We start from the raw sequence: 71,492 nt of genomic DNA, 5'->3' as shown, positions 1-71,492 counted from the left end.
CCATGAGGTGGCTGCAGCTGTGTCAGAAACGCAGCTGTCGGGGATCCCTGGGTGGCTCAGCGGCTCAATGCCTGCCTTTGGCCCAGGGCGTGATCCTGGAGCCCCAGGATCGAGTCCCGTGTCAGGCTCCCAGCATGGAGCCTGCTTCTCCCTCTGCCTGTGTCTCTGCCTCTCTCTCTCTCTCTCTCATGAATAAATAAAATCTTAAAAAAAAAAGAAACCCAGTTGTCATTAACGATTATGTATATTTCCTTCATGTTTTGTCTGTGCATGTATGTTTCACATAGTGGGTTTCCATATTCAAATTAGTTAAAGTCCACAAATGTTTAACTGAGCACCTGCTATGGGCCAGCCACTATTCTAAGTACAGGGGATATGGTGGGGAAAGAAAGAAAATTTCTCTTCTTGTGTGGCTCACATTCAAGATAGAGAAGATAATCAAAAAAGTGAGTGAATGATATTGTATATTAGGAAGCAGTAAATACAATGGAGAAAAATAAAGCCCAGAAGGGGGATGGAGAGGCGGGGGATGATGTTTCAAGATCTGAAAGCAATGAAGGAATGATCCATGAGGATATTTGGGCAAGAGCATTCCAGCAAAAGAAATCACAAGTACAGAGTCCCTGAACTGGAAACAGGTTTGGTTGTTCCAAGGCCAGCAAGGAAATGACTGAGGCTGAAAGTAGAGTGACCAAGGAAGGAATTGGGAAATGAGGTGCTCAAGTCCTAAAGGTGAGGGTTGGGTAGGGCGGTGTGAATCCTGTGGGGCTTTGAAAGCTGCTGTAAGGACTTTGGACTTTTGCTCTGAGTGAGATGAAGCGCATCTTTGAATACTTAGTTTCAAACTGGTTTCCAGTTTTTGCTACCATCTATCATGCTTTGTGATTTTTTTTTTCCGTACAAATCTCTGTTTACAGAGATATACATATAGAGAGTGCTCCGGTGAGCACTTCCCCAGGAAAAAGTTCTAGAAGTTAAATTCCTTGGTCACAGGTTAGGAATAATTTGAGGCACTTGCTGCATATTGCCAAAAGGGCTTTCTAGAAAGGCTAACCTCATTTAAAATGTAATTTAGGGGATGCCTGGGTGGCTCAGCCGTTGAGTGTCTGCCTTCGGCTCATGAGATCCAGGATTGAGTCCCGCAATGGGCTCCCTGTGAGGGGCCTGCTTCTCCCTTTGCCTATGTCTCTGCCTCTCTCTCTATGTCTCTCACAAATAAATAAATAAATCTTTTTTAAAAAGAAAATAGAATTTAGTTGACATTGAGTGCCTACTACTTTATTGAGGCAGACATGGTCTAGGTGCTTTAAATACATCGGTGAACAAATGAATCTTTCATTCTAGCAATTTCATTCTTGCCAGCATTGTGTCAGAGTGCTTGCCTTGCTGTATGCTTGCCAACATGAAGTATTACCATTCTTAAAAAGCTTCAAGAAACAAAAGGCAAAAAAGAATGCTCCAGTAATTTGAATGATGAAAAGTGGTACGTTGTTACTATGTTCTTTTGGATTTGATTACTAGTGAAGTCGAATTACTTCCCACACATTTTCTAGCTAATCAGCCAAATTGTCCTATTTTTCTTTAAAAGCTTTTAGAGACCTTTGAAAATAATTTAAAGGAGGCAGGAGGTTTGGAAACATTAACAGACTTAATATATATCTTGGGAAATAAGTAGTCCACAGGTCAAGTACATAAGCTTTAGAAATTGATTTGAAGCCAAAGAGCACATATAATGCAACTCTTATGTTCTGGAGAGGGCTTTTAAGTCAGGAGCTCCCTTCCTATTTCCACAGAATTCGAGAACTCTGGACAAAACCTTTCCACCGACTACAAGCCAGAATGGGGTGGGGGGCTGCTTTTCCTCAACAATCTCAACATCCCAGGGTTACTTAAGAGCCCACCTAAATATCAAATAAGTGCCAAGAGCATTTATATTCTCAAGCTGTATCGCTGCTTGAAGTTTTAAGTTGAATACATTTTCTACCCACTGTGTGAGGCAGGATTTCCTTCAATCAATTATCCAGGGGAATACAGAGGTGTAGCAGGAAGGACATTGTACTGTGATGAATGAAAATTATAAACCCTCCAGCCTTCCATAAAGGCATTTACCCCACTTTTTATAAAGACAAAATATAGGTGTCTGCATGGCTCAGTGGGTTAAGTGTCTGACTCTTGATTTTAGCTCAGACCATGATCTCAGGATTGTGGGATCCAGCCCCGCATCAGTCTCTATGCTCAGCGGGGACTCTGCTTGAGATTCTCTCTCTCCCTCTTCCTCTGCTCTCCACTCCCCACTCTTTCAAATAAATTTAAAAAGATAAAATATAGCTGAAGTGAGATAACATACAGCATTGTGTAAGTTTAAGGTATACAACACACTGATACGTTTATATTGTAATAGGATTGTTGTTGTAGCATTAGCTAACACCTGTCTCATCCCATAGTGATCATTTCTTCTAGTGGTGGGAAAAAATAAGATCTAGTCTCTTAGGAAGTTTAATGTTTAAGATACAGGTTTGTGGCCTATAATCACTGTACTGTACTAATAGTGTACATTAGCTCTTCAGGACTTATTTATCTACTAGTTGCGAGTATGCACCCTAATACATCTCTCCCCTTCTCCCACCCCCAGCCCTTGGTCACCACCATTCCACTGTGTGTTTGTGAGTTCAGTGTCTGCTTTTAGATTCCACGTATAAGAAATATCATACTGTATTGTCTTTCTGCCTCTGACATTTCCCCTACTTTCAGTAGTGTTTATTTTTGAGGAGAGAGAATCAGGGATGAAGAGAAGGATTTTATTTTTTTAAGATTTTATTTATTCATTCATGAGAGACACACAGAGAGAGGCAGAGACTGAGGCAGAGGAATAAGCAGGCTCCATGCAGGGAGCCCGATGCAGGGAGGGGTGGGGGGACACGACTCCATCTGATCCCGGATTCCAGGATCACGACCTGAGCCAAAGGCACAGGCTCAACCACTGAGCCACCCAGGTGTCCCAACAAATATGACTCTTAAAAAATTTCAACAGGGGGGCAGCCAGGGTGGCTCAGCGGTTTAGCGCTGCCTTTAGCCCAGGGTGTGATCCTGGAGACACGAGATCAAGTCCCACATCAGGCTTCCTGCATGGAGCCTGCTTCTCCCTCTGCCTGTGTCTCTGCCTCTCTCTGTGTGTGTCTCATGAATAAATAAAATAAAATCTTTATTAAAAACAAAAACAAAACAAAACAAAACTTGGGCAGCCCCAGTGGCTCAGCGGTTTAGTGCCCCTTTCAACCCCGGGTGTGATCCTGGAGACCTGGGATCAAGTCCCACGTTGGGCTCCCTGCATGGAGCCTGCTTCTCCCTCTGCCTGTGTCTCTGCCTCTCTCTCTCTCACTCTCTCTCTCTGTCTCTCATGAATAAAGAAATAAAAATTTTTTAAAAATTTCAACAGGGGTTATCTGGGTGGGAGCTAATGACTTATTTTTTACTTTGTATCTCTATTAGAAAAAAAAAAAACTCTGGTGAACCATTTATTATTCTTAAATTTCCCCAGTTTTGTAAAACAAAATTTCTGTGTGTGTGTGTGTGTTTCACATGTCTGCAAGAATATAAAACGAACTGCTAATGTGTGGGCCCCATTTAAAGATTGCCTGGGGAGCTGGGAGACAAAGAATGAATTTCATTTTTTCTTTTGTTTTCTTTTATTGTTTTTATTGTTTATTTATTAAACAACTTACATATTGTTTGTTTGTTATAATGAGCATGTTTTACCGTTCTACATTTTTTTCACAAAACTAATAATAAACCTTTTTTTTCTTCTGAAGCTAAAAGTGACATGTGCTGACTGTAAAAAATGTAGGAAAGCACAAAGAAACAAACAATCATGACAGTTAACATTTTTACCAGGTTTCCTTTTAGGCTTCCTTTTAATGCATTTTTTAAACACAGTTGAGTTTTCATACTGTGTAGTTTCGTATTGTTTTTCTTTCTTAATATTAAGACATAAGCATTTTCCCATGTCATGCATGCCATAATAATGTTTTATGGTTTTGTCACATTGCAAGTGGATTAATCAGCTATTTCTACTGGCTGGCTCAGTCAGTAGAGCATGCAACTCTTGCTCTTGCGTAATAAGTTAGAGCCCCACATTGGACATAGAGCTTAGTTTTAAAAAAACTTTTCTGATAAGCATCTTGGTAATGAAATCTTCATTTGCATTTCTAAGTGTTTCCTTGGCATGGATTCCTAGAGGTCAAAGCACTGGACCAAAGAGTACATTTCTAGAAGTGGGATTAATGGATAGAAACTATTTTTATGAATGACAAAAGGCTATGTCAATTTCTACTCCCAACAGAATACAAGAGTCTCATCACCCTCCTGCCAGCCTTGTAGATCATCCTTTTTCTCCTTGAATCTTTCCGACAGGGAGGTCAGGTGGTAGGTGACAGTGGTATCTCCATTTTTCATTGCCAGCGAGACTGAACATTTTTCATATGCTTATTCACCATTGGTGCGCACTCTTCTTTGGGCTACCTATTTCCATTTTTGCCCATTTATTGACTAACATCTTATGGATTTTCTTATCAATCAAAGTGAGCCCTTACAAGATATTAACCCTTTTCTCTGTCATTAGATGTAAATGAAAATATTTTTCACAAGTTTGTTGGTTTTCACAAATACCTTGGCCATAGACTTTTAAAACCAAAGACAGGGCAGCCCTGGTGGCGCAGCGGTTTAGCGCCTTCTGCAGCCCAGGGTGTGATCCTGGAGACCCTGGATCGAGTCCCACGTCGGGCTTCCTGCGTGGAGCCTGCTTCTCCCTCTGCCTGTGTCTCTGCCTCTCTCTCGCTCTTTCTGAATGAATAAATAAATAAATCTTTAAAAAAATAAATAAATAAAACCAAAGACAGAGTCTAAATATAGCCTTGTGCCCTCAGTTTAAGCCTGCTTTCACTTGATTACATCGAAGAAGTTTGACAAGACCTATAAGGGCCATTTCAGCTAACCCTAAATTCAGATTTGTGGGGAAAAAAATGTGTGGGCCCAATTTAAGGATTATTCCACTCATATGTACTTTTAAATGATTTAAGAAGATGGGGTGGGGGCAGGGATGGAAGCAGTTTGTGCCAGAAATTTTTTGTGCTCAGAAATTCTGAGGTAAGAAGCCAATTCTCTCGAATCTCTTGCGTGTTGAGAGGGGGAGTAAATTATGTGTAAGCGAACAGAACTCTTGGTGGAAAAGTACTGCTCTGGGCCGCAGATGTGAGCAGGGTTTGGTTTTAATTATATTTCCCCCTTCTGTCTATTCTTTCTTCCGCTCCCCTCCCCCCTGTGACAGTGAAGAGGGCGGCCAGATTAGGTTTTTATAGGGTATAGACAGCCCTCCTCCCTAAGGCCTGCTCCTGTGCAGACGGTTAGCACATCAATAGCCGGGGGAAATACCCGGGAAAGGAAGGGACCAAACAGGATCTCCCGGTAACTCCCGCTTTCGTCTGGGATACAGCACAGGGTTATTGAGACTGCCAAGGGTAGCTCGACAGGTTTCAAATAAAAGAACGCTGTCGGTGGATCGCGGTTTGGCGCCTGCCTTTGGCCCGGGGCGCGATCCTGGAGACTCGAGATCGAATCCCACGTCGGGCTCCCGGTGCATGGAGCCTGCCCCTCTCTCTGTGACTATCATAAAAAAATAAAGGAGCGCTGCCAACAAAGAAACTTTGCTATTTTGAGCCAAAAAAAAAAAAAAAAAAGCGCAACAACTGAAGGTTGCTTGCTGATGCGTTGGGACTGAGCAAGTCTGTGATTGCGAAAGGGTTTACATTTCCGAGAATGAACCCAACTTAAACCCGGTGAGCCGATCCGACACCCCCAGATATTGGGAGGACTGTCAGGGGCCTGTGCACTGACGAGAGCTCCCCGGGGTGTCCTCGCCACAGCCTCCGGCGGCGAGGATTGCAGAAGGGTCGTTAAGGGGAGTGGAACGGGGTTCCCGAGGTGGAAATGCGTGGTCTGGGCCTCCAAGGTGGAAAGAGCAGCTCGAGGAGTCTCTTTCCGGGGCCCCAAGAGAGCCTCGCGGTCCCGGGGGACGGGCGGGGAAAGGGGAGGCTTCAGAATGGGAGGCGAGGGGGAAGCCGCAGCGAGAGAAATGGAGTCGCGAGCGGCGCGCAACAGGTGGCCGAGCAAAGGCCAGGCTCCGCGAGCTGGTCGCGGCGCGCAGCCGGCGAGGGTGCGGAGGAGGGCTGCGCGCTGCGTCGCGCTCAGCGAGAGGCCGGCGCCGGGACGGCGTGAGGCCGGGCCCCGGGCCTCTCGGGTTGGGCGGAGGCCGGCAGCGGCTCCCCCCGCCGCAGGGCAGGCGGGCCCCGGCCCCGGGAGAGGAGCGACCGTCGGGAGACCAGGTGGGGGGCGGCGGCCGGACGCAGCGCTGTGCCTCGGCGGGCGCGGGGGGCGGGGCCGGGAGGCTCCGCCCTCCCGCCCGCCCCGCCTCCTCCGCCGGGTAGTCCTTGTCCGCTGAGCCCCGCGCGCACTAGCTCGCTGAGAGGGAGGAGAAAGCAGCCAGTTCCGGAGCCTTCCCTAGCCCGGCCCAACCTTTGCTCCAGCGATCATGGCTGCCGAGGATGTGGCGGCGACCGGCGCCGACCCGAGCGAGCTGGAGGGTGGCGGGCTGCTGCACGAGATTTTCACGTCGCCGCTCAACCTGCTGCTGCTCGGCCTCTGCGTCTTCCTGCTGTACAAGATCGTGCGCGGGGACCAGCCGGCGGCCGGCGGCGACAGCGACGACGACGAGCCGCCCCCGCTGCCCCGCCTTAAGCGGCGCGACTTCACCCCCGCCGAGCTGCGGCGCTTCGACGGCGTCCAGGACCCGCGCATACTCATGGCCATCAACGGCAAGGTGTTCGACGTGACCAAAGGCCGCAAGTTCTACGGGCCCGGTAACGGCGGCCGCCTAGGGGACGCGGAGACAAAAGCAGGGGCCCCGGCCCGGGGCTGGGGCTGGGGCTGGGGCTGGGGCCGGGGGAGGCGCGGGGGAGAGGGGCGCCCCGAGGGAGGCATGGCGGCGAGCGGGCGGCCGTGGCAGGGCGGCTCCCCGGCGGCGGCGGGCGAGGGCCACTCTAGAAGGGCTGCGGCGGGCGGGGGACGCCGCCAGCGCGGGGATGGGGGGAGGCTGGAGCGCCCGGGCCGGGGGCGCGGGGCGGGGGGGCGAGCTCGCCAGCCTGGAAGGCCGAACGCGCCGTTCAGGGAGCTTCGGGGGCATGGGGTTTGAGGGTTCCTTGAAGGAGGGGCGGTGTCGGGCTGGAGAAGGGAAACTTGGGTGTCTCGAGGGCAGCGGGGTGGCGGTAGGTGAGGGCAGGGGTGGGAGGAGGTCCAGGCTCGGCGAAGAGGCCAGGCCCTCTGCCGCCGGGACTGGCGGTGCTGCCTGTGGCGATGTGGGAGCGGGGCGGAGGTGGGATCGGTGGCAGGTAGCAGCCGTGTGCGTGCGTAGTCTGTGTCGGTGGCTGGCCAGGCGCGAGTGTGCGCGCGCGCGCGTGCTTGGAATGTGGCATGTGTCAGGTATGTGTGTGGCGTGTGTTTGGTATGTGTGTGCGCGTGCTGTGTGTGGCCGACCGGAAAGCTGGAAGGTGAACGGAGAGGCTCCCTGGGTGGGGGGCGGAGGGGAAGGGAGCCCATCTAGGGCAGAAGGAGGCTGAACGTAGCGGACAATGGGATCGTGGCGAGATGAAAAGGTAATACAGCATTTTAGTCCGTCTACAAGCGGGAGAGAAAGGACTAGAAGCCAAAAAAAAAAAATTAAAAATGGAGGGAGGGAGAAGTGGGAGGATCCTGGGAAACAAAAGGGGTAGGGCTGTGAAAGCTGCTGGGTGTGGGGATTTCAGGAAAAGCCAACCAGAGGGGAAATGAGGGTGGATGACTGCTGAGCCTTAGAGGGGGGTAGGCTCGAAGGGCCTTAGAGATGAGGCTTTCTAAGCCTGGTTGCGGATCAGAATCACCTGATGCGCCTGAGGAAAAACACAGATTCAAGGCTTAATCACAGCAACAGTGGAGGAGGCTCTGTGGGGGAGGTCCAGCAAATCTGCGTTTTAAGCGGCTCCCCCAGGCACATTTGAGAAGGGGCCAGGTTTGGAAAGTCCTGCAGTGTAGTAGAATATTCCGGAGATGAAGAGGAAGAGATTTTAGCTCCTGTAATAATGAACTCCTAGAAACAGGGAGCTCAGGGAGTGTGTCCACATTGAGGGTGCCCCTCCCCACTGGTCTGGAGAGAGGAAAGAGGATAGAAGGCAGTGATCTACGTCATCTCCAGTCCTGCTTTGTTTCACTCCGCCAGTTCAACTAACCAAAATCAGATGGGTTGGGGTTCTTCAGGAACTGGTCCCCTTAGCGGTTTTTGTGGTTAATTTAGAAGACCTACTTTCTGTAGGCCATGGAACTGTCCAAATAATTTGAAAACCACCCCTTTATTGTTGTCATTTCCACTTTACGTAATCATGTAAATAGCTGTTCCTACTGAGCTACAACCATCAAGTACTCCACGCGGGTACATAGAGCAACATCATAGGATTGTAATTTGCAAAGTCATTGAGAGGAATGCAGGCCTGCAGCACAGAAACACAAAAACTGGGGAGTCAGGCGACCTGAGTTCTAATCCCAGTTGGATTAGTGACTGGCTGTGCGACCTTGTGTGAAGCATTGTTCTCTCTGGGCCTTAGTTGTCTCTCTGAAAAATGCTAAGGATAGGCCCATTGTGAGATCTCCTCAGTCTACCCTGTGGTATCATCCTGTGAGCCCATGAATATGTGATACCATGTGCAAATGATAATTCATGTAAAAAAGGATTCCTAAAAATTACTCGTTCTGGTGCCCATCATTCCACACATGGTGCTTTTGTGGGTACTAGAAGTACAGCCATGAGTGAAACAGACACAAATCTCTGCTCACGGAGCTTATATTCTACTGAAGACACGTTCTGGTCAATAGTCTATATTCTCCAAAGACACTTAATGTTCTCCTTGAGCCATTTTTAAGTATTCTGTGACCATAATCTCTGAAGTATTGAGGTCAAAACCAGAACAGTTGGTCTGTTTTCAAGTATTAGGTGCTACGATGTCCATTACCATGTATATATACACATATATATACACATACACACACTTGTGAAAACCATAATGGAGGTTTTTTTTTACCTTCATTAGTAGACATGGTAGCATGTAATGAAAATTGCAAACAACCACTCTTCTTTAGAACCTTATTTGCATTTAAAAGTTGATCATAAATTTTGTCTATTTTTTAAATTTTTATTTATTTATGATAGTCACACACACACAGAGAGAAAGAGATGCAGAGACATAGGCAGAGGGAGAAGCAGGCTCCATGCACCGGGAGCCCAATGTGGGATTCGATCCCGAGTCTCCAGGATCACGCCCTGGGCCAAAGGCAGGCGCTAAACTGCTGCGCCACCCAGGGATCCCAATTTTGTCTAATTTGTAAAAATAAAAAAAAAAATTCTAGGGGATTGAGGTTTCAGTGACCAGGCCATACTGAAACTTGATCTCCTTATACTTGGCATAGTAATTATTTACAGACTTTTTAATGTCTGAGTTGCTACCCAATCTACCTTGGGGAAACAACACATGGGTTAAAGTACACTGGGTTCTTTTCATTTACTTGTGCAATATATAAATAAGTTGAAACACCTACTTTAAGTACCTATTGAATAATTCACCACTCTCTTGGACAAAAGTTCAGTGTAATATTATATATAATAGCATTGTAATGTTTTACATAATATTGGGATATTGATTCAGTCTTTTTTTTCCCATGGAAGTCTAAGTATTTTGAGTCTTGTCTTCAAGCTCACCAGAGTGACAAACCTGATCCCCTCTGCTACCTCTTCTTTACTGATAGTGTAGATTATGTAACATGTAGATAGATTTCTGAACTACTGATACTCTTATAAAACGATTTCTGCTGCAGATGCCACATGTTAATGTTTAATACAGTCTCACAACCAAAGATTGCTATAAAATACTTTTGACTCATTAAAACATATCAGAATACGTTCCATAAGGAAATGTTTTCATTTATGCCTTCTTACTTCCTTCCTTAAGAAGCCACTACTTTCTTTCTTTCTTTTTTTTTTTTTTTTTTTTAGAAGCCACTACTTTCACTGGTGTAGCCCAAGCGCCTACAACAGAGACAGACTCTGGGTTCAACGTCCTAAAGTTGAATTCTGACCCTTGAATTCAGTGTTATCTTGGATGATTTCCTACTACCACCACCCCATCCTGCCCCAGGAGATAATCATTCATGGCTGTTTTATTAGTTATTTGAGAATCAAAGGAAATGGATGATAATGTATAGCATATTGATTCGTAAAAGTCTAATGACAACAGGTCCTTCAGGTTCTACTACATAATGATGAAAATACCAACATTTACTTCTGGTTTGCAGATGGAATTTGATGCTGCAAAAGAGAGCTGTCTTTGTTGATGGGTAAGGAAGCCATTTTCTGTGTATGAACCACAGAGAAATTACTGTCTAATAAAAAATTGGTCTTTGGTTTTGTCTGTTTTTTAAGAGGGGCCATACGGGGTCTTTGCTGGAAGAGATGCATCCCGGGGCCTTGCCACATTTTGCCTGGATAAGGAAGCACTGAAGGAAGAGTACGATGACCTTTCTGACCTCACTCCTGCCCAGCAGGAGACCCTGAGTGACTGGGACTCTCAGTTCACTTGTAAGCATTTTTAAAAAATTGTGCCTGGATCAAATTTCTACCAGTAATGGGATTCACAGCAGTACAATAGTTACTACTAAGCAGCCTGAAACTGGGGAGCATTTTGATAGGCTCCTGAATCTTGGATGGATCAAGTTCATGGCTTGAAGTAATTGCAGCAGTGCTGAGTCACTTGCTGTGATTGCATCCAATTTTTAGCTAGTTCTCTATGGAAACTTTGGTTTCTGTTATATAAATCTTTGACAGGTTCATATGGATTCCACACTAGGATTTGGTGCTTGTGGTGTAGGGGAAAGTATCGTGGCCATGTAGGCTACAGAGAGAGGGATTTTCAGAAGTCCTCACCAGTAAGACTTGCTGTTTAAAAGCAGCCCACATTTCTGTTGAAGAATGGGAGACTTGTGTTCTACAAAACAGCTTCTCTCTTAATCTAATTGAGCCTAACTATAGGCCTCATCCACAAATGATGCTTATAATCTGCCCAACAACAATGGTGTCTGCATTTTTAAAAAGAAAAAGAGGAGCTGCTTGTTTTCCTGGTTTATGCTATAGGCTGAGATCTTTGGGAGGAGGGGGGAGTCAGGACGGGGGTTAAGTTCAAATTTCAAGAACTGAGGACTTGGCTTTGGTTGAGCCTAAGTGTTTAACAATCACTTTAGCAACATTGCACTGCTAAGAATTTGACTAATCTTTCCCACCTTTGAAGCAGTATATAAAGACTGTGACCATCACTTCAAGATGTTTTATTTTCAAATTTATCTTTTCTGTTTGCTGTTCTCTATAGCCAGTTAAATATTACTGACTCTTTTGGCTGAATCCAACCATTTTCTTTGAAAATAATGCTGACTTCAGAGTCTGGGTTAATTATTAGCTAGCTGTGACTCACTCCACCTTCAAGTTTTGGGTCCCAACTGGACAGAAGTGTAGCTTTCAGGTCTAGAGGCAGGTTTTTACTTTGAAAACACAATTCAACTAACATCGTCCCTGATTTTTTTTTTTATTTGTATCCAAAGGATGCCTTTGTAAACAGAGGTTCTTTTATGTGGAGCTGCCGAGTTGTAATTTCTGACTTAACAAAGCTCAATCTTCTAGGGCTTGCCTTCACCAGGGAGGTAAAAACCATAAAAACTTTCTCCCCCTTAAACTAATAAGACCAGGCCCATATTCTGTGTTGACACTTGAGCTCCACTCGAGACTGGTGTGGACTCTCCTTCAAGCAGGTTTCTTGGGCGCCACCCAGCTTTTGTCTTGCACAGTCCTGAGCACCCTAGGGACCTTCATAACATGTTCAAATAGGGAAGTTCCTATTGTTTCCAGTGATTATTTCACACAAAAGCAGGCCTGGCTACCTGGTTAGACAGGTTGGTTACTCCTCTAATTTCTACCCATATGCAGAAAGAGGAGACTCTCAGCCCTCTAGGCCTCTGACATTGATAAGATTAACCCTGTGTTAGCTGGGCCACAAGAGAACAGCCAGTGTGGTGGTTGGTGGTCTGTTGACTCTATCCCCTCTCTCCTTTTTAAAAAAATTTTTATTGAAATTCAGTTTAAGTAATCTATACTGTATTCTTAGTTTCAGAGGTAGAGTTTAGTGATTTCTTGAGTTGCATACAATGCCCAGTGCTCATTCCATCACGTGCCCACCTTAATGCCCATCACCCAGTTTAACCCTAACCCCATCCCCCCATCCCCTCCAGCGACCCTCAGTTCTCTATAGTTAAGAGTCTCTTATGGTTTTCCTCCCTCTCTGTTTTCATCTTTATTTTTCCCTCCCTTCCCCTATGGTTCATCTGCTTTGTTCCTTAAACTCCACGAGTGACATCATATGGTATTTGTCTTTCTCTGACTGAGTTAATCTTGCTTAGCATCATACACTCTAGCTCCATCCACATCACTGCAAATGGCAAGATTTCATTCTTTTTGGTGGCTGAGTTTCTGGTTTGCAGTCTTAAGTCTGTTTTCTCCAACATCTCCAGTGCTCTCCTGCCTCCTTAATCACTTTCTTTAACTGCCCTGCACAGCTTTTTTCCTGGGGTGGAGAAAACATTCAGTCTCCTGCTTTCGTTCATCCACTAGACTCCTCATCCCTTCACCACCAACCATCTGAGAAGTGCTTGTCCCCAACCACTACTTCATTTCCTCCCCATACTTCCTTACTCTCTGAGACAGTTTGCTGCCCCACAATTCCACTGAACTTTTCTTTCTCAGAGGTTTCCAGGAACCTGCTTCTTGCCAATATTAACTTCACTTTTCCAGCCCTTGTGGACTTCCTGTTGCGTGCCCCCCACCCACCCACAGAGGGGCTCCCTCTCCAGAGCTCTCAGTTTGGTTCATGGAAGCTCCAGGCTTAACTTCATCAACTCACGTTTCCATTTTCCTTTAAAGTAGCTCATATCCTAGCCTTTCTGTTCCCATGGACACCCTACTCCTGGCTCTTGTTCCTTCACACACAGATCTACCCACTGCCCCCCCACCCCGCCCCGGGCAGCCTGCGCCTGGTCTCCTGGCTCTAATCCGCCTGATATGCCACCACCATCCCATGTTGGCCAAAGCACTGGTTTCCTGTGTCGTTCTTTTGTCACACACTTTTGCCACCTATAGGATTAGGTCCAAATGCTTCAGGTTGGCTTTCCACAACCTTCGTAATATTTACCCACACTGCTTAGCCATCTGCACTCCCACTGTTGCTGTCAGCTTGGTCTCTCTATGGCTCTCCAGATCTGTTACATCTCCCCTGCATGCCTTTTTGTACACTGCAATTCCATTTTCTGGAAACCCCTCTCGTCTCAGATCCTTCCGTGCATTTCCCAAAGCATTGCCTTCTTTGGGAGGGTGTTCTAGAATCCTCACTCACAGCTCATGAGCCCTTGCTCTTCTCACCCCCTCCTGTCCACAAATACGACTCCCTGGGACCTTCCCAGTGCCCGACATCACTACCTGTTCTGTATTTCTCCTGAATGAAACTCTTAATTCCCCATTGGCAAGGACTGTGCTGTATGTCCTCTGTGATTGACAACTTCGAGAAGCCCAGCACATTGCAGCACAGGCGGTAGGCCTCTACCGAATGCTTTCCAATGAAATGTAGCGGTTCTCTGTAAAGCGTGAGAGTGCTCATTTGTGTTTTCTTCTCTCCCTCCAGTCAAGTATCATCATGTGGGCAAACTGCTGAAGGAGGGGGAGGAGCCCACTGTGTACTCTGATGAGGAAGAAGCAAAAGATGAGAATGCTCGGAAAAATGATTAAAGCACCCAGTGGAAGCATATCTATTTTTGTATTTTGCAGAATCATTTGTAACATTCCAGTCTGTCTTTAAAACATGGTGATTTCGATATTTAGAGAAGTTTCGAACTTGCTGTAAGTTTTTGTAATTAACATCACTAGTGACACTGATATAATTAACCTCTGTCTCCAAGTGCATGACGTGTTTGTGTGTCACAGACCCAGACCGTGAACTGCAGTGCCGTAATCCAAATGTTGGCACTCTCCTTCTGTCTGTAGTTAGTGCAGGCTGCCTTTAGTTTTTCCTGAGAGAGACAGGTAAGACTTGGGTATTTCCCCCAAACAGGTAAAAATGTTAAATGGGAAAAGTCCTTCTAGTCCCGAAAAAAAGGATCCCCTTCTGGTCCTGATGTCCTCAAGAGTGCAAAGCCCTTCCTCCTCAATTGACTTAACTGCATGATTTCTGTTTTATCTACCTCTAAAGCAAATCTGCAGTGTTCCAAAGCCTGCCTTGGTATTGACTAAAGAGAGCTGCCCAGGAAAAAAGAAAGAAATCTTAAAGCTGGGCTTGGTTGAGAAAAATACATTCACTGTGTTTCTAGACTGCATCATTCTTTTTGTCCTCCTCTGGACACTTAGAAGCCCCCACTAACACAGCAATGTATAATAAGGCTCTAAAAACACCATCTGAATGTTCAAAAGAAAGCTTCGGAAGAAATCTACTGGCTTCCCGAAAAACCTAAATATACAAAGAAAATGTAGAACTATTTCCCCAATCCCCATGTTCACAGTGGGACAGTGTTGATTTCACACAGTTTTTGCCGTGAGAGGGATTATGGTGAACAGAAGCAGGCGTTTGCCCTCTGGAGAGCCTACACATACACCGCACAACACACGCCCCTGAGGAATGAAGAAAGTACACATTACTAGCCAAATGGTTTTTAACGTATATTTCTTAAGGTAACAGTTATTCTTCCCTTGTTACAAAACCATAGCCACTGCAAGAGTAGTAGGGCAAGAGTCAAGGTCTTTGATATTGGTCTTTTGGTTAACAATAAACTTAGCTTAAGTAGACTGTACAGTTGTATGAATTTGTAAAAGTATTATATGAACAACTAGTGAGGTTTCAAACTCTTGTAACTGTAGTTGAATAGTTCTTGTATTTTCTTGTGAACCGTGTTTAATGGTTTTACCTCAAATCAGAAAACAAAATGAAGTGCTTTGGTCAGTTAATAAAATGGTTTTACCCAGTATAGTGTGGTGGGTTTTTAAACCTTTTAAGGTTTCTTAAACCTTAACCTAAGAAACCAGATTCAATCATTTTACTTTAGCTTAATGCTCAGCTCCCCTTTTGGGGGGGTGTGTGTGCGCATGCATGAGTGTGTGTGTGTGTGTGTGTGTGTGTGTGTGTGTATTCCAGTAAAGGAGCAAAACTGCAGAGGCCTCACACCGAAAACCAAATACCAGCTTGTCCTGTTAAATAGTGAATTGAGGGGTGCCTGCGTGGCTCAGTAGGTTTAGCATCTCCCTTTGGCTCAAGTCATGATCTCGGAGTTCTGTGTCTAGGCTCCCTGCTCAGGGAGGGTCTGCTTCTCCCTCTGCCCCTCTCTCCCCACTCATGTACTCTTTCAAATATATAAAATCTTTTTTAAAAAACCAGTGAAATGAGATTAGCTAGCCTGCCCTAATGAAAATGCAAAAACCAACATTGTTTTTTAAATTAGTAAATTTATTTTTTGTGACTTGTCAAATTCTGCCTCTAAACTCAGAGGCACCTCTGCCTTGAGGTCCAGAGCAAGGTTATTACGGGGTAGCTTTACTAAGGGCATAAAAAGTGCCAAGGCAGCGTTGGTTCTGTTTTCAGATATCATCTGATCAGGAAAGTATTCAGGAATTCTTCTATCCTAGCAAAATCAATTCACCTCTTGTCAAAAGATCAAATTTGCATATGCAGTTCATTGTGTAAACACGTCTTTCTCTGAATATTGATGTTTTGTCATTTTAACATTCAAGTTGGCAGAGTCTTATTACAAGGGAAGTATTCTGACCTGAAAGCTTGCAGCTTTCCAGTTTTTCTGTTTCCAAACCATTGCCTGTTTCTGTTGTTTTTAAATGAGCCTATCCCCCCAACTTGCTTTCATTCAACTGATATCTGAGTTGCCCATTTTGTGCCAAACACCCTGTTATACCGTGTGCTTTGGGGAAGGGGGTGGGAGGGAGAAAAGTTGGGCCACCTTGCACCCTGAAATCCCATTTAGACCGAAGTGAAGATCAGGCTACTCCTTCCGAGTTAAATGGGTTTGTCTGATGCCAAGAGGAAATCGTCCAGAGCCTGGCTAAAGCTTCGATCTCTAACCCAATTCCCCGCCATTCCGAATGAAATCAACATTATATTGATTACATGTAAAAGGCTATTACTATAAGGCAGGACTCTGGTCTAAAAACTTCTCAAATCCAGCTAGCATATTCCAAAACCACATTATATAAAAGGTGCCATTCAAGATGGGCGTGGTGGTTACAGGCTCCTGGCCAGCAGGGGAGGTGTCAGGTGAACCCCACAGGTTTGTGCCCCTGCTTTTACCCAGCCCCCAGCTGAGGTGCTGTGTGTGTCCTCAGGACTCGGAACTCTAGCTCCTAAGCTGTTTTCTGTACCTCCAGATCTGTGGCTTCTCTGCATAAGGATACATCCACCTTAACCTCAGGGGGCCAAAGAGGCTAATCCAAAATCTAGAACAAGCTTCCAGACAGCCCATGCTGTTTCAGAGAGTGCTCTTTGACACCCTCCCCCGCCCCAGCAACAAGGACCCTTTCAGATTGTACTAATAAGGTATAGCCTCCGATAAAGAACACTTAGAGGCTTAGAGGCGGTTTGCTGTGCGCCTCACATGAAAACACAGGTGACTCCCCACTGGTCAAAGCTCCTAGCTTCTCTGACCAGACCTCCCCCATCCCACACCCACACTAACATCAGGATATTGTAGAAACTTGAACACTGCCAAGTGCCAAATGGGTGAGGTGAACCGTGTGGGGCCCACGTCGCTGCCTTCTAAGATTACTTAACTGGTAAAACCTTTGCTGAAGGGAGGACAGTTTTAAGTTCAAATACTATTATCTCAATTTATCCAAAATGAAGATTAAAAACTGTGATCTTCAGTTGCATGAGCTCTGACATGTCAGTTCCCAAACATTAGCATCATGTAGGGAAAAGTTGCATAGCAGCAGTATTAAAGCCAGATGTGTATGTTTTCATAGAAAATGTAGATGTGTGATAGCTGAGCCAATGCACGTGGTAAATGAACAGACTCTAGCCACTACAACCATTTTATTTTTAATATATCTGAAAATTAAATATGTACTATTTCTCTAACAATGCAAATGAGATAGGATTGGCAACAGTAGTGCAAAGCAGCATACTATAAGTAGAAACTCACCCCCACCCCTGTGGAATTATTAGCATTTATTTAAAACATTTTAAACAGTCTCGCAACAAACAAAAATACATTTATTTGGTTCTTACTTTGAAAATTACCAGGTTATATGGCTTTCTACCTGAGAAATTCAAACAAATGGAACAAAAAGACATGGACAGATTTTTAGTTTTTTTAAAGCGCTATCATCAGCAGCACATACAAGGGAAAAAAAAAACATGAAAACACCTATTTAAAAAGACAGTTTGAAGTTCAGGCCCTTACTTAATAGGTCATAGAAAAAAGATATGAGAAAATATTTTTGCACCACTTAACAGCACAACAAAGAGCAATGTTGATTAATAGAAAGTGATTACAATATTTTCTGTTCTATTCATTCCTTACTAAGCCATTCATTCCATTGAAAAGGACAGGATAAATTCTTCTCTTCCTCATTTAAGGCCTACATACACACACAAAAAAGGTTTATTCAAATCTAAAATGCATTACCACAAGACATATAAAAATCCAAGGTTGTACAGAAAGTAAACATGAAACGAGTATTTTTACTTACATCTAGGTCCCAGGATGGTATTTAGCAAACAAAACCAGACAAAGTATTATATAGAAGTGACTTAGCACCAGTTCTATTATTACCCCCCCCCCAAAATTGCACATGCTGTCTTCTGCAATTTATTTTTCATGTCTGGTTACTGAGCAGCAAATTGTTTTCATGCCTAAAAATCTCTGCAAAGAAAATTATCTAATGAAGAAGAAATGAAGACTTGTTTTCAAAACAAGCAGAAGTGCTTTCCATTACAAACCCAGAATGTTCTTTGTTTCAGTGGCATGAAACATGAAAAAATAAGGAGGCAGGGTCTCAGTGGAGGGAAAAATACCTAGGTACCAAAAGTTGTCTGACAAAATACGAGCTCTTAGCCCTTGAAAAGGCTACTCTGGATGACAGTACTTTAAACATGAGTAGTCCTTGCTAGTCCTCAGGAGAAAAGGCACTCACCCCATGAGCGATTTTTCAGAGCTGACCAGCCAAACCGAGTTTTGATGGCAGAGTCACTAGTTTGAAAGAGGAACTGAATACACGGGAGCCAACAAATCATTCATTGGTTATCATCTCATTAATAATAAGCACGACCTGCTATGTTACATTCATTTTTGAGCTTTTGCACAAACTAGCATATCTCTACTAATTGTGATTAGAAGAGATCAATGAAATGATGTGTGGTTCTTACTTCAGGTAAATGAGAAGACCTTGTAGCCCCTTCAGGGATCAGGTTGCTCAAGGGGCCAGTTATGAGCACAGAGCGTGCGTGCCTCCTCATTCAGGGCAACCGCACTGACTGGCGTCCTACCTTGGCCCTACCAGTTGGTACTTTCCTATGGAATATCCAGTTAAGACTGAAATGAATCACATCCTCTGAAAATGTTGCCTTCCACTGCTGCTGTGAGTGAAAATCTCCTTTTCCTGCTGCAGCCAGTCAGATCTCATTGATGTCTTCCACTGCCGAGTCAGGTATAGCTTTGTTGGGGGAAAAAAAGACGGTCATCTACTGCCCCTGAGGCCCTAAATCCTATGTAAGGCAGAATGAATCAGCCGAGCTTTCAATAGAACATGCACTGCGTTAAGATGTAAGTCTTTACGAATCTATAAAATATCTCAATTTAAAAACATATTCAAGAAGTCCAAAACCAGTAGGTAAAAAGATAAATTGCTTCTGTTAAGAGTTTACAAATCCTGCACACATAGCATTTTCCCCAGCTAGAAAACTAGGGCTTTGCCCTTGACTCCTCCTAACTCCATGGCATTATTGAGGATTGAGGAGGCACTTGTTAGTGTTTTATAAAAGTCAGTTTGGGGATAGTCAGTGGCTTTTTACGGACTGATGTCACCCAACCCTGAGTGAAAGGATTACATAACCTGAAATGGAATATTGCCATGTCCTATCTTCCCAAGTGCCGTTATTGGTACCTTGGGATCTTTCCATATTTCCTTTTGCAAATCCCACTGGTTATTTTACTTCGATTCTCTTGCTTTTCTAGGATGGAATGATATGGGGTTCTTCAAAAAAAAAAAAAACAAAAACAAAAACAGCTCTGCGAATGGTCCGCCATCCGTTTAAGCCTCAAAGGACAATCCGAGCCCCTTTTTGTGGATTCTTCCAAGTTTCATTTCTCAAAGGTCAACTCTTTGAGTACTGTGAACATAGGGATAAGGTGAATTGTCTTCTGGTGCATGGTCACAGAACCTTCCAGTGTCATGAAGAAGTCTGTGATATGTTCTAGCTGTCCTCTCTTCTTTTACCTGCAGTTATTTCTAGATCAAAGTCGGGATGTTTGGTGGCTGCACATGGTGTTTCTGACCAAATCCAAGAACATGTCAAAGGATGCTATTTCATTCACCACTGTCCCCTTTGAAGGTAAATGATGCTAAATGGTGATGTTCTAACAGCTAGGGAGCCACCAAGGACTATCAACCCCTCTCAGTGCTCATATGCTTCCTCACTGGCACTGAGTTCAGATTGCAGCTGAACTGTAGAAATGTCTGTCCTTGAATCAAGAAGTTTTGCAGGCACCTTGTTTTACCATCCTTTGGAACCTGGATGTTTCTCATTCCCAAAGTTTGCCAACACATCTGCAGTCATTTATGCTTTATACTTTGGCGAGAGGAACAGGGTTTTGCATTTGACTTTGCTCAAGCTTTTAAGTGCCACGCTTCTGCTCTGTAGTTGCTAACTACATAGCTATATTTGGTTTTAAATTTTCTTCTTGCACGTTGTTTACAGAGAATGAGGGTGCTTCTGATCTAAGAGACCTTCAAAACATTTGAAAATATAGAGAACTGGTGTAGCTGCTTCCTAAATAGCTTCTGTAGTCGATGTGCTCCTGACTGTTACGTCTAATATAATAATTATCAGAATTCGGCATGAAATCTTTCGAGTGCTCGTGTCTTTTAAACCTTCTTGTCTCCTGGTTATATTCTGACTTCCATGGAGTCTCTCTTCTTTGGGGCAAATCCCCCAAATAGAAAACATGAGCACTTTTCGATGATGCTATTGGCACATGAGTGGGCCGGTAGTTGACTTGCTGGCCAAATGTGCTATCTCCAAACCTCCTCCTCTTCCTTGTGATGTGGTCTAACAGACTGTTAGAACCGGATTCGTGGTAGTGGCCTTCGTCAAACAAGTATTTGGGGTCTTGTGTTTCCCTCCTTTTGCTGTTGCTCTTCTCACTTCTAATGGAATTGTTTTCACCCTCAAGCCATGAACATCTCAGTTCATACTTAGACCTCTTGCCTGGTTTCCTTAGCTTGGATTTAGAGAAGCTGTCCTCCCCATCACGGTTCCACTTTGAATACAAGGTCTGCGGGCTTGACCTAATTTCTCGATCACTAGTGGTGGTCTCATCATCATCAAGAGATTGTTTTTCTGGGGAGCTCTCATATGTGGCCACAGACCTCTCTTTTTCTTCTTTGTTTATGCTAAGATTTTCACTGAAGCATTCAGAATCACTACTGATTTCCTCTAAGAAATCTGTCAACTCCAAATCTAAGTCTGCTGACCTACTGGGTGAGGAAACTTGGCTTTGACTTGCGGATTTGGAATCTTTGACCTGGTAAGCATGCATCTTTTCCAACAGATGGCTCTTTCCACCAGCTGGGGACAGGTGATCACCAGCTTCACTGGCTGTGTCCTGGCAATGATTTAACTCCTCAGTACATTCTTTGGCATAATCCACTTTTCCTTTCTTTTGTGGTTTATGCTCAGGATCCTGAGTATAGATCTCTGACTGGTAGTCATCTTCTTGAACCCGTTCTCTTGTTGCCAGGTTTTGCATTTGGCTCAGACTGGTGGAGTGATGCTTACGTTTCCTCAAATTAATTTGAAATCCATTTCCCTTAGCATGGACAGCCCTCTGCCACTGACACGGGCTTGCTACGTGACTCGGTTCTAGGCAGATACGGGCATACTTGGGAGTTTGATAATAGTTTAATAGGTAATCAATAAATTCATCTGTTTCATAGATCTTCTGTTTCCTGCCATGGTCTGCCTCAGATAATATGGAAGAATCAGATTTATTAGAATTGTGGTGGTCTTCTTTCTCAGAAGACTGACCTTGAATCATCTCATTCTGCAAAGAATTCTGGTCAGAGACGACACTGTGATTGTATCCATCAGTTAATAATTTTCCAGTTCTCTCTTTTCTAGTTGAATACCTTATTTTTTTTCTCCCGAGGTGGTGGGAAGATTTACGTAAGTGAGCCCTGGTTCTCTTCTTCATTTTTTGTTTTCGTTTATTGTCTGACTTGGCAACCTGATATTTTGGCATTTCCTCCTGATTTTGAAGATACTGAGTATTTAACTCTTCTTTCTTCAGAGTTTCCAATGTGTTCTCTGGAGCATGATTCACTTTGGGGCTTGCATCATCTACCCTCTGTGGGTTAAACTGTGTGGATCCCTTTAAAGAAAAAGGTTAAAAATCTCATATGAAAAACTTCACAGTCTAAAAATGTCCAAGAAAACTGAGCTTGCTGACACAGTTCTGAAGAGGTTTCTAACATGTAAGATTGATCCAAGTTAGGAACAATATTGCACTGACGACTGAAGAGGTATGGAATTCAGCCTCTTGGGCTAATATGAGCTGCTTTTACAAAGGTCTGTGCATCACCGTTTATATGCCTTCAAAGCACATGATCCTTTTTTTAAAATTTGTTCACAAACTGAACACTTATGGTTCACTGAGTACTTATGGTTCCAGGTTGTAGGCTAGAGGCTGGGGATATTAAGAGGAATAAGAAATGCTCTAAAGCCTTCCCAAAAAACCCTAGAACAGGAAAAGACTGATGGGTGAAATGTGTGTCTAAAGGGGAACCAACTGGCTTAAAAGATAACCTGCCTCTGTGCTTTTCATCTCAGCCACTTCCCACAGGTCGCAGGTTAGGATGTCCCTGAGCCGTTCCCCCTTAGCTGCTTCAGGCAGAAGCAAGGTAGCAGGTAGAAAGTGTGGCTGTGGTAATGGCTCTGCTGTGCTGGCCACTCTGCAACCGCAGGGCAGGAGACAGGTGCTTCCCATGACCCTCCCTGCTGAGAGAGATTGCACCGTGCTCTCGCTGACCCGGGGTGCTCATCATGATAGTGCCTACCCAGGACCTGGGAGTCTAACTTGGGGACCGTGTAATTGGTAGGAGGCCCTGTCAATGGGGCCAAGGATTAGACACCACATACATTTAAATTTGACAAATTCTTAGAAAGGAGTCACCCCTGGAGGTCATTTCAGTAAGATAAAAGATTCAGCTAGCCTTATTATAAATGTAAATGGGAAATTTGGGATCCCTGGGTGGCGCAGCGGTTTGGCGCCTGCCTTTGGCCCAGGGCGCGATCCTGGAGACCCGGGATTGAATCCCACATCGGGCTCCCGGTGCATGGAGCCTGCTTCTCCCTCTGCCTGTGTCTCTGCCTCTCTCTCTCTCTCTGTAACTATCATAAATAAATAAAAATTTAAAAAAAAATAATAAATAAATGGGAAATTTTTCTGATCCTGATTTTACTAAGGTTGCTTGTCCATGCTAATGAGAGACAGGCTGGGAATGCAAATATCTGGCAAAGTAACTCTCTTTGATCCTGATGTCATTCATCTGCATATTTAAAAACACTGAAGATGCATTTTTAAATGAACAATCTGGGAACCTTTCTGGCCTTTACTCCAGGCTACCTGCCAAGTCTGGTTACCTTTAGGAGGTTAATAAAGCAGGGCCAAAATAAAACCCTGAAACTCCAAAACGGAAACTCTTCAAATGAAACAAATTGCTCTGTGAGGTCAGGAATTCCTTCACAAATAGTTTAGGATGAGACTATCAGGAGCTTGCTACACAAAGGTCTCTGTCCAAGGCTCTTCCTTCCCATCCAAACCTGCTGCAGATGAATGGACAAGTCGGGTTAATGGAAGACTACCAACCTAACCCTGTGCCGTCCATCCTGCCCCTCCTGGCATTTTGTCACATCCATTAGGAACCTAGAGAAGTAGCTTCACTAGCTCTACTGCTCTGGGCTGTACTGTCCCAGAGTTCAGGAACACCAAGCATGGGGAGGCCAGGCCGCAGGGGTGAGACACAACTGCGTTGGAGCCTCTGGGCACCCTTTTGTCATCCACAGTTGGGGTTACTGGAGATCAGCCTATTGAAAACAAACCCCAAGGAATGCAAAAAAAAGTCTTCCCTGGAGCCAACTTCAAACAGGCCACTGCTTCAGTGTAAAAGCATGCCTCAGAAAGGTCAGTACCTACCAAAAGCGAAGACGGATTGAGAAAGAGCCTTACTGCAATTTTCCTCAAGAGTACCCGTAGCAACCGGAGAGCCTCCACCCTCCTCTGAGCCAGCAGGTACTTCCTCTCCTCCCACTCCTCTGAAGAGTAGGGCTCCCGGACACCGTGGGCTGTGGCTCTGGCCTTCTGTTTCCTGTGGCGGTGCCTGTCTCTTTCCTTCGGGCCCCGTCTCCTGACCCTGGCCTTCTTCCTCTTCTCCCGGGCTTTCCTCTCCTCCTCCTTTCTTTTTCTGGACAAGAATTAAGAGTCAGTCATTCAGAAGGCATCGACTAGGCACCGGCTCTCCTTCAAGCTCCTTCCCCACTGCCAGAGGAGGACTCATCGTTTAGGTTTCCAGGAATCACTTGGTGCTAATCCTAGGGGCCTACAGAGACAATTTAGGAAGTGACACACCGTGGCTCTCAGTCAAAGGGAAGGACACAGAACTGAGCTGGTCACTCAGAGGCATGCACAAGAGAGAGTATGTGAAAAGAAGGCTACAGAATTCAAGGAAGGGGCTTCTATAAGTCCCCACTTTCTCAAACCACAAGCAGTCTAGCTTGTGAGCCCAGCCATCACGGTGTGGTGGTGATTCCATTTCTCGAGACCAAAACCTTCCATGGAATTGGCTTCATGTATGCTTATAAATAAATGGGGAGTCCTGGCACTCCGAAAATCTTATGGGTGAGAACTGGTCCTTGGTACATATTACTTAACACCAGACACTATTCTAACAACTTGTTGGCTTAGAAGAACATGGGCTTTGTTCACCACTGTTTTCTGAAAAATCCAACTGTTTTGCTTGGGCCCTTATGGAACCGTGGGGAAGGGGAAAGAAGGGACAGTGACCTGAGTGAGGATTTAGCCAAAGGCTGGAGGATTATCTCAACTGCATGTTTAGTCTGGAAATTTGGGGGAATAGTTGCCTTGACTGGGCTTAAACTCTGGCCAAGAGTGTCACAGTCATGATCTCAAGCAGCTCCTGTCACCCTACCAGTCAAAAAAGTGAAAGACACACAGAAGGGGATTTTTATCGCCTATTTTGAATGAGCATAATTTCCATGAGAGACCAAAAGAATAAACATGCGAAGGGAGGGGCCAGGGGGTCAAACTGGTTTTGAGACCCCTGTAGTTCCAGCCCACGTGTACCTTCTTGGCAAACCTTTGGCAATACACTAGCCCTTTTTGGCTCCAGTCCCTAAATTGGAAAACAAGGATAAGCTCAAAGAAATGAACATGGAGGTTCCTCAAGTTCACCATAAGAACTCAGGTCAACAGAAAATATAAGGTCAAGAAATCCATGCCTTCTTGCCATTGACCATTTTTGTGGAAGAAAATCTCTCCCAGATCTAAAAAGAATTTGTTTTTGTTTTTTGCTTTTAATTTTAAATTAGTGGGCAAGGTAAACTTTGGTAAATTGGGGGTTAACTGGTCAACATTTTAATTTGGTGGGCTAGGATTTCATCGTAAAAGCCCTGATCTCTTTTTTTTTAAATCACTTTTTAAAAAATCATTTCTTCCCAGATATCTTAACCTAGCTCATTACCTTACTTTTTTAAGTTTCTCGTTTTCAGTCGTTGGGCCATTTTGGTTTTGTTAACAGCACAGCTAAAAGACTGTAGGCTTCCACAGAGTTTTCCAATCTGTACCAATTCCTGCCACCCCCACCTCAGTGTTACCTATCAAGCATAGCCATTCACCTGAAGGGATAAACCCACACATCAAAAGCGAAAATCCCTCTTGGTCTCCTCACCTTGCAGCCTCTTCCTCGTCTCTCTTTATTTTTTTCCTTTCTTCCTCCAGCTCTTGTAACTTTAGCCTTTCTTGATTTCTCCTCCTTATTGCCCCTTCACTGAAATGTTTTGTTGTATCAAACATAACCTGCCCACAAACAATTCAGAGTTTCATTAGAAAAGACTGCCACTGGACTGGGTGTGTTCCAGGCCAAAGAGATGAAACCAGTATGTATAGAACAATTCAAAACTTGAACTCAAAATGACCTGTCTGCATCCCCATCTCCATACTGTTCCACTGTTCCTTGGGCACCTGCCAGACAGCCCTGTGGGTTCTCAAACTATCTTTGGCAGAACCGTTGAGGAGCTCTCATATGGCCATAGAGGGTATCACAGGGTCATTATGGGCCCAGGCTCTGAGGGATGTGAGTATATTACCTCTGGTTTGTTATAAAGATCAACTGAGTTCAGGTACTTTAGTCACCAGAACCAAAAACGGTCAAAAAAAAAAAGTGTAGGGGGTGGAGAAAGGATTGGGGAAGCAAAGATGCAAGAGAACTGACCTATGGGCTATAAGATTGGAGTGTAGTAATTATTAAGCTACTTTGTAAATCCCCCAAATAGAGTAAAAGTCCTATCAAGACGCTACAAACAAATTTGCTTGAAAAATAAAAGGAGGCAAAAATATCCCTTTAAATGTACACAATAATGCCAAACACCAAACTCATGATTGTGGCCACCTTTGAGGGGAAGGAGGGGGATGATGTCTCATCTCATGGGATGTTTTCTTTTTTATGCCAGGCAGTGGGTACATGGGTGGTCACTATAGTATGTGTTTTATCTTTTGTCTGGCTAAATAGCTCAGAATTTTAAAATATATATTCTAACATAAGTAGTTTCATACATCAAGTGCACATACATACATACACACACACACACACACACACACACACACACACACTCATACTCATACGTAGGAAGCTACTTAAGCCCCAAGTCCTAATTCATGCTCAAGGCTGACTGAGAGAATGAGTGTTTAGCTGCATCTTTTCCTCTGCTGGATTAAGAGGTCAAAAAGGAGATGGCCAAGTGTTCAGACATCAATGAGGTGGCATGACCAGATAGATAGGATGATCTTGAAAGGGAAGGATCCAACTTTGTTGAGATTACATTCCACCAATTTACCTGACAGACATCCTGAAAATGTAGGTGGTTGCCCCAAGAGTAAAGGGGAGTAAACTGCCCTCCTGTGGTTTCAAACTGCAATGGATCCTGCATATGAGATAGTTCCATAAGGGCCAAAAGAATTCTTCAGCACCCTCAAGAAGCTGGGGCAGAGCCCCGGATTATAACAACCATCCCTTCCAAACTACAACTGGCAGCACACCTGCTAGCAGAAGAATGTCCACATCAGGATTATTTCTCTTCCTAAACATCCATTTATTAGTGACAACACAAATCTCTACATCATCTATTGATCAGAGCCTAATGGGGTTTAAGGAAATATATTCTAGATGCTTCCTTCCAGCTTTTGAACCACCAGAAATGTGGGAAATGAAAGGAATTCTGGCTCCTTCTTACCTTGATGTTACAGGCCAGAGCTTTCCCATCATCTCCTTTAAGCATCAACTTCATCCCTCGAAGGGACTCCATGGCTTTTATGAAGTCTGTCGACTCCTGGTACTGTATAAAGGCCTCGAATGTCTGCAAGCCAAAGCTGAAACCCCCAAAGTTCCCACCAGTCATCACTTCTCTGTAGGGGTCAAGCATAGGGATATCCACATTTTTGATCTTCCCAAAGCTTTCAAAGACCACCCGAAGGATATCTTCACATGGTTTCTCCCCGCTGGAACCTTTAGGTGCAAACCATTTGCAGGGCAAGCCTTCGAAATAGATAGAATCTGGGCTCTTATCCTGGTCCTGCTCTTCAGCCCCCTCACTTGCTGAGGCCTCCTTTTCCCTGGGGAAGCGCTCCCACTCCCCCTGGGCATCAGTAGCCACCACTTTTAAGTCTGTTTTCAAACCATTCAGCTTGATGATCTTCCCATGTAACTTGGCCTTCAAGATCTGAACCAAACTGCGCGTTTCAGCCTCACCCTCAAATCGGATGAAGTCCTTCGTACTCTTGGAGAGCCGAACTGTGGTGAACTGGTCAGGGCAAATCAGGCTCTTCAGCTGGTCAAGAACTTCCCAGTTGGAAAAGGGCCTCATAGGTTCTGAGCTCTCTGGGAGCAAGACCTTGATCATCAATTTTGCTATGGGCTTGAGGTAGAGGTGCTGAGCTGCACAGAGCTCTGTTGCCTCAGAGTTATCGTGCACCACAGTGACCGTCATGATAGCCCTGGAAACCTTAGAGGGCGAAAGAGAACATTTTCATACAGAGGGAGCAAAATACGGATTTGGATTTTGCATGGTGCTAGCATTCCCGGCCTTCAGTTCAATTGATAGGGTTAAGTGTGCTTTGGGGAGAGACCTGACACAACAGCTTGCGTTTGTTTACTGTGTTTACAAGTTTCAAAGAGTTTCTGTACACAGTTGACTCTTCAACAGTACAGGAGTGAGGGGCACTAACCCCCTCCCACCACTGTATGGTTGAAAATCCACATATAACTTGTGATTCCCCCGAAATTTAACTACTAATAGCCTACTGTGGACCAGAAGCCTTACCAATTACAGAAACAATTGAGTAATACACATTGTGAATGGCATATGTGCAAGATACTGTATTCTTACAATGAAGTAAGCTAGGGAAAAGAAAATACTATTAAGAAAATCCTAAGGAAGGAAAAAAAAACGGGAGTGCCTGGCTGGCTCTGTTGGTGGAATGTGTAACTCTTGATCTCAGGGTTATGAATTTGAACCTCACACTGGGAGTAGAGATTACTTTTTTAAAAAAGAAAGAAAATAAAATCATAAGGGAAATACATTTATAGCACTGTATCAAAAAAAATCCACGCTTAAGTGGACCTGTGCAGTTCAAACCTGTGGTGCTCAAGGGTTAACTGTACTGTATGCTTCAGTTTCTTTCACTGAAAAATAGAAATTCTAGGATTTCTGAGAGGATTCAATGACCGAGAAGATTCAATGAGTGAATACATGTGAAATCCTTAGAACAGTGCCTGGTACATAGGAAATTCTCAATAAACATAAGCTATGATGATTATTTATTAGTGGCAGCAGTCTTACTTTATCTCATTGACTCATGAAGCAATCTGTGAGTAGGTGTTTTCGTGCCTGTTTTACAGATGGGGAAATTCAGACAGATTCAAGAAAATCAAATGACTTGCCCACACACTGAAACCCTAAGATTCCAAATCTCCAATCTATTGTGTGATTGATCTCAAATGTAGAATCCCATAAAAACTGGCTGGAGGTGCTACAGAAACAAGGCAAGGATAAAATACCTGCAGCGCATTCACAAACACACACCTGACTTAGCATCCGAGGTGGTACATGGACATAGCCGCTCGTATGCCTCTAGTCTATTGACATGAACTAAATTGAACTCTAAGTTCAAGAACAGAGGCAACAACCTCCTCTAATGAGTGACCAAATAAGTTTGTCCTCCACTATGGGACTGGAAACCCCCCGTCCCCCAAACTTGAGGGCTTGCTGGCATTTCATATTAACAAACTCTTTTAAGCTGCCCCAAGGTAAGATCGCTAATACTGGGAATTAAGGATTTCTGCTCCTATTTGCTGACTTCAAATAGCACTTCCCAATAAAGAAGTTCTTTCTAAAGCGTATATATTCAATGTTCATTTAACCTGAATTTCTCACTAATGTTAACTTCAGGGAGGTTTAGACACAAACATATGGTTAGATGATAGAAATTCTAACAAAATTTACTATTAGACCTTGATTAACTTTATAGGTACATAATTTTTTTTAATTTTTAATTTAAATTTGATTTAGTTAACATATAGTGCATTATCAGTTTCAGGGGTAGAATTTAGTGATTCATCAGTTGCATATCACACTCATTTACAAAATAACTGTCCACAAAGGACAATCCAAATCAATTTCCTTGGGTTTCCATAAACTGTTTTTTTTCCAAAAAGGCCTCCGAAGGCTATATCTCAGATATTAAGGTTCTAGAAATTGTTATAATAGCAACACTGAACTGAGAATGTTATGAAAACAAGCATGTTCTCTTTCCCCAAAAGCATTATCTAAATAGCAAAATGAAGAAAAAAAATCCAGTTAGTTTGCTGCAGTTTGGAACCTAAATAAGAGTCAACACTAAGCTCCTTTAGGAGAAAAATTTGATATTCAACTAAGATATACTGAACTCCAAAATTTATCTATAGTCAACAGGTATTTGTTTATACAACCTAATTTAAAGCAACAGCTTTTAAAAAATATTCCAGGGGGAAAATACAAGCAGTTAATCACTTCAAATTAATCAGGTTTGTCATGTTCTTCCCATTTATTCCAGTGATACTGCCTTTGTGTTAAACATTTTAGAATGCTTCCTTTTGGATTGATTTCAAAGTCTGGGTTACATTCTTTTAAGTAGCCTTGCTGGAGGTCAATTTTGAAATTCTTTTCCCATGGATTTGATATTTAGAAATTATCAAAAATTACTTAGAATCAAGAATGTTGCATAAAAGGGTGACTATAAAAAACAAATTGATTTTCTTAATCGGCTTATAACCACCACCACCACCACCCCCTTAAAAGGAGATTCCAATAAAGGCTCCAATTCTTTTTTCTTTTTTAATTAGTTCATACATCATTGGAATGAGTTTTTAGAGCTTTGAAAGGTGACAACTTTGAAGGACAACATTCATTTGAATGTGGTGGTATAACAGTTGCAAAAATAATCCCAAGTTTTTACCCAGCACCATATCTATACCCTGCAATGTGAGTTATTGTTATGAGGAGATAGGGTCTATTTTTCCCCAGTTTTTGAATGTGAGCTGGCTTTTTTTACCCTCCAGCCAGTAGAATGTGGCAAAAGTGACAGAGTGCCAGTTCTAGGCCTAGGTCTCAAGTGGCCCTGACTCTCCTGGAATGCTGCCATGCCATGAGAACCCATCTGAGCTAGCCTGCTGGAGAATGACAGACCACATGAAAAAGAGCCCCCTTGTGGCAGATTAGCTATCCAAAACCAGCCAGCCCCTAACCAACCCACCAACTGACCACTGCCCTGTGAGCAAGCACAACCGTCTTGCCAACCTGTAGACTTGTGAGAAATAATTAATCGCCATTATTTAAGACACTAAGTTGGGGGATGGTTTGTTACATAACAATAGCTAACTGATACAGACATCTAGCTCTTAATTAGTTTCAAGATACACAATTACATTTAACAGGTTTTACACAAATGAATAAAAATTATAAAAACCAATTCCTGGGAGCATTTTGGGAAGAAAAAAAAACAGGAGCCTTCATATCTTGCTAGAGATAATGTAAATCATTTTTTCTAGAATAATTTAGCAAAAACAAACCAAGAATCATAAAAAGGCTAATCTCCTTTGATCAAGTAACTTGCTCTAGAAATGTATCCTAGAGAAATTATTAAAAATAAGAAAAAAAATGGGGCACCTGGCTGGCTTAGTACGTAGAGTGTGAGACTCTTGATCTCAGGGTTGTGTGTTCAAGCCCCGCATTGGGCATGGAGCCTACTTTTAAAAAAATGCTCAAAGCTGATTATAGTGTCATTTGGATACAATTTTGTCCAAACTATGTATGCACGGGAATAAAGTCCAGAAATTGAATTATTTTTTGTAAAGTAGTTTTAATAAAACATTCTACCAATTTAATCATACTTTCAATAGATGCATTTTTAGTCACTTGTTTAAAACTATAACCAATATAAATGGATCTTATTTAAAAATTTCTTCTTAAAATTAAATTCACAAATACTAAAAATCACCAACTTTTTGAGATTGAATATATGCCTCAGATCCCTCAGAAAGGTGATTTCTGCATAATAAAACAAATTTCTATATTTTAGCCAGATCTCTTCACTTTCCTCAAGTGTAAAAAAAGGCTCTTATCAAATTTGGAGGGAAATGGTCAAAAACTACTTTATAGTGTTTGATGTACTGTATTTTTGACAGTTTTAAAAAAACTGGCTATCACTTCCATCTCACAGTGAACCAAAAAATAAGCAGTACATTCTATAGCAGAGGACATAACTCAGATGACTACAGCAAATAGCAAGATAGTCTCAGTGAGCAAAGAATACTGAGCAGAGCCTGAGGAACGGGATGGTGTAAAGGAGCAGCCACTCCTCAGCTCCAGCTGTAATGAGGAGAGAACAGCCTGGGATGGCCAGATACTCCTATTATTCTATTCCAAAGAGACCAGAAATGTAGCTCCTCATGTGAAATCTGATTTTCAGATGTTGGCAATCAACGTAAAGAATTTAAAAGCACTGCAGAGTGCAAATAAACACATCCACAGGACCCACTGGCTTGCTAGTTCTGACCTCTCTGCTCTAAAGTATCTTTTCTCAGCTGTTTCTTCAGGGATAGGACTCTGCACCTGGATTAGGAAGCATCTGAGTTACTTTCTGACTTTTCCAAGAGGACCTGATCTTAAAAATCAAAATCCCAGCCTCCATCAAAATCACCAACACAGAGGCACCTAGCTTGCTCAAGTCGGAGGGGCAAGTGACTTTCAATCTCGGGGTAGTAGGTTCAAGCCCCAGGTTGGTTGTAGAGATTACTTAAATAAATAAAATTTTAAAAAATAAAGTAAAATCTCCAATGCAAATTCCTGTTTCCCAAAAATAGTAACAAATTACACATTTGTTCTCATTTCTTCCCCTGTTGTTCACAGGCTTTAAAATTAAATGTTTATGAATATCTTAAAATACTCTTCCAGAATAGGGAGCTAATTTCCAATCTTATTTTTTAAAAATATTGAGGCACATGTCAGTTCATAATGAACTTATAGTCCACTAAGGCACTAGATTTTTTTGTACTTTTGCCAAATTCACGTCTCTTCTTGAAATTGCTAAGGGGGGATCCCTGGGTGGCGCAGCGGTTTGGCGCCTGCCTTTGGCCCAGGGCGCGATCCTGGAGACCCGGGATCGAATCCCACGTCGGGCTCCCGGTGCATGGAGCCTGCTTCTCCCTCTGCCTGTCTCTCTCTCTCTCTCTCTCTCTCTCTCTCTCTCTCTCTGTGTGTGACTATCATAAATTAAAAAAAAAAAGAAATTGCTAAGGGACTGAAGCTGCTACCTTTTTCATCTGTCTCAGGGACCATATGATTTCTCATCTCTGTTTCTCTTTTTATTGTTCCACTATACTGCATATCTCTTTGACTAACCAATGACTTCCTTCTTCATAAAATTTCAGTGGCTTTTTAGTCTTCTTACTGTGTATCAATGAATACAGATAGGAGCTGACACTTGTTCCTTTTGAAGCTTGCTTTCCCTTTGGCTTCCAGGCCACCACCCTCTTCTGGCTTTTCTCTCACTTTCCCAGTTGGTCCTCCTCAGTCTTCTTTGTGGGTCCCTGTTCATCTCCCTTTCCCTCAACTATTTGTTGTGACTTGGTTTTCACCTTTGGTTTTCCCTTAATTTTGGTTGTGCCTTTGGTTTTATGCAATATATCTTCAGCAAATAATAATGTTTAAAATGACAGATGTAGATGAGCTCTTCTTGGGATAAGAGAACAAATAACCAATCCCCATGGAAAGTCAACATTTAGCAATCACCTGAAGGAGGAAGGCTCAGCAAGAAGTCAGAAGGAGCACCCAGACATGTAGGAGTGAAGAAAAGGGTTAGCAGTATTAACTATAACTAAGAGGTCAAGTAAGGTGAGAACAAAGATGCACTACTGAATTTTTGTTTGAGATTTTATTTTTAAGCAATCTCTACGCCCAACGTGGGACTCAAACTGACAACTTTGAGATCAAGAGTCTCATGCTCTACCAACTGAGCTAGCCAGGTTCCCCAAGAAGTGTCCACTGAATTTCAAAGCATAGAGGCTAGTGAAGGCAAAACCCAGATTATAAGGTGAAGAGTTAAAATGAAGTAGAGAAGCAAAGCTAATGTGTGGATTATGATTTTAAGGAGTGGAAAAAAAAAAAAAAGGAGTGGAGCAGGGGTGCCTGGCTGGCTTGGTCAGTAGAGCATGGGACTCTTGATCCCGGGGTTGTGAGTTCAAGCCCCACAATGGGCATAGAGCTCACGAAAGCAAGCAAGCAAGCAAGCAGTATCTAGAGCATGTTATAGGGCCAGTTGAGGATTTAAGGATCAAGGAAAATAATGTATGACAAAGTGATTTGGAAATCGTAACTTGCTATATACATGTAAAAAGAAATCCAGAAGGAAGGTAACTAAGGACTGGAGAATACTCTCGTTTAGAGAGTGGAGGAAGAAGAGACTCTGAGAGGTGTTCATCTCAAGAGACAGATGAGAACTTCTTCTGCTCTATGTGCTGTCCTTTGGTGCTAGGGTTCTAAGAAGGGTTCTAAGAATATCCGGATTCCCTGACCTCAAGCACCTTATGGTCTATTGCTGTGTTTCACAAAATACGGTTGTGTGAATTACCTGCATCCAGATAGGCTTGTCTTAAATACATATTCCAGGGTCTTATCTCAGGCCTAATGAGTCAGAATTTCAGAGGATGATGAATTTGAATAATCTTAAACTCATGCTGTATTGTTTTAGAAATGTTTTGTTTATGAAGGATCTTACCTTAATTTATAGAATCATTCCTCTCAGGTAGGGTCTGGGTTATTTTCATTTTGTTTTTATTGTGGATAATGCCTTTTTATAGTAGAGGCAGTATACAGTATAGGGATAAGGTTGTGGGTTCCAGAACCATGCTGTCTGGGTTTGAATCTCAATTCATATCACTTACTAGCTCTGTAATTTTGGGCAAACTGTGTAAGTCCTCTATATTCAGCTTCCTCATTTTAGTATAAGTATCATCACAGTGTGTAATTTAATTGATGCAAGGACTAAGGGAGTAAGTCATTGCAATGTGCTTAAAATGGGCCTGGTACAGGGTAAGCACTCAATAAATATGGGCCATTATTACTGTTACTATGTATCTTCGTGAATCTAGAGTCAAACTTCTGTTGAACTATCTTCCTAGGATAAAATTTCAGGATGGGATTACTGCATATGTGGACTTTAAGAAACAAAGCAAACAAAGTTAAAAGGAGACAAACAAAAGAAAACAGACTCTTAAATACAGAGAACAAACTGGTGGTTGCCAGAGAGGAGGTGGGTGGGATGATAGATGATATAAAGGGGACTGAGGGCATACTAATGGTGATGAGCAGTGAGTCATGTATAGAGTGATTGAGTCATCATATTGTACACCTGAAACTAATATAACATTGTATGTTAATTATGCTTCAATACAAAAGTACAAAAATAATAAAATAAAAATATTAGAGCATAGAGAATATGGCCAATAAAATGGTAATAGTGTTCTTCTGTGACAAATGGTGACAACACTTATGGTGAGCACTGAGTAACATATAGAATTGGTGAATCACTATGTTGTATACCTGAAGCTAATATAGCACCGTATGGTAATAATACTTCAATTAAAAACTCACATAAAATATGGATGGAGGGGGATGCCTGGGTGTCTCAACTCTTGATTTCACTCAGGTCATGATCTCAGGGTTGTGAGATTGAGCACCACATCAGGCTCCATGCTGGTGTGGAGTCTACTTGAGATTCTCTCTCTCTGGCTCCCTCTGCCCTCCCCTAGGCCATACCAAGTAGGCTTTTTACATATATCATGGTTTCAACGCTACAGCAATATCACTGGCAACTTCTGCCAGATTACTAAAAATTAACTAGACAGTGCCTGGCTTATAGGTGCACAATAATTAATTCCTGTTGTGAGGCTTTTTCCTAAAGGAGACCTCAGCCAAAAACTAACAAAAAAAAAAGATAGGAAGAAGAGGAGGATTACTACCATGAAAACAGGTAGGAGGGACAGAGGGAGGAGGAAGGAGAAGGGAGAGGAAGAGGAAAGAAGAAAAAAGAAAGGAAGAAAGGGAGGGAGGGTTCTGTACTTACTAACATGGAAGGACGCTGGTGATACTTACTACAGGGAAAAATTAAAAGCAAGTCACAAGATTGGGTGCCTGGGTGGCTCAGTAGGTTAAGCGTCTGCCTTTGGCTCAGGTCATGATCCCAGGGTCCTGGGATGGAGCCCCATGTCATCAGCCCCTGCTCAGAGGGGAGCCTGCTTCTTCCTCTCCCTCTGCCCTTCCTCCTGCTCCTGCTTTCTCTCGCAAATAAATAAAATCTTTTTTTAAAAAAAAGTTTCAGGATAATGTGCAATATGATCTTGTTATTGTAAAAGTAATATAATAAAGTAATAAAAGTAATATAAGTACACATGCCCCTCTAAATATAAAGTCTGCAGAGATGTATATCAAACTGTGAACACTATTTCCCCTAGGAAATGGACTGAAAATTATGAGAAAGGAATAGACTTGCCCTTTTTACTTTGTACATTACTTTGATCTTTGAATATTTACAATAAGCATGTGTTAATTTTGTATTAAAATTGTTTTTTAGTTTTTCTTTTAATTTTCTGTTTTAAGTAGGTTCCACACGCAATGTGGGGCTTGAACTCACAACCCTGAGATTAAGAGTCTCATGCTGTACTGACTAAGCCAGCCAGGTGCCCCTGTTTTGAAATTGTTTATGAAAAAAAGGAAAGTCACATGATGATAAACTATTAAAAGGAAGCAGTTCACAACTGCTGATCTAAAGTTGCTCAGAAAGGATCAAAACAGTCATAGAATAACACCTCCCTTCCCCATAACCAGTCTATGTGGGTCATGACCAAAGCCTGGGAGCTTAGAACTTTGGATAATGAGGAAGCACTTGGCCACATTACATAACATAACAAACTACACAATGTCAAGACATTTTGATGAGTTTTGACCTATGTACACAAACCTATGAAACCATCACCACAATCAAGATAGTGAAAATGCTCATCATCCCTAAAAGTTTCCTCATGCCTCTTCATAATCCTTACCCCACCCCCAGCAACCACTGATCTGACTGTAGAATGCTTAAGTTACAACTGATATATGTTATAGCAAAAGTACACTGATGTTTCTGGAAAATACTCATAGTTACATCCAGTACTCAACTAACAGGTGCTTTCTTCTAAGTCAGGATAGTTTGTCAACTTCAAGCTTAAATGTGCCAATCCCTGAACCTAGTTAAAGTTGTATAGGGTCCGTGGGTGGTGGGATGGGGTAACTAGGTGATGGGGATTAAGGAGGACACTTGTTGGGATGAGCACAGGTGTGCTGTGCAACTGATGAATCACTAAATTCTATCCCTGAAACTAAAAATACACTATATGTTAACTGAATTTAAATGAAAAAATGTTTCAAAAAGCTGTATAGGGCCCTACTTTGCTCTTAAAAAACAGATCTAAAAAGGTTTATGCTTTCCCACATACAATCCCTGTTTTTTGTTTGTTTTTAAAGATTTTATTTATTTGACAGGGAGAGGCCACAAGCCGGGGAAGAAGCAGAGGCAGAGGGAGAAGCAGACTCCCCGCTGAGCAGGGAGCCTGATGTGGGGCTCGATCCCAGGACCCTGAGATCATGATCTGAGCCAAAGGCAGATGCTCAACCGAGTGAGCCACCCAGGCGTCCCCAATCCCTGTTTTAAACTCTGTTTAAACCAAATAAACATATTCAAAAACCAATCTGTCCTAAATAAGATATATTTTTTAGGAGATATACACTTCATACATATTTATACATGGGAATAAAACTATATCTACTAAAATAGATAGAATCACTGTGATCAAGTTATTAAGCCATGACAAAACTGATTGTTTAGAACAACCTTTTTCAGGGGCGCCTGGGTGGCTCAGTTAAGCATCTGCCTTCAGCTCAGGTCATGATCTCAGGGTCCTGGGATCGAGCCCCATGTCGGGCTCCCAGCTCGGCAGGGAGTCTGCTTCTCCCTCTGCCTCTGCCTACCACCCCCCCCCCGCCCCGCTCGTGTTATCTCTCTCTGTGTCAAATAATTTTTTAAAAGGCTGAATTGCAATAAAGATTTTTAACTCTTCTCACGTTCTACCATGACCTCCCCTGTCCCCTCCCCCATGTACCCACATTTTCTCCTAGTCTTGTGATTAAAAGCTACACTTCTGAGACCTCTTCTTCTTTAACACCTTTGCAGAGGCAAACGAGAGCTCCTCCAGCCTTAAAAAAAAATCAGTCATTCAATAACATTTACGCAGCATGCATTCCAGCAGTATCTTGTGTACATAGGCATTTGACTCAACATGCGCCCAATGCCAGAACATTCCTAGCAGATTCTCAGGGATGACAACGGCTTTCTCTAGTCACCTGTCCACCTCATCTACCTCTAAACCTAGCAGCAAAGCTGACTAAACAGCCGTAGAATAAGAGAATAGAGAAAAGCAACCAGTCTTGAGAAGTTCTCACAGGTGTAAAATGCTTGTTGTAACTGGCAGTGAAAATTCCAGAAATTCTGTGAAGTCTGCATCCAAAGTCACTCCAATACCTCCTTTCATTTCAGAGGATAGAGAAAGTCCTCTGCTATGTTTGTCTCAGGGCTTTTACTTATTTATTTTTTTTTTTTTTTTGTCTCAGGGCTTTTAGATCAGAAGTGTGACTTTACAACTTTAAAAGCATTTGAGTCATAAGCAAAGTTTTCATCATTCATCCTCTCTCACTTTTACTCACACTCAAATATTTGCTATCAGAGTTCTAGCAAGGCCATGGCAGCAAGGCACGTTTTTTAAAAACAGTGAAAAAAAAATAGGACCATCTGCACAATTGCATATCTTCCCTCAAAAGTAGTTCTTTGCTGCCTTTCCGTTTTCTCCAGGCCTTTGAACCTTAGAGTTAGTCATTTTGAAAGCACTTAAGATGGATCAGATTATATCAACATATTTATAGTCAGTGGGGCAGCCAAAATATATCTAGGTCAAAACAACCTAGCCAATTTCCAGTTTCCTGGCTAGTACAGAGTCCCAGTGAATCTTGACCAAATAGCAGTATTCCCTGGCTCTCCAGTCAAGAGGTCATGGATAAACATTCATTTGACACTTCATTAACCCAAATAGCAATTTTCAAACTGAGCCTGACCATATGCTCTGATTTTGAAAAAAATTAAAAATCACATCATTAAAATGAGTGGCACTCAGTGTTGCAGTAACAGTAATAGAGCCAATACGGGACCCATCAAATGACTCAATTCCCAAATCAAGATCGTCCAGAGGGCTTACTGGGGCACCGGGCTTTGGGGACAGAAAGAAAGGGACTTCTGGACCCACAGCCACTCAGCAACGATAAATTAGCAACCATGGAATACTGGCATCCTGCTGACGGAGAATCTCTTCTACCAACACTCAAAGAAAATCTGCTCTAAGGTAGAGTTTAGGGTAAACATTTTTGTTATTATTGTTTCAGGTGTACAACACTGTAACTTGACATCTGTATGCACTACAATGTGATCGCTCTCAAAAGTCTAATTACCATCCATTGCCCTACAATTGACCCCCTTCACCCCTTTTGTTCATCTCCCTCCCCCTTCCCCTCTGGTAACCACTAATTTCTTCTCTGTATCTATGAATTTGTTTTTGCTTTGTCTTCATATGGTTTGGTTTTTAGATGCTACACATGAGTGACATCATATGGCATTTGTCTTTGTCTGACTTATTTCACTTAGCATAATATCCTCAAGGTCCATCTATGATGTTGCAAATGGCAAGATCTCATTCTTTTTTATGGCTGAGTAGTATTCCATCACGTGTGTCCATATACATATCTTCCACATCTCCTTTATCCATTCATTCCTCAATGGACATTTAAATTGTTTCCCTATCTTGGCTATTATAAATGATGCTGCAGTAAATATAGGGGTACACATATCTTTCCAATTTAGTGTTTTCATATTTTTCAAGTAAATATCTAGTAATGGACTGGCTGGATCATATAGTAGTTCTATTATCAATTTTTTTTGAGGAAATTTCAGTACTGTTTTCTATAGCGGATGCACCAACTTACATTCCCACCAACAGTGCACAAGGGCTCCCTTTTCTCCACATCCTGGCCAACACCTGTTATTTCTTGTCTTTTACACTAGCTATTCTGACAGGTGTGAGGTGATAGCTTATGGTGGTTTTGATTGGCATTTCTCTAATAGTACAGGAAATTCTGACCCTGAAATGAAGAAACCTAGATTCATGTTAATTCATCTCTTTGGGCAACTTAATAGCCCATTTTTGTTTCCCTATATCAGAAGATCATACTAATGGTTCCTTTGTGTGATGATGTGTGTAAAAGCAAAGTGTTTTTAAAGCCAATAAAAATAAATTGGGGCCTGGGTGGCTCACTCGGTTAAGCATCTGACTCTTGATTTTGGCTCAGGTCATGATCTCAGGGTCATGAGATCGAGCCACACACTGGGCTCTGCACTGAGTGTGAGCCTGCTTAAGATTCTCTCTCTCCCTCTGTCCCTCCTCCTCTTGTGCATGTGCTTGCAGTCTCGTGCTCTCTCTTTTTCTATCATTAATCAATAAATAAACAAATAAATATTGATCTAAGAAAAGATTTGTGTTAGGTCTTTCCATGCAAATGCATTTATATAACTATGTGTTGCTGTGGACAAGAGCATGGGAGAGATTTTTTTTTTTTTTGGCGGGGTAGCTTTTTTTTTTAAGATATGCACAGGACAGTGAGCCAGACCCAGCTGACCCATTCTTTGGCCTTTTGCCCCTTCTTCAGCACCAGAAACATTCTTGTTGTAGAACACCCCTTTCCAGACACTTCTAGCTAAGAACACCACTTCATACCTTGGATCAATGTACTATAATGCTACTAAGGTAGACTCATTGCTTTCTCTTCTTTGTGTTACAAAATAAAAGCTACCAGAGATTTAAAGGAATGTGGCTGGGAATCTTTCCTTTTGCCTCAGTCACTGCACAGTCAGGGCATTATGTGTGGGAAATGAATACCACGAAGTCACCAACCAGTGTTTCGTGTCTCAGTTTTACCTTCCTGTCTGAAAATGACCAGCAAACTCCCTGCCTGCAAGTCGCCACCTACAGGGGAAAAGCAACCCTTACGTGGGATCACGCTTTGCACAACGAAGCAGTTTTCTGAGAGCAGCAGCATCTCTCAACCTTTTTATAATCCCAAGGTAAACTTAATTTGAATACAAGTCCTATGGAAGAGGATATTACCCAATACCTTAGGCGAAAATGTGTTCAAGGAAGGAGAGCCTGGAGAAGCCACAGTTCATATGAACTCTTCATGGTAGCCTGCTGTGTCGTGGCATCTTGACCACGGAATACTGTCAGAGAGAAAGTGGTACAAAGTCAGAAATGGATTAAATGGTTTCAAAAAATAAGGCAACTGCATATTTATGACTTTTGGCATAAACAGTGCTGAGACCTACATGGTTGTACTTATAGACCATCACGATCTGGTTTTTCTACCTGTTTAATAGTAATTCCAGGTATTGACGTGGTCAACGTATTTCTCATTTTTCACACCCCCAGCAAATTTCTGTAGAAATTCTATAGAGGAAAAAAATCCTACTGAAGTGATAAAGAGACTTGCTGCATGTCTGGTTAGCTGTTTCCCTTCTTTAGGGATTTGCATTTTCCAATTACTTTTTTTTACTGAAAGAGTGCTACTCTTTCCAAAGGAGTTCCACCACTACTCTGTGCTACCAGCATGGGAAAGAGTGCCACCATGGACATCTTTGTACACATCTTTTAACAGATTATTTCCTCAAAATATGTTACCATGTCAAAGGGCAGGAGTGAGCTTATATAGCTCACGACATATTGGCAAATCGCTCTTGTGAAAGATTATGACAGTTTATCATGACATCAGCAGTATTAAACTGCCGAGTCCCCTGTGGCGCTGCTGACACTTGGATCATTGCCATTTTTATTTCTGCTACTTTTATTAGTAGGTAAGGGCAACTTGAAGCAGCTTGAGCTCTCATTTTTTAAGTGAAATTCAATAAAAATTAAACATTGGCTCCAGCCCACCCCAATAGTCAACATCCTATTCAATGTCTCTAAGCTCCAGGTTTTGTTCACATTCCAAGGCAACAAGTATAATAGAGCTCTTAATTTCCATGCCCCCTACCCAACTTCCTCTTCACCTCCACTTGCCTGTCCCCACCCAGTGATTTCCATCTCTCTAAACAGAGCCACCCTCCTGGCCCATGCTCAGGCTCAAAACTAGGAGCCGTCCCTCCCTCCATCACCTTCGGCCCTTGAGCAAGTCCTCCTGACTCTGCCTTTACCACATTCCCAGGCCATGTCCACCATCACTGCTGTTTCCCGGGCCCAAGCCAGCGCCATCTGGAACCTGGATTACTGCCACATCCTCCCAACTAATCTTTCCTGCCGTCCTGGCCCCCCCAGAGTCTATGCCAAGTGACAAGCAAAACGATTTTTTGGAAGCCTTAAATCAGATCGTGTCAAAACCCTCCAGTGGCTTCTCACTGTGCTCTGAACAAAATTCAAACTGCTTACCCTCAAAAGCCGGCCCCTGCGTACCTGGTTCAACTCATTTTGTACCCTTCTCCCCTACCTCTGGTTCTCTCCCTATCGTAGACTGTTGGCTGTTCCTCAAATGCACCAAGTTCACTTGCCTAAGATTTTCTCATGGCTGGCTCCTTCTCATTTCTCAGATTTGGCCTAAATGTCCCTTCCCAGAGAAGCCTTCCCTGAATGTCAGCCTAAATAGCATGGCTCCCCCACCCTGTCATGTTGGAGCACAGCACCCCAACTTATTTTCACTGTAACACTGAAATGCTCAAGTATCATATGCATTTATTTATTATTTATTTATTTTATCATATGCATTTATTAACGTGGCTTTTGTCTGCCCCGCCACCTGCCCCTCAGTCTGGAATTTCCAGGAGGGCAGGACTGCATCTGTCTGGGTGACCAGTTTATCTTCAGAGCCTAGAATAGTGTCTTGCACATCGCAGGAACTTCATCATGCTAACCGTTACCTCAGAGATTATGCACATCAGCTACATTTCAAAGGTGTTACCTCCATATGGAAAATGGTAACAACAATGCCCACAGCTGGATGGTGAAATGCCAGCGCAGACCTGCAGGATCCTTCAGGCTCCCGGAGCTGTTAACGTTCACCAGTGAACCAATGTCGCCAAGGTCCACCTAGCGTACCTACCAAGCAACGACTCTGTTTAAGACACTTTGGGGGATACAGCAAGGAGTCACCCTCAAAGAATGGAGTCTAGAGAGAAAAAGAAATTAAGACAATTAACCTGGAACCTGAGGAGTAAAATGGCAGGTGCCACGAGAAGCAGAGGATACTTCTGGGCCTCAGATGAGCACAAATGATTTGAACAGCCTTTCACACGAAATGAGTGTTAGAATCTCTGGGAAGATGCATCTGGGCTCTTCAAAAGTGCTAGCACCGCTCCCTTCAAGCATGTTGGGGCATGTGCAGGAACAGTGGGTTGTAGCTGTCACAGGAGCCAGCCTAGGGGAAGACACTGCTGCCACGTGGTCAGCCAGGGGCCAGAGGCACTGTCCCACAGCGCCCAGACAGACCAGCATAAGGAAGAACTGGCCGCCCCCAATGCCAACACAGAAATGGCTTGCACCTGTCCATCCAGAACATATGGAGTGCCTTCGGGGACTTCTGTATGAACATGTTTAAAATGGTATTTGCTAGGAAGTGGTTTTCTGAGTTGGTTCCCCCTCCCCCGAACTCTTTTTACCACTTTCACCTACCTCCTATACTCAGCAAGCATGCCGCAGAAAGAAAACCTGAGTCCAAGTGAAGGATGAAGGACAACAGCAAACCCTGAATTAGAATATTCCTGAGTGGGGGCTGGTTTCCCCTTGAGCGGTAGTTTGGGGGCCTATGGGGGCAGGGAGGTGCCAGGACTGGGGGATGCAGAGCACTTAGACCCCAGCTAAAGGAATCTGTCATGCACAGCTCTGGCCTCTGCTGTCAAAGTCAGATCAAGCCTCCTGATGTTTCAAGAGAAACTGGAAATCCCAATTTTTAAGATCTTTTGGGTTTTCTTTTCCCTTTCTTTCTTTTTTTTTTTCCTTAGGTAATCTCTACCCCCAACATGGGGCTCAAACACACAACCCCAAGCCCAAGATTTGCATGTTCCACCAACTGAGCCAGCCAGGCCCCCCAAGATCTTTTGGTTTTTCAATGTTGACCCCAAGCTAATTCAATGGCTTTTTAAAACATTGTGCAGGCTGCCCCAGTGTTCATAGCAGCAATGTTCACGATAGCCAAACTGCAGAAAGACCTGAGATGTCCATCGACAGATGAATAGATAAAGAAGATGTGGTATATATATATATACAATAGGTATTATTCAGCCATCAGAAAGGATGAGTACTTGCCATTTACATCGATATGGATGGAACTGAAGGGTATTATGCTGAGCAAAATAAGTCAATCAGAGAAAGACACTTATATGGTTTCACTCATGTGGAATATAAGAAACAGCACAGAGGATCATAGGGGAAGGGAGGGAAAACTGAATGAGATGTCATCAGAGAGGGAGAAAAACCATGAGAGACTCTTAACTGTAGGAAATAAACTGAGGGTTGCTGGAGGGGAGGGGGGAATGGGGGAACTGGGTGATAGGCATTAAGAAGGGCACGTGATGTGAGGAGCACTGGGGGTTATACACAACTGATGAATTACTGCACACTACATCAGAAACTAAGTATGCACTATATGTGGGCTGATTGAATTTATAAAGTGAAATAATTAAAATAAAATAAAATAAAATAAAATAAATAAAATACTGGGCAGGCTGAAGCACACCCACCTAAGGCTGAACTAGGGTCTCTCTCTTAGCTTGCTCCTTCTGTATGTTGAACCCCAGGATCAGTTTGGTCACAGGCAACTGGTGCTCCCTGAGGGCTCAGTTAAATATGCTGACAATCAGGCAAGGCTCTCAAGAAAGAGTGAGGCGGGATAGGCTTGGGGACCCAACTAGGGCCTTGCAAGTGATCAGCACTGGTTTTGCTGTCTTCTTCCTTGGCGAAAAATCCCCAGCATCTCCCTAATTCTTACGACATCAGGGCCCAAATTCCTTTCCAGGCTCTCCAAAACGTGACACTACCTCGCCTCAGCAGCCTTATATTTCATCATGTGCCTGTGTCCCCTCGCCGCTCCAGTTGGGCCAGCTTTCCTTGAGTTCCTTCAAACTCAAACCAGTGAGCCCCTCAGCCAAATGCCCTCTTTCCTTGTGTAAATCCCACCCATCCTCCAATGCCTTGCTCACCTCCCGCCTCCTTTATGAAGCCCTTTGTGACAGTAAGCAGGAAAATGCTTGAGAGCTCAAGGGCTCCTGTCAAGGGGACCTGGGTTCAAATCCCACCTCTGCCACTGAGCAGCTGGATGATTTAGCAATCTGCTTTGACTTTCAGAAAAGGATCATAGTCTACCTTTCAGAAATTCTGAAGGGTTAAGAGAAATGACACAAATAAAATCCTCAACTCCCAGGAAGTGCTCAATCAACGTGAGCTTTTATTACTATTATGGTTGACCTTTCTCTGTGTCTCCAAGTGTTCCAGCCTTACAGTCGATTCTGGGCAGAGCACCAATGGATGGATTCCATATGGCCTACGTTTGCTCAGACAGAGCCCCAGACATTGGTCCATCTCAGTTTCCAGCCTGGCTTTAAAGAGCTTCTTAAAGTTCCAGGAACATGTTGGAAATAACACGGAACTCACAGAGACCCAAGCGGACTCTAAATCAGAGAGTTGCACAAGGAACACGACCCTGGCCCTGAAACAATTCAGTAAAAGTCCCTCTCTCTAGCACCGGCAGAAATGCATGCCGGGAAGATACACACGTAGCCAGAGCCAATGACAGAGAGAAAGGGTGTTTCCCCCTCCCCCTCACACACACCACCCCTTTCATATTCACTACTCTCTGTACCTCACCTTTCCTTCTGATGCTGGAGATGGCACACGAAGCCAGCCAACGTCCACCCTCTTCACGTGTGTATGATGGGCAACCTGGACAAATGGGCCACATGGCAAAGGTCACCTTTGGCTGGGCTTAGATGGAAAGCATGCAGGCCCTGTCCCCCCGAAGTCAGTCGCATTCATCCTCTGGTAAGCACCCTACCTGGGACCCCCTGGGCACCAGCACCAGCAGGCTGATGATGCTTGTCACTTTTCTCTGTGTTTAACGAGGATCAGAGTAAAAGCACCTCCGTGCAATTTACTCCGTGCTTCCAGTTCTTCTATGCTTTGAGTGATCCCCTCCCAAACAAACGAACAAAAAGCAGGGCACAGTAAAGTGTGATTCCTGGAATGCCATTCTTTAAAAAGCCACCCCCCCCTCGCAAAAAACGCCAAAACCCCCAGAACTTGAGAGGTTTTCTCAGCGCCAGGACTGAGCCCCCCTCCCCCAATCGTGCTGTGCAGGTTTACGCTAGTTCGGCAGCACGAAGTTCCAAAGTCAGCAGCAGAGGCGGGCAGGAAGAAAGCACAAAACGGGCCTGATCTCTGAGACCCTACAGTCAAACTAGAAAAGACACAGAGAACATGAAAAGACCCAAACGGTAGCAGCCCTCGCGCTGGAAGCCAGTGTTCCCATGCAAACAAGTCAGTCACTCCTCGAGGTTGGTTAGCGGTGTTCAAAAGTTCTCCGGGAATGGTTGGCTTCGAATAAAATCGCAGCAAAGGCAGAGAACAAATGGGAAGACGCGGGTCCCAAGGACCAAGACTACCCGATCCCCACCCCCCGCCCCCGAGTTCGGGAATGGCAGGTTCTCTTCTAGCTTGGGCGTCTCCAACTTGCCTCTTCCCCTGGCCGCGCTGACCCCCACAAACCCAAGATAAGGCCCCGGCGCTTTGTGCCTTGTGGGTGAGTCCTGCTCTCCCAGTCAGACTGGACGTGGTATTATTCGGCCCGCACCAGAAACCTCAAGAGACTCCTGACAAGTCCCTGAAACCAAGGACCGGGTCATCGGTGGGGCGGAGGCGGGGAGCCCTGCTAATGACTGATTGAATGGGATGCGTGCAGGGGGAGGAAGCCTCGGCCCTTGGCGTGGGGATCGAACGGGAGAGGGCACCTTCAGGTCCTACAAGCGGGATGCCACGGCCGGCGTACCCCAGGGGAGTGCCTCGAGTGACCTCTGCTGGAACAGCGGCCGGAGGGGGGCCCTAGAGTGGGTGCCAGAGCGCCCCCTAGTGCGGTGCCAGGGCCCGAGGAGGTGCGGCACAGTCTAGGGAGAAGGGAGAGGACCAGGGGAAGAGCCCAGGCGCATCTCTGGAAAACCTGACTCTGCAGGGGCAGGTGGGGCGACCCAGGCCTCCCGCGCATCCCCTCCCCAGTCCCCACCGAGGGCCCCGTGTGGCCCTGTCTGCGAGGTACCGGAGCTCTCCCTAGGCCAGGGCGGCCAGCGGGCCGAGACGCAGCGGGACGTGGCTGCTGCCCGCAGAGCGGAGGGCATTTACCGGGAGTCTAAGGAACCGCTGCGTCTCCACTCCGGTCTACGCCTGGGTAGCTGGGCCGCCGCCCCCGCCGCCCCCGCCGCCGCCTCTCTCCAGCCTCCGCAGTCGCAACCGCCAACGCTCCCGGTCGCTCCCTGCGACTGTGGCCCGCGAGGCCAGCTGTTGAATGGCTCGCGTCGAGCGCACCGGGCGCGGAAGCGTCCCCGCCGCATCCAAGTCGGCGACGCACGCGCGCGCCCCGGTGCCAACGCCCCGTGCGCCCCTCGCGCCGCTGCGGCCCTGGCGAGCTCGCCGCGGCTGCTCCCCGGCCCGGGCTCCCGGCTGCGGGCTCGCCCGCCCGCTCCCCGCGGTGGGCTCTCGCCAGACCAACTGCCTCCCCAGGCCGGCTCCGCCCCCCTCGCTGCCATCCCTCAACTGGCCCGCAGGACCAATGGCAACCATGGGCTAGTCCCGCCCCCTCGATTCCCCCGGGGCCAATCGCCTTCTCCTGAGGACCCATCAAGGGGCCCCGCCCCTCTCGTGCGGCAAAGCTGCTGCCAAAGTTTATCCCACTGCGCGGTTGCTCCTGACGATTGCGAGGCTTTGCCCAGGCTCCCCCCCCCCCGCCCAGTCCCCCCTCCACGAAGTTACAGTGATTTCAAGGCTGCCACTCACCTGGCCTGCAGACCCCCACGCGACCTATTCTTTTGAATAAGCGAATATTTAATAAGCTAATGAGAGAGGTACCGTTGTCCACCTCGTCCCTGAGCAGGGCTATTGTGAAACGTGCACCCGCCTGGCCAGAACGTGCACATCACAGGGTCAGCAAGACTCTAGAAGGTCATCCACTGACTCTCCCCGCAATGCCGCGTGTTTTGTGTTTTGTTGTTGTTTGTCCTACGTACAGGGGCTCTGCGCTCTTGGCTGGACGACTTCCAGTGAACAGCCACTTGGATAGCGCAAGGCTGAGTGAAGCCGCCCCCCCCCCATAACTTCTGGCCCCTCGAAGCCACACAAAGCCAGCTTTGCCCCTCTTCCCACAAGGGTCCAACAATTTGAAGACAAATCTGGCCCCACGGTTCTTCCAGGTTCTTCTGCTCCAAAAAAACTGAGTTCGAGGCTCTGCTTTGAGTTTACGCCAATTCCTTTATATCTTTCCAGAAAGTGGAAGGTGGGAAGTAAGCCTCTCTGCCCCCCCTACCCCAGCTCCCAACCCCAGGGCATAGACCCTTCTGCATAGAGCAGACCAGGACAGTCACGTCCCCTGTCTAGACATTACATTTTTCTACTCCAGCTCCCTAGGATGGCATTTGCTTTCTCGACTGCCATATCATAGCCCACGAATATTAGATTTACTGTCAGCTAACCCCCAGGCTATTTCTCACTGCTCCTGCTATCACAAGGCTCTGTTTTCTACTTGATTAGCTGGTAAATGTCACTGGGTTTTGGGGGGGGGGGCTGCTAATTTCACTCTTTTTTCTATCAAGACCTCTTTGCTGGCTCATTCTGTACTTAACATCTCTCCATTTGTCTTGCTACTACTGCCAAGCTCAGGCCTTCATCCTGTGTGCACAACTGCCAAAGAATCTCCTAACAACTCCTTACCTCTACGCTTGTACCCTCCTGGGTGGCCTGCCAATGCTCGTGTCTTCATCCTTCTGACACCAGAAGCCGCAGTGGTCTCTCAAACACAAAGATAATCCTGTCACCCACCCAACCTAAAAGGTCACCCCAGCTTCAAATTCTTTCATACTCCTTTTCCACCTCCCTTTGCCTCCACGATGAGATCCAAAACCCCGACACGGCATGTGAAACCCTTGGTGATCTGGCCTCACCTGCCCAGCCTCATTCCTAGCTGTCTCACCTCCATCACAGAGCACTCAATACTTCAGATCTACTGAACTTCCTGCTGTTTCTCAAATGACCCATGGTCTCCAACCACTTCTATGCCTTTCATACAAAGTCTGGAGTAACCTGCTCCCTCCCCTCCTAATCCTGACCTGTAATACACAGATATGTTTTATTCATTCATTGAATACCTATCCCGAACACCTGCAAGTGTCAAGTATGGGGGTATAACAATGTGATCTTTAAAATTTTGACTTGATCTCTTCATCAGGTGCTTCCAAATAGAGGGTAATGATTCCATTTCCATTCACATTGCCACCCAGACATCAGGCAGGTCTTTGTAATGATTGGACTTCAGATTCCTCCAGGCAGCTGAGACTAGGATCATTTTCCTTGTGAAGTATCATTAGATAATATTCAGACTCATTCCATTAAGGTTGGCAGTTTGAAGGCCAGAGGTCTTCCTTCATTTCCTTCACTTTAACTTACAAAAAAACAATCATTAAAATGTTCTGTGAGAGAGTATATGCTTATTGTGTATGTTGGGTTCTTTTTCCCTTTTATTTCTCTCTTTAAAGATCAGGATAAATCAAACCAACACGCTGTACACTTTAAACTTACACACTGTTGTATGTCAATTAAATCTCAAACAATTAGATAAATAGACCAGGATAGCAATTTGTAACATACCATAGGCATTGACGTTTCTGGATCTGAAAAGAAAGCACATGAACAGGACTGACTGTATGTTATAAAAATGAATCCAGGGGCACCTGGGTGGTACAGTTGGTTAAGCACCGGCTCTTGCCTTCAGCTCAGGTGGTGATATCAGGGTTGTGGAATTGAGCCCCATGACAGGCTCCATGTTCAGCAAGGCATCTATCTGCTTGGGACTCTCTCCCTTTCCCTCTGCCCCGCCCCCTGCTTGCTCACACTCTTTCTCTCTCTCTCAAATAAAAAAACAAATCTTTTTAAAAAACGAATCCACTGGAATCATGTAATTGCAGAAACTTCAGTGTTGGAAGGGACTGCTAAGTTAATTTAATCAAACCCCACCCTAGATGCTAGAAACTACTATGCGGGCAGCTTTTCAGGTTCTTTACAACATTCTTAGCTCCTTAGCCTCCAGAGGCAGGCTGTGTTCTTACTGTTAAAATATTGTCTCTATATGGCTAAAGGATTTGAGGGGCACCCAGAATGCTTCTCTGTCCACTTTTTCCCCCTAGGGTTAGATGTGTCCTTGGGATCTCCCCTTTCAAAATGCAAACCTCACTTGGAAGAGCCACATGCTAACATTTATTAGTTATTAACATTTAGCATGAGGAAAGTAGCAGAGCTTAATAGAAAGAAATTGCAATTTGTACCAAATTGCAGTTTTCAAAGTGGTTTCACTTATTTTATCCTATTTGATCCCTCAGAGTAACCCAAGTAAAATCTCTTGATTTCCATTTTACCAGGGAGGAAGCTAAGACTCCCCTCTGTTAAATCATTCCTCAGGGTACTCAAATTCCAGGTCTGCTATTCACCTTGGGCAAAGGACGGGTCACTCTAGGCCTGTTTCGTCATCTATAAAAATCAGACAAGGTGCTTTCCAAGGTTTCTTTCAGCTCTGTCTACAATCTCTCCACTCCTGCTGGCTGAGATCAGGACACAGGGGCCCTGGGCATTTTCATGGTGGCAAGCAATATCGTGGTACCAGAGGTACATTTTGGAAAGGAGAAGCTCCAGCATGAGAGCAGTGAATACTAGAAGGAGGAAAATCTGAGAAAGGAAAGAAGGCCTGAACTCCAAACTTAACCATTCCTCAGGTCTCTAATGCAACCACTTCAATTCGAATTGTGAACTGTAAATCCCAATTCATTTGCTCTCATGGTGAAAGAATCTTCTATGTAAACCTTCTTTAAAGTCTACTTTGGCAAATTGTTTTATCATATTCAGATAAAAAGTACCACACTAAATACCATAAGCCTATTGTGCGCCATCCCCTGCTTATTCCACAGAACAAAAGGGCAGATAAGAAATTGCAGCCTAAGGAAGTCATTTGGAAGGAAAACCAACAGGCAAATGGATGCATTCTAATAATTTATGCCAGTCGCGGGGCGCCCCGCTAGCCCTCCTCCGCTCATTCATTTGCTGAGGGAACTGAGATGCAGCTAATCTAATGACTCCGTGTTTGCTTAATCTTCCTAAGCAAAGACAGGCTTTATGCCTAATATAAAAGGAATTTGAGATGCCAGGTGAGAAGTGGTGATCTTTAAACTGGTTGCGCGAGAAACCGAAAGCTAATTCCTAAGACGATAGGCTTACTGAAGAGTCTGTTCTTTTTGGAGTATTTAAAAACATGTTTAATTACAGTAGAATCAGTTTTCAGTTACAGACATCTAATCATTTTTTCAGTAAATGGCTCTGAAGTCAGAATAAATGACACTAGCCTACTTCTGGGAGTTCTTACAACGATTAATTAATTGGTTTTAAAGGGTTTCGGAAGTTTTCTAAAACAGCGGCAGAGGAATCAGAAGACCCAGATTTAATCCAGATTCTGCCTTCAGTAGCTGTGTGGCCTATATGATTTACTTTACTTCCCTGGGGCTCAGTTTCTCCATCTGTAAGATGAGGGGAGTTGAGCTAGATAATCTCTTTATTTTTGGTCTCACATTCTGCCACTCTAGTATCCCCCATCATTATACATATACTTTTTTTTTTAAGCAGCTTAAAACAGCAATCATCTACTTTTGGTTTTCCTCAAATTAGATTCCTGAAAAAATTTCCACAATGTCCTGCTGCTCCCCAGACACAGTCACTTAGATGTGCTGACCCCAACAAAACTGTCCCCATATAAATATAGGAAAATACGCTAAAGATACAGAAAGAAGGGGAAATGGAAAATCTAGACTTCTACATTCATGGACAAGGAAGGGGGAAGCTATTCCTTAATAGTTGCTGACCCATACTTTCCTCTTCCCTCCTTCCTTTCCAAGTGTTTCTTTTCCAAAGATTTTATTACTCTGCCTCTCCTCTGAAATGAATGTGGGGCACTCACTGCCAGCTCTAAAAACACTATGTCTATTTAGAAGAGGACTTGAGAAAAGGTATTTTTTAATTAATCAATTTTAAAGATGTATTTATTGTATTTTAGAAAGAGAAAGAACACGAGCACGTGATGGAAGGGGGAAGGGGCAGAGGGAAAGAAGCAGCTAATGGTGCTAATGGTGGAGCTCCGTCATTCGAGGCTGGATCTTAGGACCCTGAGATCATGACCGGAGCCAAAACCAAGAGCCAGATGCTTCACTGACTGAGTCACCCAGGCACCCCCAGGAAAAGATATTTTAAAAGGAAAATGACATGGGTGTCTGGGTGGCTCAGTCTGTTAAGCATCTACCTTCAGATTGGGTCATGATCCCTGGAGTCCTGGGATTGAGCCTCACATTGGGCTCCATCCTCAGCAGGGAATCACCTTCTACCCCAAACCCCACCCCCAGCTCATTCATGCTCTCTCTCTCAAATAAATAAAATCTTTAAAAAAATAACAGTAAAATGACATTATACATAGAGAGGAAGAAAAGTAGAACACAAAATTGTATGTTCAATGTAATCTCAACCAGGCTAAAAAACAGTGCATCTACCACAGATTGGATGGCCATCGACCAAAAGGTTAACAGGCTGGTCTTTAATAGGCAGGACAGAGGGTTAGATTTTCCCCCCTTCACTTTAGCTTTGTTTTTTTCACACTTAATGAGCATGCATTGTGTTTCTAAGAAGAATATATATATTTATCTTTAACAGAAGGAAGAGTAAGTCCTTTTTTACAGACAGCATAGTGTTTAAAATGGTAGGAATTAGTGTCAGATTGCCTGAGTTTTATTCAAGGAGGACTTACCATCTTGAGTGACCTTGTATGACCTCTGCCAAGTTCTTTAATTCCTCTGAGACTGTTTCCCATCTATAAGATAGCGATAATACTATTAAAGAAGGAGCTACTCCCCATAAGGGCTTAGAACAGTGTCTGGCACATTATAAGCACTCAACATGAGTCATAATTTGAAAGGTTAAACATTTATTATAAATATAATATATGCAAGTATCAAAAAAAATAGTACAGAATACATTAAAAGAGAAAGTAGAGTTTTCCCTTACTGAACCCCCAGACTTACTTCTAGAAGTAATCACTGTTAACAGCCTCATGTTTTCCTTCCAGAATTTTTAAGGACAAACTCAAACATGTATCTTTTAAACACACACTTGCATGCAAACACAGAATCATAGCATACACACCATTTTGCACCTTGTTTTTTCACCTAATGATCTCCCTCAGGAGTCTCTCCCTAGCAAACATCTAGATTTACTCATTTCTTTATTGTGGTAAGAGACACAGAACATACAACTTACCCTTATTATTATTTTTGAGTGTACAGTTCAGTGGTGTTATGCATATTCACGCTGTCATAAACCAGATCTCCAGGCCTTTTTTGTCTTGCGCATCTGAAACTCTATACCCATTTCACCACTGTTTTCCTTGTCCCCAGCTCCTGGCACCACCATGGCGCTTCCTGCTTCTATGAATCTGACTAGGTTAGATGTCTCACATAAGCGGAATCCTATAGTCTTTGTCCTTCTGTGACTGGCTATTTGCCTTAGCATAATGTCCTCAAGGTTTGTCCATGTTGTAGCACGTGACAGGATTTCCTTCCTTTTTAAGGCTGAATAGTATTCCTCTGCATGGACACATGACATTTTATTTATCCATTCATTTGTCAATGGACATCTGGATTGCTTCCACCTCCTGGCTATCGTGAATAGTGCTGCTATGAACGTGGGTGTGAAAATATCTCTTTAAGACCTTGCTTTCAATTCTTTTGGATATATACCCAGAAGTGGAGTTGCTGGGTCAAATGGTAGTCCTAATTTTAATTTTTTTTAAGGAAGCTTTATGCTGTTTTCTACAGCAGCTGCAGCATCGTACATTCCCATCAACAGGGCACAAGAGCTCCAGTTTCTCCACATCCTCGCCAACACTTGTTATTTTCGGGTTTGTCTTGTTCTGTTTTGTTCTATAGTATTCATCCTCACAGGTGTGAGGTGATTCACTCATTTTTTTTTAACAGCTACATAGTGTTTCATGGTATGGAAAAAAAACCTCTATCACAGACAGTTTGATGGAGGCTAGTCTTCAGCTACTTCAAATAATGCCACAATCGACATTCATGTATGAAAATCTTTATATAAATGTGTGGTACTTTTTAGCAGAGGAATTGCCAGGACAGAGTGTGTGCATTTTTGGTAACTTGTCTTTTCCAGCTTGACAAGAAATGGTTTACTAAGGAGACTTAAGAACAGAAGCAGGTCTTGGGCAGCTGCAAGATGAGTAGATGTCTGTAACTGCACCTCCTATAAGACTTGCTCATATAGCCATAGGGGCTGGAGAATGAACACTAGAAGGCAGCCCAGGAGGAGACGTTTGAGAAGCATATCTCTCCAGCAGATCAAAGATGTTATGCCCTGGGAACTTTTTTTTTTTAAAGTAATCTCTATGCCCAACATGGGGCTGGAACTCACAACCCCAAGATCAAGAGTTACATGCTCTACCAACTGAGCCAGCTAGGTGGCCCCTGGTAACTGTTTATTAGAAAATAATTTCAGACTTACAGAACAGTCGCAAGAACAGCCATGTTGCTCAACTGTTAACCCAGTTTCCTCAATTGTTAACAGTTTGTTAATTTGCTTTATCATTTCCTTTTGATACTTTGATATTCCTTTTTTTCCAAAACTATTTGAGAATAAATTTCACCCATGATGTTTCTCTAAGCCTAAATACCTCAGCATGTATCTCTCAGGACAAAATATTTCTCCTACATAAGGACAGAGCAAATATTAAAATCAGGAAGTTGATATTGATAAAGCACTTATCTAACCTAGAGACCATATTCATAATTCTTTAGTTGTACAAATAATGTTCTTTGCAGCAAAATGAATTGGGGGGGGGTTCTGGGATACAATTCAGAATCATACATGGCATCTGTCATTTCCATCTAGCCTCCTATAATCTGAAACAGTCCCTCAGAGTGTCTCTGCCTTTCAGACCATGTCATTCTTGTATTTACTACTTTTTTTTCAGATTTTATTTTTAAGTAATCTCTACCCCGACTTACAACCCGGACCGAGATCAAAAGTCACATGCTCCACCAACTGAGCCAGCCAGGCGCCGATGATGATGATGAAGCAATCACAAACTTACAGAAAAGTTGGAAGTACAGTACAAAATGTCCTGCATTTTTCTTCCTGAACTATTTGAGTGTAAGTTAACAATGTGGTGCCCCATTATCCCTGAATAATTCAGTGTGGGTTTTGTGGCCAACAAGGATATCTTCCTATTCATGACACAACCGTCAAAATCAGGAAATTAACATTAATAGATTATTAACATCTAATCCTCAGGTCCCACTCGAGCTTCATCAGTTGTCCCCACGTGGTCTGATATAGAAAAAAAAAACCATAAAGTGCTTTTCATTGTTACATCTTCTTCACCTCCTTGAGTCTGGAATATTTCCTTGGTTGACTTTCAAGACCTTGACTTTCGTTGACTTTTAAGACCTTGGCACTTCTGAAGACTGCAGGCCAGTTATTTTGGAGAATGCCTTTCAATTTGGGTTTGTCTGTTTCCTCACGATTAGGTTCAGGTCACACGTCTTTGGCGGGACTATGACAGAAGTGACACCATAATCTGCATTCCATCAGGGTGGAGCGTGATTTCTGTGTCCTTTTACTGATGACGTTCTGTTGATCACTTAAGTTGAGAAGCCAGGATTCTCCATCATGATGCTATGCTTTGTAATTCATAAATATATTGTGGGGAAGTGCTTTGAAACTGTGTAGACCTTCCATTTCTCATCAAAGTTTCAATTTATTTATGTGTCTATTTATATCAGGATAGACTTAGGGTTTCTTATTTTATTCAATGGGTTGTGACCCATGACCTTCACTGTTCACTTTGATGTTCAAGTTGTCCTAGATTTGGCCACCAGGGGCTCCTTTGAGCTGGCCTCTGTGTCCCTTTGATATGTCCCCATCATTCCTTCCTTACTTTCTGGCACAAGATAGTCCAGGCTCATCTTGTGCTCTCACTTACTCAGTCCTGAAACCAGCCATCCTTCTGAGAAGCCCTGGTTCCCTTCAGTGGAAAATCTCATTTAAGAGCCAAATGTGGGTGCTAGTTGTAGATAATGCTATCTGTATGTTGCTGCTCCCTGGCCCTCTCAGAGGCTTCATTTTTTTTTCCAGAGGCTTAATTTATACACCTTTACTCACATGCTTACACACACACACGCTCATACACTCACAGATTTTATAACTACATCTACAGCTATAGCCATCTCTATCTATTTAACCTCAAGTTCATTCTGATATATCCCATCCAACACCACGGGGCTCATTCCAGTATGATCACTTTCTGCATTTGTAACAAGTTAAGATAATGAGATAACTAGTTTCTATGATTCTTAATATAATTACTCATTTTATCAACTCTCCCCGTATGTAACTGTGCTGGGAAGTTTCTTTTTTCATTCATTCATTCATGCATGCATTAATGCATTTCTTTATTTTAGTCATCTCTAACCCCAACGTGGGGCTCAAACTTACAACCCCGAGACTAAGAGTCACATGCTCCACTGACTGAGCCAGGCTCATGCCCCTCTTTTCTTTTTTAAAAAGAGTTATTGATTTATTTATTTGAGAGAGAGAGAGAGAGAGAGAGAGAGAGAGAGAGAGAGAAAGCACAAGCAGAGGGAGCAACAGAGGGAGAGGGAGAAGCTGAGCAGGAAACCTGACTCCAGGCTCATTCCAACTCCAGGCTCATTCCGGGAACCCTGGGATCATGACCTGAACCAAAGGCAGAGGTTTAACTGGCTGAGCCCCTCAGGTGCCCCACCTCTTTTCTAATAGTAACTACTATTTATTGACTGCTTATCATGTGCCAAAAACTGTTCTACCTGTTTTACATGCAAAATTTCATTGAATTCTCAGTATGCCCTGTGAAATGGGCATGATTATCCGCATTTTAGAGAGGAAATTGAAGCAGAGAGAAAGTTGCTCAAGGCAGGATAGCTAGTTCAAATGAAGCATTGGTTAAACAAAGATCTAAATGACTTCCTAAGCACTGTGCTAGTTTTCTGTCTTCTTTTTTACTGTGCTAAGAACACTTAATGTGAGGTCTACTCATTTAACAGATTTTTAGGCATGCACTAAGCACAGGGCGCATGGCAGACCACTAGCACGCATTCATCTTACATGATGAAACTTTATACCCTTGAAATGCATCTCTGCATTCCCCCCTTCCCCAAAGCCCTACCAACCACCATTCTCCTCACCGTTCTCATGAATTTTATTTTAGATACCTCATATAAGTGGAATCATGTAATATTTGACCTCCTGTGACTGGCTGATTTCACTTAGCATAATATCCTCAACATCCATCCATGTTGTTGTTTATGGCAGGATTTCATTCTTTTTTAAGGATGAATAATAATCCATTGTACGTATACACCATATTTTCTTTATCCATTCATCTGTTGATGGACACTTAGGTCATTTCCATACTGTAGCTACTGTGAATAATGCTGCAGTGAACACGGGAATACAGACATCTCTTTGAGATCCTGATTTCAATCCCTTTGGCCATAGGCCCAGATGTGGGATTGCTGGATCATATGATAGCTCTATTTTTAATTTTTTCGAGGAAACTCCATACTGTTTTCCCATAGTGGCTGCACCATTTTACATCCTATCAACATTGCCCAAGGGTTCCAATTCCTCCTCATCTTAGCCAACACTTATCTGATGCCTTTTATGATAATAGGCATCTTAACAGATGTGATTTTGATGTGCATTTCCCTTATGATTAGTGATGTCGATCACTTTTTCTTATGCCCATTGGCCATTTTTGTGTCTTCACTGAAAAAAAAGTCTATTTTATTCTTTTGCCTATTTTAAAAATCAAGTTATTTGGGTTTTTTGTTATTTAAATAGCTAAAGGAGTTTCATATATATTTTGGATATTAATCCCTTACCAGATATATGCTTGGCAAATATTTTCTCCCATTCCATAGGTTGCTTTGTTACTCTGTTGTTTCCTTTGCTGTGCAGAAGCCTTTTAGTCTGATGTAATCTTATTTGTCTATTTTTGCTTTCATTGCCTGTGCAACACCACACGTGTCATAGTCACGAAATCATTGCCAAGGGGCGCCTGGGTGGCTCAGTGGTTGAGTATCTGCCTTTGGCTCAGGTCATGATCCTGGGGTCCTGGGATCGAGTCCCACATTGGGCTCCTGGCAAGGAGCCTGCTTCTCCCTCTGCCTATGTCTCTGCCTCTCTCGGTGTCTCTCATGAATAAATAAATAAATTTTTTAAAAAATCATTGCCAAGATCAATGTCATAAAGCTTTTCTCCTGTTTTCTTCTACGAGTTCTCCTGTTGCTGGTCTTACATTTAAATCCTTAATACAAAAATAAATAAATAAATAAATAAATAAATAAATAAATAAATCTTTAATACATTTTGAGTTGATTTTCATGTATCCTGCAAAGTAAGGGTCCAATTTCATTCTTTTGCATGTGGATATCTCGTTTTCTCAACACGATTTGTTGAAGAGACTATCCTTTCCTCATGGTGTGTTCTTGGCATCCCAGTTGACTGTTTACTGTACATGCATGGCTTTATTTCCAAGTTCTTTATTCTGTTCCATTGGTCTCTGTGTCCATTTTTATGCTGGTACCATACTGTTTTAATTATTGTCACTTTGTAATATATTTTGAAATCAGGAAGTGTGCTGCCTCCAGCTTTTTTCTTCGATTTCTCAAGATTGGTTTGGCTATTCATAGTCTTTTGTGGTTCCATATGAATTTGGGAACTGTTGTTTCTATTTCTGTGAACACTGCCATTGGGATTTTCACAGGGATTGCCTTGAAGCTGTAGATCACTTTGGATAGTATGGATCATTTTTCTAAGATGTCCCTCAATGAACCCTGCCTAGTGGTATTCTCCCACTTGTATAATCACTTCCCCTTGACTGTGAGCTGGATCTGGTGAATCACTTCTAATGATAGAATCCAACAAAATTTATAGAATGCCACTCACTTCCAAGATTACAAGAAGACTCTGGCTTCTAATTTACCCTGGCTTGCTCACTTGTGTGCACATGCTCGCTCTCTCGCTCTCTCTCTTCCCCCCTCACTTGCTCTCAGGGAAGCTAGCTGCCCTAAGGAGAGTCCCATGTAGCAAGAAGCTGAGGGAGCCCCCTGGCCAATAGCCATGGAGGAATGGAGGCCTCCTGTCAACAGCTCACAAGGAACTAAATCCTGCTAACAACCGCATGACTATGCTGGGAAGCAGATGCTCCCCAAGCTGAGCCTTCAGATTGGAATTTTGTGACACGAGTCTGAGCCAAAGAAACCCAGCTAGGCTGTGCCCAGATTCCCGACACACAAAAACTGATTTAATAAATGTTTGTTGTTCTAAGCCACTGAGTTTGGGGGTAAACTGTTAGACACAAATAGATGACTAACATAGTAAGTGATCTCCCATTTCCATTGCCACCCTCCCTGACATTACGTCTGCTCACAATGTTTCAGGCCTCTCATTCCCCATCACTGCCTACCCCCCTACATAGATTCCCTCCTTATCTTGCTCAGGCTGACATTCCCTGTCATGCCACTCCATCAGGGGATGCCCTTGTCAGCCCCTCCAACGCTCTGACTCCCCACATCACCTCTCTCCAATATAGATGCTCTCATCATCTCACTCAGCCTCCAACACTTCATGTGTTCCAACATGGATGCCACCATCAATCTCTCAGGCTATCCTTCCCTGGGGATACCTACATCCTCTTGCTTGGACTCTGATCCCTCCTACCAGGCCGCCCTCCACAGGGACACCCTCCTCACCATGTTCAGTAGCTAATACCCCAATTGGGAGCCCCCATACTCCCCACCATGGATGGCTACCATGCTCTGCTTCACCTAAGGGCTTTTTTTTTAAGTAGGCTAACAGGGCTTGAACCCACAATCCTGAGATCAAGACCTGAGCTGAGATCAAAAGTCAGACGCTTAACTGACTCAGCCACCCAGGCACCCCTCACCTAGTGGCTTTAGGACTGATTTTTTTCAGGAAGGCAAGGCAGAAGACAGAGTATGTACATTTTTATGTTCAACACATATATTGCCAATTACCCTACAAAAATCTTACATCAGTTTACACTCTGGTATCTTTCCTATCCTTGTCTCACAGGGTGCCCATTGGCTTTTCCTTCCCAGTATTGTTTCTAGGTTTAATTCCAGTGAAATATCAAATGGTCCAATTCTTTTCAAAAACATCTGACAGGGTTGTCTGTACTGGCATGTCTACACAAAGGTCATTTTCCCCCTGGAAATGCAGATCCTCTTGCTCACTCTCATTGACAGTTATGGGCTTCTCTCCTTGATCAGTGGATTGTAATGCAGGCCACTATAAAGGGGAAAAAAAGTGTTTGTATCTAAAGAAGAGCAGTATACCTTCCAACAGTTTGTGACAAAGATGGACATCTAAATTGTAAACCTCCAGGAACTTTTTTAAAAAAGGGTTACCTGGCTCTTTGTTAAGTTCTGAATTAATATGTATCTAGCCAAGAAGGGGCTATTTCTTTCTCAGCTCATCTCTTCATTTTCAGGTCACAATTTGTGCATATTTGCATATTTACTCTACCTGAAGCTCTTGCTGTTCTGGTTTTATGCCTCCATCCCTCAGGGTAAGGTAATACTTATGATTAGCATTTAGAAAGCACTTTAGGAAATGCCGTTAATTCATCTAGTCCTTACAAGAGCATGATGAGTTTGATATGGCTGCTGCTATTTAACACATGAGAAAAAACTGAACGTCTAGGGCTATGACCTACCCAAGGTGGTCACACAGCTAGTCAGTGACAAAACAGGGGCTGGAATGCATGCCTTCTGACTCCAGACTCTGAAATCTTCCCAGTTCACTGTATTACCTCTCTGGGTTCTTCTTCTTCAAGGAAGCATTCTTGAAGGCTCTAACTGACCTTCCAAACTGAAGCCTGATTGAATATGTAGAAACCTCTGTCAATCCTGGGAGCCTCCTATTGGCCAGGCCAAATCCATTCTCTAGAAGTGATCTATGCTTGGATTTCCCTGCAGGCCTTTACTGCATCATTAAAATACAGTTTTATAGAATGCTGGAGTAGCAATACTTATAGCAGATAAAAGAGACTTTAAAACAAAGATTCTTGGGGCACCCGAGTGGCCCAGTTGGTTAAGCATCTGACTCTTGGTTTCAGCTCAGATCATGATCTCAGGGTGGTGAGATCCAGTCCCTTGTCAGGCTCCTGCTTGGCACAGAATCAGCTTGATATTCTCTCTCTCCCTCTCCCTCTGCCCCTCCTCCCTCCCACTTGCACATTCTCTCTCCCTCTCTAAAATCAATCAATCAAAGACTGTAACAAAAGACAGAGAAGACACTATATAATAATAAGTGGGACAACCCAACAAGATATAGCAATAATAAATATTTATGCATCCAACATGGGAGCAACCAACAACATAAAACAGTTAATAACATCATCCAAATAGAAAATCGGCAAGCTAACAGTGGCTTTGAATGACACACTGGACCAGATGCTTTTAAAAGCTATACTTAGAACATTCCATCCTAAAAGAGCAGAATACACATTCTTTTCAAGTACACATAGAATAGTCTCCAAAATAGATCACATAGTAGGACACAAAACAAGTCTCAACAAATTCCTAAAGATCAAAGCCATACCATGCATCTTTTCTGACCACAATACTATGAAACTAGAAATCAACCATAAGAAAAATCTGAAAAGGGCACATATACATGAAGGTTAAATAACATGCTACTAAATAATCAACAGGTCAACCAAGAAATCAAAGAAATTTTCCAGGGAAACAAATGAAAGTGAAAATACAATGGTCCAAAATCTTTGGGTTTCAGCAAAAGCAGTTCTAAGAGGCAAGTTTATAGTTATACGGGCCAACCTCAAGAAACAAGAAAAATCTCAAATAAACAACCTAAACTTACACTAAAAGGAGCTAGAAAAAGAAAAACAAACAAAACCCAAAACCAGTAGAAAGAAGGAAATGATAAAGATTAGAGCAGAAATAAATGATATAGAGACTAAAAAAACAAAACAAAACAAAACAAACAAACAAACAAACAAAAAAAAACCCCACAAAAACAGAACAAATCAATGAAGCCAGGAGCCGGTTCTTTGAAAAGATCTACCAAATTGATAAACCTCAAGCCCTTCTCATCAAAAGAAAAAGAGAGTGGGGGTGGTATTCAAACAAATTGCAAATGAAAGAGAAGAAATAACAACTGACACCACAGAAATACAAATAATTATAAAAGAATATTATGGAAAGCTCTATGCCAAAAAACTACCAGCAATGAAATTGAATCAATAGTCAAAAAAAACTCCCAACAAACAGAAGTCTAGGACCAGATGGCCTCACAGACAAATTCTACCAAACATTTAAAGAAGAGCTAATACTTATTATTTTCCTTTTTTCTTTTTCTTTTTTTTTTTTACTTATTATTCTCAAACTATTCCAAAAAATAGAAAAGGAAGGAAATTTTCCAAATTCACTCTGAAGCTTGCTCTACCCTGGTACCAATACCAGATAAAGACATCACCAAAAAAAAAAAAAAAAAAAGAGAGAGAGAGAACTACGGCCAATATCTCTGATGAGCATAGATGAAAAAAATCCTCGGGCAGCCCTGGTGGCGCAGTGGTTTAGCGCCGCCTGCAGCCCAGGGCGTGATCCTGGAGACCCTGGATCGAGTCCCACGTCAGGCTCTCTGCATGAAGCCTGCTTCTCCCTCTGCCTGTGTGTGTGTGTGTGTGTGTGTGTGTGTGTGTGTGTGTGTGTGTGTCTATGAATAAATAAATAAAATCTTTGAAAAAATCCTCAACAAAATACCGGCAAACCAAATCCAACAATACATCAAAAAATCATACACCGTGATCAAATGGGATTTATTTCAGGGATATAAAAGTGGTTCAATATTTACAAATCAACATGATACATCACATCAATAAGAGAAAGAATAAAACCATATGATAATTTCAATAGATACTGAAAAAGCATTTGACAAAGTACAACATCTGTTCATGATCATTTCAATAGATACCGAAAAAGCATTTGACAAAGTACAACATCGTTCATGATAAAAGACCTCAACGAAGTAGGTTTAGAAGGAACATACCTCAATGTAATGAAGACCATATATGAAGAGCCCAGAGCTAACATCATCCTCAATGCCGAAAAATTGAGAGCTTTTCCCCTAAGGCCAGAACAAGACAAGGATATCTACTCTCACTACTTTTATTCAATATAGTACCAGAATTCCTGGCCTAAGCAATCAGACAACAAGAAGAAACAAAAGGCATCCAAATTGATAAGGAAAAAATAAAACCATCAATAAATTTTTTTAAAGATTTTATTTGTTTATTTGAGAGAGAGAGATCATGAGCAGGGGGGGAAGGGCAGAGGGAGAAACAGACTCCTTGCTGAGCAGGGAGCCCCATGAGAGACTCAATCCTAGGACCCCCAGATCACAACCCAAACAGAAGGCAAATGCTTAACTGACTGAGCCACCCAGGCACCCAAAAAGATCACTATTTGAGGATGACATGATACTATATATAGAAAGCCCTAAAGGCTCCACCAAAAACTACTAGAATTAATAAATGAATACAGTCACAAGATATGGAATCAATGTACAGAGATCTGTTGCATTTCTGTACATTAATAATGAAGCAGCAGGGGAGCCTGGGTGGCTCAGCGGTTTAGCGCCTCCTTCAACCCAGGGCACGATCCTGGAGACCCAGGATCGAGTCCCATGTTGGGCTCCCTGCGTGGAGCCTATTTCTCCCTCTGCCTGTGTCTCTGCCTCTCTCTCTCTCTGTCTCTCATGAATAAATAGATAAAATATTTTAAAAAAATAATGAAGCAGCAGAAAGAGAAATTAATAAAACAATCCCATTTACAATTCCACCAAAAATAATAAAATATCTAGGAATGAACTTAACCAAAGAGGTGAAAGACTTGTTCTCTGAAAACTATAAAGCATTAATGAGAGAAATTAAGATGACACAAATAAATGGAAAGATATTTCATGCTCATAGATTGGAAGAACACTGTTAAAATGCCTATATTACCCAATCAACACATTAATGCAATCCCTATCAAAATGCAAACAGCATTTTTCACTGAACTAGAACAAACAATCTTAAAATTTCTATGTAATCACAAAAGTCCCTAAATAGCCAAAGCAATCTCAAAAAAGGAAAAAACAAACAAAACTGGAGGCATTACAATTCCAGACTCCAAGTTATATTACAAAGCTGTAGTAATCAAAACTGTGTGGCACTGGCACAAAAATAGACATACAGATCAACAGAACAGAGTAGAAAGCCCAGAAATAAACCCACAATTACATGGTCAATTAATCTTCAACAAAGGAGGCAAGAATATGCAATGGGAAAAAAGACAGTCTCTTCAACAAATAATGTTGGGAAAACTGGACAGCTACATGCAAAAGAATGAAACTGTACCATTTTTTTACCATACACAAAAATAGGGCAGCCCGGGTGGCTCAGCGGCTTAGCGACGCCTTCAGCCCAGGGTGTGATCCTGGAGGCCAGGGATCGAGTCCCACATCAGGCTGCCTGCATGGAGCCTGCTTCTCCCTCTGCCTGTGTCTCTGCCTCTCTCTCTCTCTCTCTCTCTCTGTGTGTGTGTGTTTCTCATGAATAAATAAATAAAATCTTTTTTAAAAAATACACAAAAATAAACTCAAAATGGATTAGGACCTAAATGTGAGGCCTGAAACCATAAAAATCCTAGAAAAGAGCACAGGCAGTAATTTTTCTAACATCAGATGTAGCTATATTTTTCTAGATATGCCTCTTGAGGTAAGGGAAATAAAAGCAAAAATAAACTATTGGGACTACATCAAAATAAAAAGCTTCTGCCTACTGAAGGAAACCATCAATAAAACTAAAAGGCAACCTATGGAATGAGAGAGGATGTTTGCAAATGACATATCCGATAAAGGGTTATGTGTCCATTGATAAATGAATAGATAAAGAGATGTGAATATATGTATATATTTATTTTTTACATTTTTTTAATTTAAATTCAATTTTTTAAGCAAACTATGCCACACATGGGGCTTGAACTCACAACCCTGAGATCAAGACTCATGTTTTACCAACCGAGCCAGCCAGGTACCCCAAAGAAACAGACTTTCAACTGTAGAGTACAAACTGATGGTCACCAGAGAGGAGGTGGGGGGGGGGATGGGAGAAATAGGTGATGGGGATGAAGGAGGGCACGTGCCCTGATGAGCACCTGGTGATGTACACAATTGTTGAGTCACTATATTGTACACTTGAAACTAACAAAACATTGCATATTAACTATACTGGAATTAAAATCAAAACTTAATAAAGAAATACAGTTTTGGGGGTGCCTGGGTGGCTTGGTCAGTTAAGCATCTACCTTTGGCTTGGGTCATGATCCCAGGGTCTTGGGATCCAGCCCCGCATCAGGCTCTCTGCTCAGAGCTTGCTTCTCCCTCTCCCTCTGCCTGCCACTCTGCCTACTTATGCTCTCTCTCTCTCTGTGTGTATGTGTCAAATAAAGTCTTAAAAAAAAGAAATAGAGTTTTTTAAAAATGTCTTGTGGATACTGAGATTTTTCTTGCTGAAAAAATACAAATATAAATAAATTGTTATATTAAGAAAAAATCCAAGATCTTCATCAGTAACACTATTTTGGAGACTCTTTTTGCTGTTCAATGGTGAGCTTTAATTTATGAAGATAGACCAGATGCCGTTGAAATAAATCAAATACCCTTCAAAGGGGAGAGTTTAAATAAATTTCAGAACAAGAAAATACTATATAGATGTTAAAAAAGAATAAGACAGATCAATATAAGAAGTGATTTCCAAGCTATGTTGTTAAGTGAAAATGAGTTCAGGCAAAAAAACAATGTGAATAGTATCCTACAATCTGTGACACACACACATATATATTTGTATATACACATATACAAATGTGTATTCACAGAATAATAGAATATCTCTGGAGGGATACACAAAAAATTCAGATAGTAGATGTTCCTGGGGAAGACAAATGGGTGTGTGACAAAGGTGGGAAGGAGACTTATTTTTCACTGTCTATCCTTTTATACTATTTCTTTATATCATCTGAAAAATTTTTTTGAAGATTTTAAGTAATTTCTACACCCAATGCAGGGCTTGAACCCACAACCTCAAGATCAAGAGTCACATGCTCCACTGGCTGAGCCAGTCAGGAGCTCCTGTAACATCTGAATTTTTAAAGATTTTTATTCATTTATTCATTCATTTGGGAGAGAGAGCACAAGCAAGCAGGGGAGGACAGAGAGAGAGAAACAAACAGACTCTAGCACAGAGCCTACGTGGGGCTTGATCCCACAACCCTACAATCATGACTTGAGTGGAAATCAGGAGTCCGTCACTTAACCAACCGTGTCTGGATTGCCTGTTAAAAATGGTTTTAGTTTTATAGTGCTTTGCCATTTTTAAAGTGTTGTTACATATGTGATTTAATACACAGGCAGCCCAAGGTAGTAAGTCTTACACCTTTCTCACAGAGACCTTCAAGCTGGTTCCTGCCTTCAACCTGCTTTTTTGTTGCCCCTTGCCTACTCCCTGCATGCAGCAGCTACACGGAGAGAAGGCTGATCCACACTTTCCCTCTCTCCTGCCAGCAGGGCCTCCAGCTCCACTCTCTCATCTCTTCTAATTAATGTAACTAGGCATTGTGTTCCGTAATTACAGGGTTTGTCAGTGAAATCAATAGTTGCCTCCCTTGTGACAATGACATTGTAGTTCCATCAATCTCCCTGGAGCCTGGCAGCTTCTCTGAGCCAAAAAAACTCCCAATATTATTAACATGTCCCTTTGCTCTCACTCATTTTCATGCATGTAAGTAAATGAGCAGATTCTCAATTCACACAATTTCATAACCCTTCCCGTGATTATTTGGAGATAAAATGACAATCAAATGTATATTTTGAACCTTTATTGAGGTATAGTCTGCATATTACAAAATCCATCATCATGGGCATATTGTTCTTTTAATAAATACGGAGTTGTGCAATCTCAAATATATTTTTTGATGGCCTTAAGAATCTAATGTATACTACCCTAGATCATAATAAGTTTTTGATGTGACTCAGTTTCTCTCTTTTGACCTGGACTCTCAAATCTGTTTTCTGACCTAGTGCTTAGTAGAAGATTTCTTTTATTTCCTTAAATCTATAGCATGTCAGAATTGGAGGGGCCCTTAGAAATCAAGATAGAAGAAAAAAAAAAAAGAAATCAGTCAGACACGGAAAACTGACATCCACATAAGGCATGTGATTTACCAAACGTCATATAACAGATAAATGGCAGAGTCAGGACAAAAACCCAGGATTTTTGTTCCTAGCCCAATAAACTTCCCATTATAGCAGGGAGCCTGTTCTCTTGCTAATGTCCTAGAAATTACTAAATCGACCACCATCAATCAGTTCACCTAGCTAAATCTAAAACTTTGATGATGGAAGAAGGGCTGGGGATGAGGACAGGTCTAGAGAATAGGTAGGAAATACAAGCTTTATCCTTCAAGGTCCTTCTAGGTGAATTTCTTTCTTAGCATTCAGCACAATTAACCAAGAAGACATATTCTTTTCCGTCCAGAGAAGGACCTTAGAGTTACCAGTCAATAGTATCTATCATTATCCTTATAACTCTTATTATTGCTGCATTTTCTCTAGCATATGTCAGCAAGATGGGAAGGTGATATGAAATGGTAGCGGATGAAACCACATGAGCGCTACTTCCTGCTTTTGCCAAAAATTCGGCTTAAATTAGCCTCTATTCCCCATGGATTTGAACCAGGGAAAGCAATTTAGCGTCTCATACTGTTTTTCTAGCAATCAGTCTGTAACAATTAAACAACTGGTGATAAAGAAAGAAGTTCGCTTTATATTTTTGAGTGGCCAAAACAGAAGCTGTTCTCTATGATCAGTTATAATGGCACTTGATGTTACCAAGGGCCCAGGTAAATCATAGTTTTGTGAGGTTGTTTTTAGGATTTTACTTTTAAGTAATCTCTATACCCAACATGGGGTTCAAACTTACAACCCCAAGATCAAGAGTCTCAGGCTCTACTGACTGAGCCAGCCAGGAGCCCCCAATACTTTTGAGGTACTAAATATGGCATTCTGAAACTTAACAAGAAAACTCTAAAATGTTCAAATGGAGATGGAATCACTGTCAACTATTTTCATATTTTTTATTAGAAATCGTACTTCCTCCTTTAAAAAAATCCCTCTCCCCAGGAATTCCCATTTTAAGAATGCATCCTAAGAAAAGCAGAGACTTATGCATGGAGATATTCATCACAATATCTTTATGAATGAAATATTAGAAAAAATTAGAAGCAATTGGAGATGTCAAATAAAATGTGATCATTCCATTAAAGGGAATTGTACGGTGCCATTAATTAGAGTGCCTGGGTGGCTCAGTCGGTTAAGCATCTGACTTTGGGTCGGGTCATGATCTCAGGGTCCTGGCATGGAGTCCGGAGTGGGACTCTGTGCTCAGCAGGGAGTCTGTTCCTCTCTCTCCCTGTGCCCCACCCCTGCTCATGCTCTCTTTTTCTCTCTCTCATATAAACAAATAAAATCTTTTTTAAAAACCCGCTTTCTAAATATTTCTCTCATTTTTAACAGCTTTACTGAGATACAATTTATATACCATAAAGTTCACTGATTCAAAGTGTAAATTCAAAGCTTTTTCGTATACTTACAGAGCTGTTGAAACTACCACTGTAATCTAATATTTGAACATTTTCATCACTCCAAAAAAAGCCTTGTACCTATTAGGAGTCGCTCACCATACCCATCAATTGATAAGAAAAATACAAATGAGGGGCACCAAGCAGGTTCTGTAGTGTGTGACTCTTGACCTTGGTTGTGAGTTGGAGCCCCACCTTGGGTTAGAGATTACTTAAAAATGAAATCTTTAAAAAAAAAAAAAATAGATGAAGGGCAGCCCGGGTGGCTCAGCGGCTTAGCGCCACCTTCAGCCCAGGGCGTGATCCTGGAGACCAGGGATCGAGTCCCACATCCGGCTCCCTGTATGGAGCCTGCTTCTCCCTCTGCCTGTGTCCCTGCCCCTCTCTCTCTCTCTCTCTCTCTCTCTCTCTCATAAATAAATAAAATCTTTTTTAAAAAATATAAGAGGGGCACTTGGGTGGCTCAGTTGGTTAAGCATCAGCCTTTGGCTCAGGTCCTGATCCCAGGATCCTCAGTCCAGCAGTGGACTGTCTGCTCAGTAGGGAGTCTGCTTCTCCCTATCCCTAGGCCCCTGTGATCTCTCTAGCTCTCTCTCTTTCAAATAAATAAAATCCTTTTAAAAAAATAGAAGAAAAATACAAATGACCCAAAAGACAGCTGAACAAAGGAAAGGCAATCACATATGAGGATATGCAAATGAATAATACACACATGAAAAGATGTTAAACTTCACTAGCGATAAAAGAAATGGAAATGAACACCATTTCCTCCAATCAGATGGGCAAAAATGAAAAAGATTCATAACATCTGGTACTAGTAAGTGTGGGGGGAAACAGACATTCTCATACATAGTTGGCAGGAGTATGAATTTTTACAATCTTCTCTGGATCATAATCTGGCATCATTGTATTTACTTTTTTAAAGCCCGTATCACTGGGGCCAGCAACCCTGCTATGGAAATCTATCATAGAGATTAAAGGACCAGTATGTAGGGATATATGTACAATACTGATTACTGCAGGGATTGCAAACTGCAGAGCAGTGTGTATTGTATGACTTCATTTTTATGCCAGGCATTGCCCTTGGCATAAAAAATACATGCCTAGGAACACCTGGGTGGCTCAGTGGTTGAGCGTCTGCCTTTGGCTCAGGCCATGATTCCAGGGTCCTGGAATTGAGTCCCACATCAGGCTCCCTGCAGGGAGCCTGCTTCTCCCTCTGCCTGTCTCTGCCTCTGTCTCTCATGAATAAATAAATAAATAATTTTTTAAAAAATACATGCCTACTTTCAGGCTTCCCAAAAACGCTATGATTGCAGATAACCTTTTCACTCTCCACAGGGGACAGAGAGGCTCAGAGAAGTGAAGCGACTTGCTTTGGGACTTATGCAGAGCCACTCAGCATTCATACCCAGCTCCATCTGGCCCCAAACCAAGAATAGTAACTTTTCCAGGTAGGATACATGAAACTCCCTCAGTGGAGGTGGGGCTAATCTTTTGGGACATCACTTTTTTTTTTTAGGTGTTTTTGTATTTCCTCAGTTTATTCCCCCTTGTTCCAAGCTCCAAACCCTCATGTTTGGCTGGAACCAGTCCTCTAGCACCTCCAGGGTGGTGTCCCTGGCAGGAACCTTTTTGGGGAGTGGTAATGGTCAGCTGCAAGCTTTGTGACATTTTTTTTAAAGATTTTATTTATTTCAAAGAGAGAGAGAGAGAAAATGAGAAGTGGAAGGGGCAGAGGGAGAGAGAGAGAAGTAGACTCCCTACTGAGCAGGGAACCATACATGGGACTCGATCCCAGGAGCCTGGGATCATGACCTAAACTGAAGGCAGATGTTTAAGCAACAGAGCTACCCAGGCGCCCGGCCTTGGGACATTTTTAAGATGTAAAGTCTCAATAGAAGGGGTGAAGTTTGTGATGCTGAAATTGGGTGAAGGAATAGTTAGTGGGGGACTGGGTTGTGGGGAACACGTTCATTTATTCATCCATCCAGCAAATGTTTATTAGCATTTACCATGTGACAGGCACCTTTCATAGTACTGGGGGATTCATCAATGAACAAAACAGAAAAATTTCTGCCCTTGGGAATTTATATTGGAGGGGTAGGGTAGGCAATTAACAAGTTATACTTTATATATAATTACACATTATATATAATTATATTTTATATATAATTAGTTAGGTAGATGATAGGTAGATGAGAGAGAGAGAGAGATAGGCAGGCAGATTATATGAGATGGCAAATAGATCCATGGAGGAAATTCAGCAGGAAAGTGGGGAGAGGTGTCGGAGGAGGCATGGTAATTTTCGAAATGGTGGCCAGAAAAAGACTCACTGAGAAGAAAGCATTTAAGTGAAAATCTGAAGTATGTAAGAGAGTCAGATATCTGGAGGAAAAGCATTCTAGCAGAGGGAACAGTAAGTACAAGGACCTGAGGTCTCATGTTCAGGGAGGAGCAAGGAGGTGCTGTGGACCATGACTTTAACTGATCCTCAGAACAAGATGGGGGGGCCTTAGAGAGTTATAAGAAGGGGAGTGACATGATCTGAAGTACATTTTAAGAGGCTTACTTTGGCTGCTGTGTTGAAAATAAACTGGGGGGGGGGTGCCTGGCTGGCTCAATCAGAAGAGCATGTGACTCTTGATCTCGGGGTCATGAGTTCAAGCCCCACACTGGGCGTAGAGATTACCTAATAAAGAAAAGAAACCGCGGGAAGGCAGAATGGAAGAAGGAAGATCAAACTGGATAAGAATGCAATGATTGGAGAGAAAGTTGCGGGGGACTCAGACCAGAGACCTAGCAGTAAGAAGTACAAGAAGTGGTTAGGTTCTGAGTATATGTTGCAGGTAATCGACAGGAGTTGCTGATGTTTCAGAGGCTGGATGTGAGAGGCAAGTTTTTGCATGAGAAACTGGGAAGTTGGACGCTGTCTG

The 71,492-nt window shown here is 43.0% G+C and overlaps 2 protein-coding genes and 1 pseudogene across 4 annotated transcripts; 1 reads left to right on the top strand and 2 right to left on the bottom strand.

The window, feature by feature from the left end:
* LOC140628438 (nuclear cap-binding protein subunit 2 pseudogene) overlaps positions 1-4 on the bottom strand; it is a 510-nt pseudogene extending 506 nt beyond the window's left edge.
* Positions 5-6,478: 6,474 nt separating this feature from the next.
* PGRMC1 (progesterone receptor membrane component 1) lies at positions 6,479-15,180 on the top strand. The gene is made up of 3 exons (XM_072816413.1): positions 6,479-6,911; positions 10,553-10,708; positions 13,848-15,180. The coding sequence occupies exons 1-3, from the start codon at positions 6,584-6,586 to the stop codon at positions 13,949-13,951; spliced, it is 588 nt and encodes a 195-aa protein (XP_072672514.1). The 5' UTR covers positions 6,479-6,583; the 3' UTR covers positions 13,952-15,180.
* A 2,228-nt stretch (positions 15,181-17,408) lies between these two features.
* On the bottom strand, positions 17,409-47,055 carry LOC140627851 (A-kinase anchor protein 17B-like). Of its 3 annotated transcripts, none has more exons than XM_072816410.1 (8): positions 46,829-47,055; positions 45,305-45,379; positions 42,546-42,611; positions 40,575-40,677; positions 26,964-27,731; positions 25,403-25,530; positions 23,632-23,899; positions 17,409-21,807 (listed from the first exon to the last, which is right to left on the bottom strand). In XM_072816410.1, the coding sequence occupies exons 5-8, from the start codon at positions 27,714-27,716 to the stop codon at positions 20,167-20,169; spliced, it is 2,790 nt and encodes a 929-aa protein (XP_072672511.1). In that variant the 5' UTR covers positions 27,717-27,731; positions 40,575-40,677; positions 42,546-42,611; positions 45,305-45,379; positions 46,829-47,055; the 3' UTR covers positions 17,409-20,166. The 3 variants fall into 3 exon arrangements, with proteins under 3 accessions (XP_072672511.1, XP_072672513.1, XP_072672512.1); XM_072816412.1 differs by having other exon boundaries at positions 23,665-23,899; XM_072816411.1 differs by lacking the exon at positions 42,546-42,611.
* Between the last annotated feature and the right edge of the window lie 24,437 nt (positions 47,056-71,492).

This window comes from Canis lupus, chromosome X (assembly GCF_048164855.1).
Source record: "Canis lupus baileyi chromosome X, mCanLup2.hap1, whole genome shotgun sequence".
NCBI lineage: Eukaryota > Metazoa > Chordata > Mammalia > Carnivora > Canidae > Canis > Canis lupus.
Note: the sequence above shows the minus strand (reverse complement) of the source record. Positions and strands in the feature narration are given on the sequence as shown.

Excerpts from the sequence above, each read along its gene's own strand:
- PGRMC1 (XM_072816413.1), top strand. The coding sequence starts at position 6,584 with ATGGCTGCCGAGGATGTGGCGGCGACCGGCGCCGACCCGAGCGAGCTG. Across the intron at positions 6,912-10,552 it reads CCGCAAGTTCTACGGGCCCG|AGGGGCCATACGGGGTCTTT; the intron begins GTAACGGCGGCC and ends CTGTTTTTTAAG. Across the intron at positions 10,709-13,847 it reads CTGGGACTCTCAGTTCACTT|TCAAGTATCATCATGTGGGC; the intron begins GTAAGCATTTTT and ends CTCTCCCTCCAG.
- LOC140627851 (XM_072816410.1), bottom strand. The coding sequence starts at position 27,716 with ATGACGGTCACTGTGGTGCACGATAACTCTGAGGCAACAGAGCTCTGT. Across the intron at positions 25,531-26,963 it reads CTCTGGCCTGTAACATCAAG|GTTATGTTTGATACAACAAA; the intron begins GTAAGAAGGAGC and ends GTTTGTGGGCAG. Across the intron at positions 23,900-25,402 it reads GACGAGGAAGAGGCTGCAAG|AAAAAGAAAGGAGGAGGAGA; the intron begins GTGAGGAGACCA and ends ATTCTTGTCCAG.